The sequence below is a fragment of the Macrobrachium rosenbergii genome, chromosome 4, assembly GCF_040412425.1.
Source record: "Macrobrachium rosenbergii isolate ZJJX-2024 chromosome 4, ASM4041242v1, whole genome shotgun sequence".
In the NCBI taxonomy this organism is placed as follows: domain Eukaryota; kingdom Metazoa; phylum Arthropoda; class Malacostraca; order Decapoda; family Palaemonidae; genus Macrobrachium; species Macrobrachium rosenbergii.
This window is the reverse complement of record NC_089744.1, coordinates 22,592,869-22,653,816: the sequence shown is the minus strand read 5'-3', so window position 1 is coordinate 22,653,816 and position 60,948 is coordinate 22,592,869. Positions and strand designations below refer to the sequence as shown.

At 37.8% G+C, this 60,948-nt stretch overlaps 2 protein-coding genes across 4 annotated transcripts; one reads left to right on the top strand and one right to left on the bottom strand.

The window, feature by feature from the left end:
* Positions 1 to 3,186: 3,186 nt before the first annotated feature.
* On the bottom strand, positions 3,187 to 47,097 carry LOC136831268 (beta-1,3-galactosyltransferase brn-like). 3 transcript variants are annotated; one of them, XM_067091387.1, is made up of 3 exons: positions 12,721 to 12,786; positions 8,709 to 8,835; positions 3,187 to 8,372 (listed from the first exon to the last, which is right to left on the bottom strand). In XM_067091387.1, the coding sequence occupies exons 2-3, from the start codon at positions 8,783 to 8,785 to the stop codon at positions 7,301 to 7,303; spliced, it is 1,149 nt and encodes a 382-aa protein (XP_066947488.1). In that variant the 5' UTR covers positions 8,786 to 8,835; positions 12,721 to 12,786; the 3' UTR covers positions 3,187 to 7,300. The 3 variants fall into 3 exon arrangements, with proteins under 3 accessions (XP_066947488.1, XP_066947478.1, XP_066947470.1); XM_067091377.1 differs by lacking the exon at positions 12,721 to 12,786 and adding an exon at positions 46,960 to 47,097 and having other exon boundaries at positions 5,431 to 8,372; XM_067091369.1 differs by having other exon boundaries at positions 5,431 to 8,372; positions 12,630 to 12,753.
* On the top strand, positions 38,959 to 52,293 carry LOC136831263 (uncharacterized). Its single transcript, XM_067091356.1, has 4 exons — positions 38,959 to 39,052; positions 46,983 to 47,127; positions 48,918 to 49,068; positions 49,590 to 52,293. Exons 2-4 carry the CDS (start codon positions 47,024 to 47,026, stop codon positions 50,499 to 50,501), a joined length of 1,167 nt encoding a protein of 388 aa, XP_066947457.1. The 5' UTR covers positions 38,959 to 39,052; positions 46,983 to 47,023; the 3' UTR covers positions 50,502 to 52,293.
* The last annotated feature ends 8,655 nt before the right edge of the window (positions 52,294 to 60,948 follow it).

The window sequence follows — 60,948 nt, the reverse complement described above, 5'->3', positions numbered from 1 at the left end:
CTTGACAGTATTTTCTAAAACTTCAGAGAAATTAATTTACCAATGAACTTATACTTAAAATGGATGAAACAACAAAACTGACATCAAAAATACCAGTACACATTTATCATCAAGATGTGCCTGCATCCAAAATTCTCAAATTGGGTGAAAAAAATATATACATCCTTCAAAACTGTACAAAGTCCTGGGAAGATAACTTCCAAATGTCAACAAATAAGGGTATGAAGTAAGATTATTACCTCCTTGTTAAAATAATTGGAAGGGCAGGTAAGGATAGGAATGCTTACGGGGTTTCTGAGTAACGGAGACCGGACAATTTGCCGTAAACAAATTTGCCGTAGGACAATTGATTGTAAGACATTTTGCCATAAGAAAACTTGCCGTACGGATATTTTGCCGCAAGGACATTTCGCCGTAAAATGTATATGCTTTGTCATGTATAGATTAAAAAAAAAAAGAGAGAGAGAGAGAGAGAGAGAGAGAGAGAGAGAGAGAGAGAGAGAGAGAGAGAGAGAGTGAGTGAGTGTGAGTGAGTGAGTGAGCGAGAGAAAGAGAGAGAAGGGTCGTTATAAATTTTGACACCCGTCGTTAAATGTTTAAATTAGGTCATTACAAATTCGGTAGTTTACCATATTTTTTATTATTTTTTTTTTTTATCTTAAACCTTTGTATTATCTACTTTTATCAGTTGAAACTTAAACCCCTACGATGCCGTACACTATCAAAAGCACCAGAGGTTGTGATAAGCTCGTAGATGATTCCAACTTCATTTACAGGCAAGAAATAGAATATGGAGGCAAGGTTTATTGGAAGTGTGTTGAAAAAAACTGCAAAGCAAGAGTACTGTACATACAAGACGGAATATTGAAGAGATTTCAATCTGTAAAACTGTAAGTGAGCATACCCATCCAGCGCACCCAAGCAAACATAAAATGCAAAAACAATTGCACATATGAAAGAAAATGCACTGAAATCCCAGCTAGCTTCAAGATCATTGATTGGTGCTGCATGCGAGAATTAGAAAATGCAGGACACTCTCTTATGCCATCAACTTCAAATTTGTCAAGAAACATAAGAAGATGGAGACAAAAAGAAGAAAAGGCCCCTCCTATTCCAAGAACAAGAATCGGTTATGTAATTCCCAAGAATTTGCGTGTTTACAGAACGGAGAAAGATTTTTACTTTATGATAGTGGAATGGAAGATGAAAACAGAATGTTGATCTTTGGTACGATTGCAAGGTTACACGATCTAGAAAGACATACAAATTGGGCATGCGATGGAACATTTAAGGTTTGTCCTGAAATCTTCTATCAGTTATATACTCTACATGTCAACATAGGACATGCATGCATCCCACGAGTTTACGGTCTCCTTCGAATAAGACTAAGGAATCTTACAATACGTTTTTTCAAAAGGTTAAAGATTTACTCGAGTCCCTAGAACCTGAAAATCTAATGATTGATTTCGAACCGGCTAGTTTTTTAAGTTTTTCTGACATTTTCCCTTCTGCAAATGTAACAGGCTGTTATTTTCATTTCTGTAAGAATGTTTACAGAAAAGTGACAGATATTGGGCTTAAGGTTCGATATCAAAATGATTGTGCTTTTAATACAAAAGTAAAGTGCCTTATGGCACTTGCATTCATACCGCCTTCAGACATCATTGATGCATTTATAGAGTTGGTTGATGACGATGACTTACCACAAGAACTAGTTGCATATTTTGAAACTCATTACATTGGGGGAGAGAGAGGAGGATCTCGTCGTCGTAGAGTTTCTCCAACTTTTCCTATCGAACTTTGGAATGTTTATCAAAGAACCCTAGATCAGCTGGCTAATACCAACAATGGAGTAGAAGGGTTCCATAATGCGCTTCAAGCATCTGTGACCAATACGCATCCAAATTTATGGAAACTCATCAATGTATTGAAAAATGAAGAATATCTTTCTAAAAAGAAGATAATCGATGCAGAAAGAGGTGAAACAGCAGTCGAAACAATACAAAAATGTTTATAAGCGCATACTAAGTATTGTTAGAGGTTATGATCAAAATGCAAAACAACATTATTTACGAGCAATTGCTATGAACTTACATGATTTTTAGCTTTGAATTTTTTTTTTAGAAAACTTTTTAAATAAAGTGTGTGGTCTTCATTTTTTTTTATACTTTTCTTATATATAGTTATAATTAAATGAATACATGAAAATCAATGAAAAGTGATAAATATACTTGAAGATAACTATATGAATATAGTTACATTGATCTCTAAAAGAAATAAGCTAAAAACTAAAATATACATTTTACGGTGAAATGTCCTTGCGGCAAAATATCCTTACGGCAAGTTTTCTTACGGCGAAAAGTCTTACAATCAATTGTCCTACGGCAAATTTGTTTACGGCGAATTGTCCTAGCTCCCTGAGTAACAGTATAACAATCCTAGTTAGAGTTTGTACTGAAATACTTTAAGTAGTTTCATGAAATGAAAAATTACATGGACAGAAAGATAAAAAATAAAAATACATCCTACAAACCTACCTACTTCATCAATACATCCAAACCTACCTACTTTATTAATACAATCTCCCTGTTGCTTTCCAATACATAGACATCAACAAGAAAGCTAAAATACACCTCTGTTTCTCACCAGCATCTAGTGAAAGGCATTAAATAAGTCCATGCTTAAACAATGTAACTACCATGATTGAAGGACTGTACAAACTAACTTTAATAAGATCAAGGGTATCTCGGCATAAAAGATGTGGAAAAAGACTTAAACGTGGGAAGCAGAAACAATCTTTTACTTATAATGGCTGATAAATTCATATAAAAAATTTAATATGTACAGGAGTTTGGTTTTTGTACGCACAACCTATCTAACCATATACAACACTTACAGGACACTAAGTATACAATCTCACAACCATATAGACTAATCAGCACGAGTCTATAATTCTACACAGTGATCAACAAGTATCTTACATAATTAATACCCTGTACTAAATACCTCGTGGTCATTGCATCGCAAACACAAAATTTAAGATTGCCTGACCTCAATTAACATTTTCAAATATTTCAGCCTACTTTTAAAACACTGGTTGTGAACGAATAATATGAGTGACTTGCAGGAGTTTGATTTATAAGACTGTTACAGTTTACGTGTCAAGGTAAGCATTATCATCTCAAGTTTTCCATTACCTTAATTAACCATTTCAACTAAAACCATAGAGTTGCTTCCCCCTCTACTTTCAAGCACTGGAATCCTGTTTCCAGTGTTTCATGATTCCTGAATTTTTTTGTTTCTTCAATCATGGATTTAAGAAAAGATTTCTCTTTGCTTATCACTGACAAGTATTGAATCTCACTAGAAAAATATGTTGAAGTTACAGCATTCTTAAATATTTTTCAAGAAACTCCTGGGTTCTACTATTCTGGCTATCAAAAAACACTGCTATAAATCATCTAACCTTGCCCAGTCAAGGCTTTCATAACCATATCCTAGAACTCTTCTTGAGTCCAGTGAGTTTATCATTATTAAACTTGGATGTTGTATTCTACTTCTGTTTACGTCGCTATCTCAGTGGTTTACTATAACCACTTGTCATATCATCTTCCTAACTAATCCACCAACTGCTATGTCTTCCTAACTAGAGTTGAATCAAGAATGACAATGGTTTACACTAGTAAGAGTTGTGGTGATAGCAAGCACAATATGATGGTATTAACACTACAATAATACATACTTCACTAAGAGCAACTTTTAAAATGGCAAGTTCTACAAGCCTACATATCATACAGTTCACCTCACGTTAGCTTAGTTAATTTCACTTTTAAGTGAAATGGAGAAGTATGATTCTTTTAAAATATAACAGCAGGTGACAGGGACATTGTACCTTTCATTCTCTATTCCGGTAACAAAATTGAGTTGGAGGTAATTATTTTTAGGATTATTACAGAATCCTTGACTCAACTTTTGTCGAGTTGCTTTATATTATTCCACTTTTTTTAAATCGGTGCTAAAGGAATTTACAATTAAATCATTTTTTCAAGTGGGCAAAACAAATTTTTTTTGCTTATGGCTTGTGCTCATATCTATTGCAAATATACATAGTATATTTTCAAGTACAAATAACAACAAATATGTTAAACTTTAAAAAGAAAAACACAGAAATGGGATAAAAACCACGCAGTCATGCACAAGGTCTTAAAAAGTGTCTTAATACAAGACTCTCTCCCATTCTATCATCTTTACAGATGCAAAGAACAGTAAGAAAATGCAAACTTTTGAATTGTGGTTTGGCAACATGAATGACTGGCAAGTTTATGCCTACCTTCTACCTGGTATGAGACTGAACAGCGATCATGTACAAGGTACCTAAGTACTGGGAAGACACAATGCACCTTAAAAGTTCATAGGTGAAGTAACTTCTGAGTCAAATTCTATTCAGTCAGCCCTTCACTTGCACGAGATTCACTTATGTGGATTTGAAAACAAGCTGATGAATACTAAATGATACATTAATATTCTGTACATTATTTCATTCTATGTTCACAGTTTCCCTTCCAGGTGACTATATGGAAGCAACACAATTCTTAAATAAAAGAACGTGTTTTTATTACAGCTGGTGTGGTACAATATATATACATTAGTTAAAAGCTGTAATAATTGTGACAATACTAAGTAATGAACTTTTCCTTTAATGTCATTACAGTATTCCTTAAACAAAACAGTATAACAGCAATTTGCATACATATAAATTTCTGACTCACATTAGGATCGAACCCCAATCTCTAAAATGAAAGGCCAGGGCACACACGTAACACCCTGGCCTTTTATTTGAGACCAGGGTTCGATCTGATACAGAAATATATATTACATATTTGCATATGTAATACAAAGTGGCACCTCAACTTAATGGACTGTATGGGGTCTAGCCTCCCATTAAGTAAAGCTATCCATCACGCAACGATGACCAGGCAGTATAGCCTATGCAATACCTCAGAGCCACTGTAACAACTGTGCAAAAACCCCTCATTTCTTTTCTCTCCTGTTAAATATCATTATCCAATGCAAGTTTATGAGAGGGTCTTGCAAGCTGTAAAGTACTGTGCAGTAATGAATGCAACAATTACAAACATAAGCAAATATAAAAAAGCACCATATGCACTGCATGTGTGCTGGTACGTGCATTTTTATGCTGAATGATAATGGACAAGTAACTACAGTTTGTTTTAACAGCACGACCTCCTACAAAGGCATTCAGAGAAAAATTGATGTGATGCTCCCGAGATGGGGTACAGTATGGGAGGTCGACTACTCCTCCCTCACACCGCCATCTTGGCCATCCCCTGATTACACCAATTCCGTGCAACTTTTTTTTAGCCGGACTCCACCTGACACTAGCGAATGTCCCCTTATGTTAAGACCGCAGGTTTGTTAGTTTTGAAAATGTCAACAAAATGCCATTTGAAAATTTTAGATCTAATTGTATTGTCATTTATTATTTTAACATTTTAAATTCTAATATATACATTTCTGTAAACAAGTAAAGTTCTAACGCATAAACTTTCGACATAACATTGATAAGGAAAATGTTACGCTTGATTTGTTTAGTCAGGAATCATAGAATTAAATATCAAACATTTTTTCAATGTCCCTTTCATACTAGCTTAGTATGTATTGATTATATTCATGAATACATTAATTTTCATACAAATAAAGGTATTAGCATTTAAATAAATAATTTTAAAGCATCTATATGCATGTTATTCACTGCTGACTATAACTACAAGTTGAAAATTCAGTCTAAAAGGAATTATACGTTTGTTTGGACGTGTGGTCAAAAGACTATCCCCTGATGCATCATCTTTTAAAATTTTCATTCTAAGGCCTGGAAATAAATGAATAAATCTTCATATGTATACAAATGAGATGTTTATCATAAAATTAAAACTTGGCAATAATTTGATTAAAGATTCATGAATAAGAAAGAAAATGTAGCACAGCAGAAACAAACCCAAAGTACTTTGGTTTTAGTATGCTTGCATCAGCACAGACATAAAAGATCACATTTTGATACAAAGAGAAGACTCCTCGCGAGGCAGGCACACACGATGGGTTAGAAACCCTGGGAAATAAAAGAAGCTACACAGCAGGTTTAAATAGGCAAGCATTAGCAATGTTCATTTCAACGTCTGATAAGTCTGGCGCACTTCCTGGATTATTCCATCAAGTACAAAATACGAAGTTTAATTTTCTAGACTCAAACGTGTCCAGTCGATAATTTGAAGTCTGTTAAGCTGAGGTGATACTGTAATCAAGAGACTATTTACAGCATGCACTGCACAGGTACATGAGAATATAAGTAGATTATGTATACATATGCAAATACAGTACCCTTATTACACCACTGTATACAAGGAATTTGAAAATATTTAGATTCTGTGACACCTGGGGGTCTTGAAACATAGACATTCTGTAAGTTAGGGGCTGACTGTACTACAAGATGGATATTGCACACTTTAACATGAAACTTAATTCTGTACACTAAGTTTTGTAAATGAAAGACTATTAATATATACTGAAGCATTCAAAACAGACCCAGTGACATTAACAACCTAAATCAGCACAATTAAAAATATGAGGAATAAAAAAACTTAATTTACAATAACAATGCAATGTCCCAAATAAAAACACTGCAGCATTACAGTAAGTCAATATCTGGTAAAACAATTTATGTTACAAATACTACCTGTATCTATAACCATCAGTCAAGCTATACAACTTTGAAATTTAAAAATAATTTGCTTACTGGCAATTCTCCTTAAAGGTATGTTGTTCTCTCTGCCGAGTTCCCTACCAAACTGAATAAAATAATGAACTTATTGTATAAAAATACTTAAAACTGTTAGCTGAATAAAATAATGAGCCTATTGTATAAAACACTTAAAACTGTTTATCTTTTTGAGATAGTCTTCATCCTTAAAAAATTAACTCACACACAAACATCCCGACAGTTATACAGATAATAAAAACAGACTAGAGAACTTGTTTAGAAAAAGGCAATACAAAAATGACCCTCTAATTAAAACAAAAAAATGTTAAAATCAAAGTGTGAGAAATGTTCCATTCATGTGATCTGGAAGAACTAACAACTTCCTTAAATGCTAAGAGATTCATCCCTTGCTAAGCCTGTCAGAATAATTACACCACTGCAAATTACTTTTAAATTCTGATAGGACATGTCTTGATTAGCAGTTATAAAAGAAGGCATCTGTAACAACTCTGTGCTTGTGAAAATTTATGAATTTCCAGCAGATCTTTGTTCATTCCATACTTCAATTAACTTTTCTGGCTCATCAAAGCCATGAGAAGCTATGACCCATTTGTAACCATCCCTGTCGTAAGTTCTGGGATAAAAATAAAACTCATCATGGTGAAAGATTTTGAGATCAGCTTTTTTAGCAGCCATCCCAAGGAAAATATCATCAAAGCGGAAATTACTGGTATAAATACTTCCAAAATACAGTCTCTCTAAACTTCTACGTGATAATATATAAGAGCCTGCTGTGACATAAGGAGGCCAATGAGAATAAGGATACTCGTCCAAAGTTACATACCACTTACTGTAAATCCATCTGATTGGTCGAGAACTCCTGAAGACATATCCTGCGAACAGATCCTCCTTATACTCATTCACAGCCTGGACTACATATTTTTCTAAATACTGTGGGTAATTGACCGGATCCCTGAGGAACCTCAAAACATTCCTTGTTGACACGTAATAGTCGTCATCTACGAAAAAAAAATACTTCACTCTGGCACAGTTATGAAAAGTCCAATGTAGTCCCATCATTGTTTTGAGTGTGTTATTAAAGTATGAATCAATGAATTCCGCCTGGATGATATCCTTGTGGCTTGAACTTTCTTTTCCCACTTTCTCTTGCAGGTCTGGCCTACCAGGTAATGTGCCAAGTAGAAAAACTGTCCTAATTTCAACATCTGAAAACCTGTTTTCAAAACCCCACGAATTGCGTATGCTTTTGCGTTTCTCAAAGTTTTGTAAAGCCGACTTCACCACATACATCAGTCGAATATTATCATTAACCTCGCACTTTTCTTTACAAGAATGAGTATAGGAATACTGGAATTCGTTAACTGGTGGAACCTTCGCAGCATCACCCGATTTGATTTGCGATATTAAAAAATCTAGAGGGTCACTTGGTCCCCAGTGTATATAATAATAATCGTACGACCAAGTCAAGGCATACTGGTACAAACCTGACAGGTATAAAAGGGTCAGGGCAATAACAGTGCACCCGGAAACAAATGAACATTTACGTCTCGACATGCCTCTCATTTTGAACAACTGCCTGAAAAGAGAACATCATTGTAAATACAAGGAAAAATATTATCCTTCACAGTACAAGTTATTCCTTATTTATCTATGACAAAACTGAACAAATTCAGTTCTTATTCGCTTTGTACACAACATCTATTTATACTGCAAGCATCTCCAACACCTCTAAATTGATTCCAATAACCACATCGACTGTTACTTAGGATGGCTAATGAATGGTGAGACATAAGTTGAAATCTTAAGTTAAAAATTTAAAATTGTATTTGCATAGGAACAAAACCTTCCTTTAAAATTGCTTCTATGATCCTAAATATCTTATAGCTAAAACAAGGTAATGTGCAACTCTTACCAAGATCGACAAATGCTGACCCATATCCTGTGAATGCTGTTGTTAGTGGGGTGATACCTAGAGTAATTAGTGGGCATGCTTATTTCCCATCTTTCATCCTTGACTTGCTGTCCGTGTTTTGTATTGCCTAAAAGGAAATATGTACATGTAAATAGTTGTAACTCATCAGAATATCAGTTTTGCAGAAAATTCAAGTGACAACTTAAAGAGTTTATAATGAAGAAAAAAAAAAAGGAAATTCTGAGAAGTATATACACCCTATTATGCAATATATATTTCTCTCTCTCTCTCTCTTTTGTTCTCATTTTGTTTTATGTTTAGCTTTGTGACGTACCTAATTTATGATAATTTCCTTAATTCAAAAAAATTCATAATTCTGAACAATCATAACGCTTCCCTTGAAATGAGAGGAAGGCCATGGGCAATCAGGGCAATATCGCAATCCTCAGATCCTTTCTTGGTTGGAAGGGGCATGAAAATAAGAATGCTAGATTCTCCAAGAATGAACTTATTCTTTTCATAAAAAAAATGAGTGACTTGTGATGAAAGCTAAATGCAGAAACTTATTATTATAGAATATAGAATTTAGGCCAAAGGCCAAGTGCTGGGACCTATGAGGTCATTCTGTGCCGAAATGGAAACTGACAGTAAAAACATTGTAAAGCTGTAACAGGAGGAATACCTCGCAGTTGCACTACAAAACAAGTTTAGGAGAGGGTGAAAAGTAAGATGGAATAAAGACAACATGAAACAAGGTACAGTAAAAGGAATCAAAAGGGTTGCAGCTAGGGGGCTGAAGGGACACTGCAAAGAACCTTAAATAATGCCTAGCAAAAACTTACTTGCTGACAATTAATATTTCATGTTCTGAGAGCCAAAATGAGGATGATAAAGGACATGAGATGTTTTAAAATGAACTTTATTAGCTTATATATTTTCCTAACACTAACAAGATGATTAAATGGGTATGAAAGCCAACTGATGCTGGCTTCTTTCATATGTATGCAATGGGACTGGCAATAACAATCAGCAATATCCTTACCACCTTAAGGAATTCTGATTGAAAAAATTGACCATACATTGATTTAAGCCATACAGGGAGCAGCCAGTCGATGAGTATGTTAGATTCTCACAATGGAAGCGGCTAGGCCATGTGTGTAGAAGACAGGGAATAGTATGAGATACACCAGGATGGGTTGCCCATGGTAGAAGAGGTAGAAGTAGGCCAAAGGAGACATGGTTAAGGACAATGAGGCGGGAAGCAGGAGACGAGTGTTGGGGAGATCTTGAGGAGTTAGCCCAGGACAGAATGTGGTGGCGTGAGTTCATCAAGGCCCTATGCATCCCTGTGGGTGCCACAGGAAATGATTGATTGTATATATATCGTCATCAATAAAATCTCTGTAAGGCAGAATGTTTAACAACTTCATGAAAAACCATATAGCATCAGCTTAAGATGCTGAAGGACATGCCCAAGACTGTCCATCTCTCCAACATTACATCATTTACACATGGATCTCTCATTATTTCCCTTATGGTAGGGTTATAACAATTGCAAAAAAAAAAAACTCACAACAAATACATCCAAAAGTAACCTAATCTTGTATACCACAACCATCTCTTAATCTAACCTGACCAACAGCAGCGTGTCATCCAAGTGACTATCCTATTTGCACTGGCACGGCAATTTTTTATTTGTAATCATTCCTTTTTACCTTTGCTCAGTGAAAGACATTTTGGAAATCCATAGATAAACTAAATGGGACACAGAGTCTTAAAAGTTAGGTCAAGGTATTTGTCAGTTGATGGCTAAGCCTGAGGTCAGGTTATGAAAGTTGGGAAGTGGGAGGGGAGGGGTGTGCAACAATGTCATCATGACTGTCCTGACAAAATCTCCTGACACATTTTTCCTGAAGCAACTTTGATAAAACTTTTAATAGTTATGTAATTTTCCCTTTTGAGGTACATACCTTGGGCAACTGCCTAACTGGCCCTAATGGTAGCAACACCACTGCTTAAAGTAAGAAATATTTTGTCTCCAATGCAAGGCATAATTAGGAAAAAGGGGTTAGTTCATTTAATAATTTTAACCCAGTGTGTAAAGTAAGCTTGGGATGAATTTATACTTTACATCTTTAGGATTTACAGCATTCTAAATAATTTGCAAAGTTTGGCAAAACTGAAGACTACTCCCGTGCCCCTCTGATTCGGTAACTATTAGTTTACATGCAAAATGGGTGCCATATTTAGTACCAGCCCCTTCTGGATGAACATAAAAACACAAACAACAGTCAATATCATAAACATAGAAAAGCAAATAAAAAAATGAAAATGGCGGTAAATATTACAATTGCCCACTGGCTGGAACCAGACTACAGTATAGTAGTCTTCATTTTCAGTTTTACTGCAAAGGGCACTGGAGGGGGCTTTGCCCCTGAGTCAAAGACCCTTGGGTCTGGTAAGACTCGGTGCCCTAAGTTGAATTAGAGAAGTTAAGGTTAGGACATAACCATGTAATTTTCTCTTGTGACTCAAACTACTCCAGGTTAGGTGCAAGAACAACGGGGAAAGGAGGTGGGGAGGGAAAGACAAAACTGTAGTCAGGTTGGACCTGGTGCCCTAGGATAGTTTAATTTTTGTAAAGTAACACGAGGATGCATTTCTGGGCCAATGGCCAAGTGCTGGAACCTGGGAGGTCCTTCAGCACTGAAAGGGAGATTAAGAGTAAAAAGGTTGGAAAGGTGTAACAGGAGGAAAACCTCACAGTTGCACTATGCAACAATTGTTTAGAAAGGGTGGAAAGTAATACAAAAGAAAGAGAATATGAACAAAGGTACAGTAAAATCAATGAAAAGGCTGCAGCTAGGGGCCGAAGGGACGCTGCAAAGAACCTTAAATAATGCCGGTAGAACTAAGTATTAGCTCCGCGTCAGGTATTACCTTGGAAATTGACTTTTTCTATGCTATTTTCTTGTTTATCAAGAATTTACCATTATTTTTTGTTGGTCGACTATAATTAACCTAAGAACTGATTGTTTTTGCTATTGCGCATGCGCAATATAGGGGAACTTTTGGTAAAAAGTGCCATTTCCTTCATTGGGGGTTCCAGGGGGCTCCCCCGGCTAAGTAACACGGCCTACTAGGTTAGGTTAAGTAGGGTGCATTGGGTTAGTATAGTTCCTTTTATAATAGATGTCCATAGCCAATCCCTTCTTGAACGTATGGCTCCCTAACATCTCTTGTATTCGCGGAACCGTTCCATAGAGTCCGTGCAGAGCTAATACAGTACTTATAAATACCGTAATGTCTACAATACACTGCATGAGGTGTACTGACAGCACCATCCCAACATAGGAGAAATTAACCTTGTGAAATCTCTATCTTTTAATACTCTATGGGAATGTACATGTATCTTGTTTTCGTCCACTCCGAAGATAAAAGAAATTATAAATAAACCTAGTTTAGGCTACACTGACCTAGGGTCAGGTGTTTCCACCCTCGCAGGTAGGCTAATGTTCCATATATAATATGGAGTCGGTAAAAGAAAAAAAAACACAGTTAACTGCCCTAAAAATAACGAACAGAAATGAATAAACCACAGGATAAAAGTCTTCATAATATATGCTTAATAAATTAGGAGAAATATAAAGGGCCTTGCAAGACGGTAGGTCCATTTCCGCTGAGGAAATTGCAAATATGTATATGTATATATATTGACATTATATACGTATACATATTTCCGCTAAAGAAAGTGCAAGAAATAAAATATTAGCTAAAAAAATTGCACAAATATAAATTTAAATATCCTACGGGAATCCAACCAAGCCTCTAGGAAAACGTTATCCATTAACTAATCTCCGTTGATTTAGCTCCTTACTTTAACCAAATTAACAATCAAGCAAACAGAATTGAAATTCTCACCGATAGAATATTGCAACGGAGAGATACGGTTGATAAAAGGCTGAAATAACGAAAGAAACAAGAAACGTGATAGATTCGATCAGTCACTGACCTGAGCGGCTGAGCCACCCGTATTGTTTACATTCAGACGTCGGAGAAAGACAACGATGGAGCAGCAATAAATATTAGATCGCGATTCCGTTTTCAACATTTACATTTTATGGGTTTGAATTAATGTTTTACATCAGCGAATTACACTATGTTAGTCCTATTTTAACTAATTATGTCAGTCATAATTAAAATAAATTATGTTAGTTCTATAAGAGACGGCGCATTTTTTAAATTACAGTTTCTATCAGCGAATTAAAAACAATTACAGTTTCTAGGTCAGAATCATTATTTCATATCTGCGAATTAAACTAATTATGTCAGTCCTAATTAAATTATGTTAATCCTAATTAAACTATTTATATTAGTCCTATAATAGACAGCGCATCCTTTATTTTTTCAATTACAGTTTCTGGGTTGTTATAGGAAACTGTATTACTCATCATTTTACATCAGTCGATGTCAGTAGTAGATACCTCGCAATTTTCAACTTTTACAGATTTTGGATCAGAATTTATATTTTATGTATCGGTGAATTAAACTATGTATCGGTGAATTAAACTATGTTACTCCTAACTAAACTATGCTATTCCTAATTAAACCATGTTAGTCCCAATTAAACTATGTTTGTCCTAATTAAACTAATTATGGTAGTCCTATAATAGATGGCAGATACTGCATTTTTTAAATTATGGTTTCTAGTTTACCATAGGCAACAGTATTACTCCACATTATTTTACATCAGCGAATTGAATTAAATTACAGTTTCTGGGTCAGAGTATTACTCATCACCATTTTATACCAGTAGATAGCTCATTCCTTTTCAACATTTACAGTTTCTGGGTCAGAACCAATATTTTATGTCAGCGAATTAAACTAATTATGTCAGTCCCAATGAAACTAAGTTAATCCTATAGCAGATAACACATCTTTAGTTTTTAAATTACAGTTTCTGGGTTGGCATAGGCAACAGTATTACTCTACATATTTTTTTTTATATCAGCGAATTAAATGAAATTACAGTGTCTGGGTCAGGCACTAGTATTGCTCTGAATCATTATTATTTTATATCAGCGAATTAATATAGTGTTAGTCCTATTGCAGATAGCGAAACTATTTGAAAAATTACAGTTTCTGGGTTGACATAGATAACAGTATTACAGTACTCTACATCAATATCTTTTATCAGCGAATTGTACTATGTTGGTCCTTTACAGTTTATTCTCATGGTTCAAACACATTTACTGTTTCTGGGTTGACATAAACAATGGTATTACCATAAGTCATTATATCAACGAATTAAATTAAGCTACAGTTTACTTGCATGGTTTTATAGCACTGACGTCCCAGCAAACACACAAGTGTTGGTCATACATTGGTCCAGTACTGGACTTCCTGACTTCTGGACATTAGCACAATACTCCCTAAAATGGTCAGAAGCATTGGTCCAGTTTATATCCGTTTGCACACTGGGCCACCAATGACACTGTATCGAAACAATTTTGGGCCGATACATACGATCCATAATCATCCCAATGCATGTACTGGAATGGTACTGGAACGATTATATACCACTTGACTGCATTGGGCTGATACTGGCACGATTACCAGTATCCAATTTAGGTTTCGTTATGGATTGCCATAATCAGTTTTAAATTGTTACCAGCCGTTTTTCCGATGCATGTACTGGATACGGATTGGCCTAAATAAGGGGATCCAATTTCATGCATTGGGTAAATAATGCAATAATGAATGACACTCAGTATGGGCTCCTCAAAGGAATTCCAATGCATGACAGCTTCAGGTACCTGTTCCAATGACAAAATCCACAATTATGTTTTATGCATTAAATACCTATGTATAACACAGGTAAAAGAATAAGAAAAACAGAAGTCTTAGGCACTTTGTTCAATGGTTCTTCGACACCTGTAAGAAGCCCTGGACGAACTGATATAGACTTATTTTTTCTTTTACCGGCATTATACAGTTACATGCATAAAACATTATTTATATAGTTACTTGTATAAAACAGTTATATAGTTACATGCATAAAACATTATTGCATAACTTATTTTCAAACTTTAGCCACTATAGATATAATACATTTTTTTCATATAGATATATAGATATATATATATATATATATAGATATAATACTATAGATATAATACATAGATATAATACCATAGATATAATACATTTCTTTCATATACTTTTCCTGGCAAAAATTTTACCTTCGTGCATCTGTATATTGAAATATTCATCTAAATTCATTTTGATCAAAATACTATAGGGTGATGGTGGCAAGCATTAAAGTTATTGTACAAAATTATTTAAAAATATAATTTAAACACTTTTTAGGGCCACCGCGAACGAAGGAAGTTAACTAGGCTGCTAAAATTCTACCCTTCCTCATTCTACAATTCCTCATGAATTATCACGGTGGAAACTTCCTTTCGAAAGATATAATATAACGATATAAAGGGAAACTCATAAGATAACGAAACGTAAAAACCACGGCTTTTCTAAATATGATAAATACCCTTCATGCAATAGAAACAAAATAAAAAATTAGTTTGCACGTTTTCACTCCCTAATGCACTGCAGTGCCCTGGAATAACGAATACAGCAGATCCACTTCAATTTCATGGTGCCATTTCAGAAACCTCATTGTAAGATACCGTGCTGACCTCTCCTTATCTTTACCCCTACCGGATTGGCAATAAAACCCATCATGTCTAATCACTGACGTCAGTGCTTTATATTAATCAGCTTTCCATGATGAGACATTACCAAGAAACTTTCGTGAGAGTAGGACGAGTCTGTGAAGTGCTCTGTGAACAGTGCCTGACTTGAGCGACGTTCAAAGTGAACACGAAGAAGAGGAAGGGAAGAGAGAACACAGACTCTAGAAATTAAATCAAGTAGAGCAGGGGTTCCCAAACTAGGGTACATGTACCCCCAGGGGTACATTTGCACGTTTCAGGGGGTACATTTGGTCTGAATGTTTTGGATAATAATCAAAAGTTATGTATTGTATGTGCTGGATCAAAATATAAAATACCTTAGTAATTGCTTTATTTCTGTTATCACCATTTAAGATACCTATGTAATCTACACATGCAGACTCCATAAATCTAAAATATCAAAATATTAAAATGTTCTTTTTTAATATTAAGCTTAATTTTTAGTGTTAGGGGTACATGGGAACCTATAAAAAAGCCCAAAGGGTACCGAGGAACAAAAAGTTTGGGAACCTCTGAAGTAGAGGCAAGATCAACCTATCATACGAACATTATCTCATAATTATCGAAGCACCACGTAAAGATGGAACACTCAAGAAAATACTGGAGGAGGATGAGTCAATCCAAATCGAGAGAGAGTCAGCAACCTGCGGACACTGCTCTGAGCGAAGTTGATGAGGAAGGAACTTGCTGTGAAATGTGTGATACATGGTTCCACTATGAATGTTCAGGTATCGAGGTCAGATACACACCCATACTTCGGAGTGATAACATACTGTACATCTGTAATAATTGCAAGAGGCCTGAACAAAGAACACACAAAAGACTCACTGAAGATGAACTTGAAGAAATAAAAGCAAACACAGAGATATTGGCAAAGTTGATTGAGGATTCGGCTCGGAAAACTATTGACTAATGATCAACATAGATGAAATTCAAAACAAAATTGACAATGTAGATAAAGATGTAAAGACCATGACAAACACGGACAAAACTTATGCTGAATCAATAAAAACATAAAAAGTGCTTCTGATCAAATCTACAAACTACGAGAGAACAGTAGCAAATGAAAAGAGACAAATTATGAGTAAAATAACGGCGCCAGTTGAACAGGTTAAAACAACAAGGGATGGACACTTATTTGTAAGATTTCCAGGAAGGAAAAACTTACAAAAGCCAATAATGGAGGTTCAGAATATCAACAATATATCAGTAAATGAGAAGGGTAAACTTAAACCAAAAATAAAAGTAGTCTAAGTCCCGGAGGATGAAGATGACATTGTCGATAACATTGTCAAGAAAAATCCATGGATAGGTAATCTCATTTCTGAAAATGACGACCTGAAAATTGTTGGCTAATGGAAATGAAAGCCAAAGATGACAAATATAAGCACTATATCATCAAATGCACACCACAAATACGAAAGACTATCTATGATAGAGGTGACAAATTGCGTACGCTGTACAGCTGTTGCCAAGTATGCTACTGTTACATGCCCTATCAGTGCTGTAAATGTCAGGAATTCGGTCACAGCGCAACGAATTGTAGAAATGACCAAGTTTGCCCTAGATGTGGTGAAAAATCACAAATCACCTTAAAGTGTAAAAATTGTGTAAAGAAAGGCCATAGTGATACTATTCATAAAACATATGATGGCAATAAGTGCACAGTATATATAGGACGTGTGTCAAAAGTAAAAAATAATACGGATCTTGGCTTTGACTAATAATCTTCTATGCAATTTTATAGACATACAGTCCGTAGGAAATAAAACTAACACTATTAGAAATCTTATAAATGATCAAAATCTAGATATATGCATGCTAACAGAGACATGGCTAAGCAATAATGTAAGTCATTTTTCTAAAATAAACAAAATGACACCAGAGTCTCACACCTTTTACAATGTACCGAGAGAAAACAAAAACGGTGGTGGAGAGGGAATCTTTGTCAAAAAAGTATAAAATGTATCTATAATGAACCAAAATGTGTTCAGTACATTTGAATACATCACCACCAAAATTAAACACAAACAAACACATACAAATCATAAGTCTATAAGCCACCAAGCGCAAGAGATCGTTCTTAGACGAATTCAGCGACTTCCTCGACTAGTTAGCTGGGATAAAAAATATACTGATTTGTGGTGACTTCAACCTACCTCTGGATGATAACGGTGACAAATATGTCAAAGAATTTATAGAGTTACTTGAAAGCCACGACCTCGTAAATGTTGTGAAGAAACCCACATCATTATTGAACTATACCAATGACTTAGTGATACAAAACAAAAACAACGAGACTGTGAGTGACATACAAGTTGATAATGAATGCATGATATCTCCAATACATAAACTAGTCATATTTAGTATAAATATCTGGAAAGGTTATACACTGACAAAAACTATTACTTTAAAGATGATGAATTTATTGTTGAGAGCATGAAGAAAATAAGAGAAACAAGCCAGGAGTGCAGGTGTCATTTGAGGAATACCTTGACAGGCGACCAAGTGTGTGTGTAAGCTGTTTAACATTCTATAACAAAAGTATATTGGCGTCAAGCTACAACGATAAATGTCCAGAAGTAACAAGGCAAATAATAGTTCAAGAAAATGCCAAATGGTTTAACAGTGAATTAGGTGAAGCTAAGAAAAAGAAAAGAAAAGTGGAAGATCTATGGAAAAGATAGAAAGAATCAAGAAGTAGTGAAAATTGGTCACTGTACAAAACAGCTAGAAACCATTACAACGGCTTGAGTATGGAAACCAAGAAAATATATTACAATAAAATGTTTGGTGTAGAGAAAAATCCCCCCAAAATCCATGACAATTTAGCCGGAATATTGGGACTCAAGAAAGAAAAAGTTCTACCTGACGTAACTAGTGACTACAAAAACCTGGCCGATAACTTTGCGAACTACTTTGAAGAAAAAGTTGACAGAATCTGCCACAGTTTAGATAAGGAGATCCCTCGTGAGAAATAGCAAATTCAGCAAGTTTAAAGAACTGAACATGAATGACTTTGGCAAAATGATGAGAACAGTAAAAAAACACCTATTGTGAAAATGACCCGTTTCCCATAAGTGACATAAAAGAGGCAAAACACTCTGATCAGTTGTGGGAGCTCTATTTTGATACTGTTAACATGAGTCTAGCACAGGCATCTTTCCCAAATGGTGAAAAGCTTGCCTGTATAAAGCCTGCCTATAAAGGAAAAGGTGATAAAGAAAATCTAAGCTTCTATAGACCAATATTGAACCTATCGAACTTATAAAAACTTAGAGAAACGGAAGTTCACAAACAAACATGGAAACACTTGAAACAACTCAACTTTATACCTGATGATCCGTCAGCATACAGAAAAAAAAACACTCAACAGAGACTATATTGTGTGCAATTATAAATGATATGGTAGAAATTATAGCAAATGGAAAATGTGGCATCCTGGTTATGCTTGACCTAATTATATGCAGCATTTGACACAGTTGACCACAATCTACTGCTTGAAGACCTGAGAGCAGTAGGCACCGAAGATGACGTACACAAATGGTACAAAAGCTACTTAGAAAATAGGAAGGTTACAGTGGTTATGTCAAACGTGAAATCAGAAAAGAAAAGCCTAAGAAAAGGAGTGCCCCAAGGCAGCGTTCTGGGTTCACTGCTATTTGGCATTTACACAACTGAATTATCTAGAATTCTAAATAAGTACAAGGTTAAGTATAAACTGTATGCTAATGACACCCAGTTCTATTTTCCTGTAGAAACGGTAGAAGACACCATTAGTAAAATCGATGCAATAATGAAAGGTATCAAAAAATGGATGTCGGCAAAGAAACTGAAACTTATAAAGACAAAACTGAGTGTATGCTATTTGGATCTGACAGTGCACTACGAAAATATGAACACTTCAAAAGCATAACTATTGATCCGTCAATAATAAATATTGTGGCACCAGTGAGGAACTTAAGAGTATTTGTTGTTAATAAATTGTCGATTAAGAACCATATATTGCATATTACAAAAACCTGTAACTATCATATCAGAAACATTGCATTTATTAGAAAATACCTAAACGAAGATACTCTGAAACCAGCAATTTACAACCAAATACTTTCGAGGCTTGACTACTGCAACGTTATATACTACGGTCTCCCTGACTACCTACTAAGAAAATTGCAAGGAGTAAAAAATAGAGCCGCCAGTTTAATAAAAGAACTGCGTTCCCGTGACAGAATAACCCCAGCACTAATTGAGCTATATTGGCTCCCAGTAAAAGCTAGAATAGAATATAAAATACTACTTACAGTCTTTAAAGCACTAAAATATGATGAACCAACATATCTGAGAAACTGCTTAAGTTTCTTTAGACCCGAAATGAATATTGTAATCAGGCATGCAAGTGAAGCATATAGGCTATTTGAAACTAGAACAAATGTAAGTCAGGCGAGAGAGCATTTGTACACTGCGCACCAAGACTATACAACAAAATACCGCCTGAAGTGAAGTGCATACGAGAAGAAGGCAAATTTAAAAAGGAACTAAAGACTCCTGTTCTGCAGGAGCTACGATACTGACGAGAAAACACTGAAAGACAATTACAAAATATAAGAAGCACCTTATTTTGAAAACGTACAAGGGCCCGCCAGAGAGGGAATTATCCCTGTGGAGGGCTGTACATAAAACCAAACAAAGTGAACAAAGTGTACTTATAATTTTATGTTGTTTTATTCCGAGTCCGTTTTTTTAACGTCTGTTTCTTTTATTGTGTAGCTTTGAAAATGGGACTAAACGTCTTGAAACGTCAACAGCTGAAGAAAGTACTCAGAAAGGAATAAAGAAGTGTCCTCCTCGCACCAAACTGCTGTTTGCTGAATTGATAGAACCCACCCTGAACTTCGCTATATATATATATATATATATATATATATATATATATATATATATATATATATATATATATATATATATATATATATATATATATATAGTGGTATAACGACCTCTCTCAACACCAAAGATTAATAGGTTTACAGTATGTCCAGTCACTGAATACACAAATCATTTGCTTTACCTCTGCTCAATCCTCTAAAAGGAGCAATTAGCTGCTCTGTACTTTGACAGAAGAATGGAGTACAGATATTTTCTAAAATGAGTCTAATTTCTCCACTGTGAGGGGGTGGCCTCGGTCTGTAATCTCATACAGTTTGGCTTCGACTGAATATATTGCTTATAGACCCACTGTTTCATGGCTGCTTGATTTTCTTCCTTTCAGGGAATAGCTACGAACTGAATTGAATAGCATCAAATTGAATACAGAATTTCGGCCAAAGGCCAATCACTGGGACCTATGAGGTCATTCAGCACTAAAAACTAAAACGGAAATGACAGTAAAATGTTTTCAATGTGTAATGGGAGGAAAACCTCGCAGTTGCACTATGAATCAATTGTTGGGAGAGGGTGGAAAGTAAGAGGGAAGAAAGTGAATGTGAAAGGAGGCTCTCTACGCTTCAAAAACTATTTCATATCCACTTTTTATCTATCATGAAATCCCGCTCATACTATGCAATGCATTAACGCTCTCTCTCTCTCTCTCTCTCTCTCTCTCTCAGCATTTTCACGAAGATTAAAATTTGTCATTTTTAAAGTTTTCGTCTCCTTCGTCAGTGGTCCCCCCAAACCGCTGGTCGCTCTCTTGGCCGTGATCATTCGCTCCTTTATGGTATGGATTTAGTCCAGTTTTGAGTCATGTTCCTGTGAGAGCCCTAGGTGAGCAATCTGCGGTTCCCCCAAACCGCTGGCGCTCTCTAGGCCTTCATCATTCAACCCTGTTAGGGTATGGATTTGGTCCAGCTTCCAGAGTCCTGTTCCTGTGCCAGGCCTATTTGAGCAACCTACGGTTCCCCTAAACCGCTGGTTCTCTCTAGGCCCTCCTCGTTCGCTCCGTTGTGGTATGGATTTGGTCCAGCTTCTAGAGTCCTGTTCCTGTGCCAGGCCTAGTTGAGCAACCTGCGGTTCCCCAAGACCGCCAGCACTCTCTAGGCCTTAATCGTTCGCTCCATTGTGGTGTGGATTTGGTCCAGCTTCGAGAGTCCTGTTCCTTTTTCCAGCCTAGTAGAGCATATGGCGCTTCCCCCAAACCGGCAGTGAGCTCTAGGCCTTCATCGTTCTCTCCATCATGGTGTGGATTTGGTCCAGCTTCGAGAGTCATGTTCCTTTTTCCAGCCTAGTAGAGCATATGGCGCTTCCCCCAAACCAGCAGTGAGCTCTAGGCCTTCATCGTTCGCTCCGTCGTGGTGTGGATTTGGTCCAGCTTCAAGAGTCCTGTTCCTGTTTCAGGCCTAGTTGAGCATCTGGCGGTTCCCCCAAAAAGCCTGGGGTCTCTAGGCCTTCATCGTTCGCTCCGTCGTGATGTGGATTTGGTCCAGCTTCGAGAGTCCTCTTCCTGTTTCAGGCCTAATTGAACATCTGGCGGCTCCCCTAAACCGCCAGCGCACTCTAGGCCTTCATCATTCGCTCCGTCGTGGTGTGGATTTGGTCCAGCTTCAAGAGTCCTCTTCCTGTTTCAGGCCTAGTTAAGCATCTGGCGGCTCCCCCAAACCGCCAGTGCTCTCTAGGCCTTCATTGTTCGCTCCATTGTGGTGTGGATTTGGTCCAGCTTCGAGAGTCCTCTTCCTGTTTCAGGCCTAGTTGAGCATCTGGCGGTTACCCCAAACCGCCAGCGCTTTCTAGGCCTTCCTCGTTCTCTCCGTCGTGGTGTGGATTTGGTCCAGCTTCGAGAGTCCTGTTCCTGTTTCAGGCCTAGTTGAGCATCTGGCGGTTCCCCAAACCGCCAGTGCTCTCTAGGCCTTCATTGTTCTCTCCGTCGTGGTGTGGATTTGGTCCAGCTTCAAAACTCCTGTTCCTGTTTCAGGTCTAGTTGAGCATCTGGAGGCTCCCCAAAACCGCCAGCGCTCTCTAGGCCTTCCTCATTCTCTCCGTCATGGTGTGGATTTGGTCAAGCTTCGAGAGTCCTGTTCCTGTTTCAGGCCTAGTTGAGCATCTGGCGGTTCCCCCAAACCGCCAGCGCTCTCTAGGCCTTCATTGTTCTCTCCGTCGTGGTGTGGATTTGGTCCAGCTTCGAAACTCCTGTTCCTGTTTCAGGTCTAGTTGAGCATCTGGCGGCTCCCCAAAACAGCCAGCACTTTCTAGGCCTTCCTCATTCTCTCTGTCGTGGTGTGGATTTGGTCAAGCTTCGAGAGTCTTGTTCCTGTTTCAGGCCTAGTTGAGCATCTGGCGGTTCCCCCAAACCGCCAGCGCTCTCTAGGCCTTCATTGTTCTCTCCGTCGTGGTGTGGATTTGGTCCAGCTTCGAAACTCCTGTTCCTGTTTCAGGTCTAGTTGAGCATCTGGCGGCTCCCCCAAAACAGCCAGCACTTTCTAGGCCTTCCTCATTCTCTCTGTCGTGGTGTGGATTTGGTCAAGCTTCGAGAGTCTTGTTCCTGTTTCAGGCCTAGTTGAGCATCTGGCGGTTCCCCCAAACCGCCAGCGCTCTCTAGGCCTTCATTGTTCTCTCCGTCGTGGTGTGGATTTGGTCCAGCTTCGAAACTCCTGTTCCTGTTTCAGGTCTAGTTGAGCATCTGGGCTCCCCAAACAGCCAGCACTTTCTAGGCCTTCCTCGTTCTCTCTGTCGTGGTGTGGATTTGGTCAAGCTTCGAGAGTCTTGTTCCTGTTTCAGGCCTAGTTGAGCATCTGGCGGTTCCCCAAACCGCCAGCGCTCTCTAGGCCTTCATTGTTCTCTCCGTCGTGGTGTGGATTTGGTCCAGCTTCGAAACTCCTGTTCCTGTTTCAGGCCTAGTTGAGCATCTGGCGGTTCCCCCAAACCGCCAGCGCTCTCTAGGCCTTCATTGTTCTCTCCGTCGTGGTGTGGATTTGGTCCAGCTTCGAAACTCCTGTTCCTGTTTCAGGCCTAGTTGAGCATCTGGCGGTTCCCCCAAACCGCCAGCGCTCTCTAGGCCTTCCTCATTCTCTCCGTCATGGTGTGGATTTGGTCCAGCTTCGAAACTCCTGTTCCTGTTTCAGGTCTAGTTGAGCATCTGGAGGCTCCCCCAAACCGCCAGCACTCTCTAGGCCTTCCTCATTCTCTCTGTCGTGGTGTGGATTTGGTCAAGCTTCGAGAGTCTTGTTCCTGTTTCAGGCCTAGTTGAACATCTGGCGGCTCCACCAAACCACCAGCGCTCTCTAGGCCTTCGTCGTTCACTCCGTCGTGATGTGGATTTGGTCCAGCTTCGAAACTCCTGTTCCTGTTTCAGGTCTAGTTGAGCATCTGGCGGCTCCCCCAAAACAGCCAGCACTTTCTAGGCCTTTGTCGTTCGCTCCGTCGTGATATGGATTTGGTCCAGCTTCGAAACTCCTGTTCCTGTTCCTGTTTCAGGTCTAGTTGAGCATCTGGCAGCTCCCCCAAACCGCCAGCACTTTCTAGGCCTTCATCGTTCGCTCCGTCGCGATATGGATTTGGTCCAGCTTCGAGAGTCCTGTTCCTGTTTCAGGCCTAGCTGAGCATCTGGCAGCTCCCCCAAACCGCCAGCGCTCTAGTTGAGCATCTGGCAGTTCCCCCAAACCACCAGCGCTCTCTAGGCCTTCAACGTTCACTCCGTTGTGGTGTGGATTTGGTCCAGCTTCGAGAGTCCTGTTCCTGTTTCAGGCCTAGTTGAGCATCTGGCGGCTCCCCCAAACCACCAGCGCTCTCTAGGCCTTCATCGTTCGCTCCGTCGTGGTGTGGGTTTGGTCCAGCTTCGAGAGTTCTGTTCCTATTTCAGGCCTAGTTGAGCATCTGGTGGCTCCCCGAAACCGCCAGCGCTCTCTAGGCCTTCATCGTTCGCTCTGACGTGGTGTGGATTTGGTCCAGCTTCCAGAGTCCTTTTCCTCTTTCAGGCCTTTTAGAGTATCTGGCGGCTCCCCCAAACTGCCAGCGCTCTCTAGGCCTTCATTGTTCGCTCCGTCGTGGTGTGGATTTCGTCCAGCTTCGAGAGACCTCTTCATATTTCAGGCCTACTTGAGCATCTGGCGGCTCCCCCAAACCGCCAGTGCTCTCTAAGCCTTCATTGTTCGCTCCGTCGTGGTGTGGATTTCGTCCAGCTTCGAGAGTCCTGTTCCTGTTTCATGCCTACTTGAGCATCTGACGGCTCCCCAAAACCGCCAGCGCTCTCTAGGCCTTCATCGTTCACTCTGACGTGGTGTCGATTTGGTCCAGCTTCGAGAGTCCTGTTCGTGTTTCAGGCCTAGTTGAACATCTGGAGGCTCCCCAAAGCCGCCAGCGCTCTATAGGCCTTCATCGTTCGCTCCGTGGTGGTGTGGATTTGGCCCAACTTCGAGAGTCCTGTTCCTGTTTCAGGCCAAGTTGAACATCTGGAGGCTCCCCCAAGCCGCCAGCGCTCTCTAGGCCTTCATCGTTTGTTCCGTGGTGGTGTGGATTTGGCCCAACTTCGAGAGTCCTGTTCCTGTTTCAGGCCTAGTTGAATATCTGGAGGCTCCCCCAAGCCGCCAGCGCTCTCTAGGCCTTCATCGTTCGCTCCGTGGTGGTGTGGATTTGGCCCAACTTTGAGAGTCCTGTTCATGTTTCAGGCCTAGTTGAACATCTGGAGGCTAACCCAAGCCGCCAGCGCTCTCTAGGCCTTCATCGTTCGCTCCGTGGTGGTGTGGATTTGGCCCAATTTTGAGAGTCCTGTTCCTGTTTCAGGCCAAGTTGAACATCTGGAGGCTCCCCCAAGCCGCCAGCGCTCTCTAGGCCTTCATCGTTCGCTCCACGGTGGTGTGGATTTGGCCCAACTTCGAGAGTCCTGTTCCTGTTTCAGGCCTAGTTGAACATCTGGAGGCTCCCCAAAGCCGCCAGCGCTCTCTAGGCCTTCATCGTTCGCTCCACGGTGGTGTGGATTTGGCCCAACTTCGAGAGTCCTGTTCCTGTTTCAGGCCTAGTTGAACATCTGGAGGCTCCCCCAAGCCGCCAGCGCTCTCTAGGCCTTCATCGTTAAAAAAATGGTGGTGTGGATTTGGCCCAACTTCGAGAGTCCTGTTTCTGCTTCAGGCCTAGTTGAACATCTAGAGGCTCCCCCAAGCCGCCAGCGTTCTCTAGGCCTTCATCGTTCGCTCCACGGTTGTGTGGATTTGGCCCAACTTCGAGAGTCCTGTTTCTGTTTCAGGCCTAGTTGAACATCTGGAGGCTCCCCAAAGCCGCCAGCGCTCTCTAGGCCTTCATCGTTCGCTCCGTGGTGGTGCGGATTTGGCCCAACTTCGAGAGTCCTGTTCCTGCTTCAGGCCTAGTTGAACATTTGGAGGCTCCCCTAAGCCGCCAGCGCTCTCTAGGCCTTCATCGTTAAACTCCACGGTGGTGTGGTTGGCCCAACTTCGAGAGTCCTGTTCCTGTTTCAGGCCTAGTTGAACATCTGGAGGCTCCCCCAAGCCGCCAGCGCTCTCTAGGCCTTCATCGTTCGCTCCACGGTGGTGTGGATTTGGCCCAACTTCGAGAGTCCTGTTTCTGTTTCAGGCCTAGTTGAACATCTGGAGGCTCCCCCAAGCCATGGTTTTCGTTCCGAGTGGTTTTGTGGTTCAGGTTTCCGGGTCCTATCACCCTCTTACCCCCATTTATACTCTCATACACACACATGCATTCACACTGGCAAACACATACACAAGTGAGCGCTCACACATCACTCTCGCACATACATATACAGATATGTAAGGACTGGAGTATGAGTGACATACTGGCTGGGTGTTTACTGGTTTATTGGTTGTTCCTTACTGAGATAAATGTACAGAATCTTGGAAGATGTTATTGACGTGTGCGAGCGGTAATGTAGCGTCTACACACAGACAGGTAAAACAGACATAAAAGGTTCAGACATCTGTGTTTGTCGGCAGACAAACAAATGGCGATATCAAGAGACATGATTAACATACAGTGATGAAACATGCACCAGTGGAAAGGCCAGGAAATTCTACATATGGCCAATTGCATGAGATTCAAGACAGATTAATGGATACAATGCAATAGCACAATAAATGTGAAATGGAGAGACATTTGGCGTCTTCACAAACAGAAACACACATATAGTTTGATACAGAAGATTCGTTGGAACGTTATGAGTGCATGATTAGAATGCTTGCATGGCAATGCAAGTAGTGGTGATTGTACATACATCAAGACAACAGTGGCTAGGGAGAAACAGACGGAAATATTGTATGGTTGAAATAGCGTTCCTGTAGAGAAAGAAAACGAGACGCTGGCTTTGTCCTGTCCACTTCTATGATGACGATTGATGAACACACGAACACACACGTGTTTGGAAGAGGCAGCGTCGGGGCTCTTACAAGTACTCTCCCCCAAGACGTGTGTAACGTCTGATTGTTTGGAAGAGACGGCGTCGGGGCGACGGGCTCTTACAATGTTCCCCCCACAAGCGAGGCATCGATGCGGAAATTGTCTTGGCGACAATTGTAGTTGGCTCAAAGGGCTTGGGCCAGGGGCAGGTAGGAGGCTGAAGGGCGGCACCGGCCAGCAGGAGCTCGAGGAGGACGGGAGCGGGTTGAAGGGTGACGTTGGATGATCCTTCGTGGCCGGCTCGAGAGGGGCGGCAGCAGGCTGAAGGATGATGTGGCTGGTCCTTCGTTGGTCAGCTTGTCCAGTACGAGTGCGGGGGCGGCTTCAGGTTTCCTGGAGGAGGCATCCAGGGCTCCGGTGGTGGAGTGGGTCATCTCGGAGGGTCGGACTTCTACTGAGAACTCAGGAACGGCGGGAAACAGCGAGGCGGCGAAGGGTCTATCGGCGCGTGGGTCGTCATCTTGGGTCGGCCGGGTCCTTCGGGTCACTCCGGGGTCACCAGTGTAAGGACTGGAGTATGAGCGACATTATGGCTGGGTGTTTACTGGTTTATTGGTTGTTCCTTACTGAGATAAATGTGTTGTTGTTTTAATCTTGGAGGATGTTATTGACGCGCGTGCGAGCGGTAATGTAAGCGTCTACACACAGACAGGTAAAACAGACATAAAAGGTTCAGACATCTGTGTTTGTCGGCAGACAAACAGATGGCGATATCAAGAGACATGATTAACATACAGTGATGAAACATGCACCAGTGGAAAGGCCAGGAAATTCTACATATGGCCAATTGCATGAGATTCAAGACAGATTAATGGATACAATGCAATAGCACAATAAATGTGAAATGGAGAGACATTTGGCGTCTTCACAAACAGAAACACACGTACAGTTTGATACAGAAGATTCGTTGGAACATTATGAGTGCATGATTAGAATGCTTGCATGGCAATGCAAGTAGTGGTGATTGTACATACATCAAGACAACAGTGGCTAGGGAGAAACAGACGGAAATATTGTATGGTTGAAATAGCGTTCCTGTAGAGAAAGAAAACGAGACGCTGGCTTTGTCCTGTCCACTTCGATGATGACGATTGACGAACACACGAACACACACGTGTTTGGAAGAGGCAGCGTCGGGGCTCTTACAGATACACAAAACACTCGCGCACACCGTAAACCTGAAGTCCAGTCTTCTTCATTCCTTTGGGCTGCTCTTCGTGTCTCTCTCTGTCCACCACTCTTTTTGGAACACTGCTGCTCTTCAGAAACATCCTCTTTTTTTCTGTCGCGATATCCTTTAGTGTTCTTTCCTATTGTTTGCAATCCGGTTCTGAGTTTTTGTATAAAGAGAATTGTTTTCCTAGCGAACGCCGAAGAGCTGCTCCTTCAGTTCACTTTCACTTTGCTTATGCTTAGTTTTTAAATCTGTCTCGTGGGAGCTTCAGAAGCCTGGCAGGAGGAAGAGGATTGTGGCTTCGAAGCAGGCTTCGGGAGGCTTCATTAGTATGGTAATAAACTGAACGCGTGAAGAAGGATTCTGGCTCCGAATCCAGCTCCGGGGGGCTTCAGGACATCCCATTTTAGCATAATAATACACTGGAAATATTTTTTATTAACGGAATAATGTTCAATTTTTCGGAACTCCAAGTCTCCAGAGTCGGATCTTTCTTCAACGGAGAAGAAAATTTAAAAAATGACAAATTTTAATATTCGTGAAAACGCTGAGAGAGAGAGAGAGAGAGAGAGAGAGAGAGAGAGAGAGAGAGAGAGAGAGAGAGAGAGAGAGAGAGTATGGGCGGGATGTCATGATAGATAAAAAGTGGATATGAAATAGTTTTCGAAGAGTAGAGAGCCTCCTTTCACATTCACTTTCTTCCCTCTTACTTTCCACCCTCTCCTATCAATTGATTCATAGTGCAACTACGAGGTTTTCCTCCTATTACACCTTGAAAACATTTTACTGTCATTTCCGTTTCAGCGCTGAATGACCTCATCGTGGGAAACTGAGAAATTCGACTTCTAAGTGTACACTTTTTTTTTGCATTTGATAAAAAGATTTCAAAACTTTTTAAAAATAATATGCAAGAAAAGTTTCTCAGAAATGAATTTCCCACGTCAAAAATCAAGATATATAGTTATACTATGCTCTGTAAAAGTTTCGTGGAATTTGGTTCCGTCTTCCTGGAGTTATAAGCTTTTATTTTTGAAAAAACTGTTTTGAGAAAACGGCAAAAGAAAAAAATGTATGGTTATTTAGTAATAACTATGAAACTATGACAGTTAGAAGGCTGATTTTTGCACAAAAACTATTTTGTCATATAAGAAATATTCCCTGAAATTTCCAATATAATCAAATGAATAGACACACACACACACACATATATATATATATATATATATATATATATATATATAGAGTATATATGTATATATATATGTATATATATATATATATATATATATATATATATATATATATATATATATATATATATATATATATATATATATATATATATATATACATGTATATATATACACATATACATATATACTCTATATATATATGTATGTATGCATGCATATATATATATATATATATATATATATATATATATATATATATATATATATATATATATATATATATATATATATATATATATTATATATATGTATAATATATATATATATATACACATATATATACTGTATATATCTATATATATATATATATATATATATATATATATATATATATATATATATATATATACAATGTATGTATACACATAATATATATATATATATATATATATATATATATATATATATATACAAAAGGCCCATAAAACACTTTTTGAACGTTGCAACCATATATTTCAAGCACTTCCGTCTGTGCCCATATTCACTGGCAAAACATGGACACATGATGTGTTACAAGAGTATATATACAAAGCATATGTGGGTGTGGCAGCATATATATGCACTTGTAACACATCATCTCCCCACATTTTACCAGTGAACAGGGGCACAGAAAGAAGTGCTCGATATATATGGTTGCAACGTTCAAATAGCGTTTTATGGGCCTTTTATATCTTCTTATTATACTGTTGTATTACAGTAAAAGATATATATATATATATATATATATATATATATATATATATATATATATATATATATATATATATATAATTTATCAGTGCAAAGTTTTTTCATAATAAAAATCCACCAATATATGATATCAATATAATGTTTTCTCCATAACTTATGAAAAATAGTATATGCTACCTATAAAAAAAAGTAGGCTATATGCTATCAGTGCACAATTTTTTTCGTAATAATACATGATAAAAATAAATGCCCTATTGAGGTTAGGTTATGAAGTTTTCTTCATAACCTATAGAAGTATATGCTATCAATATAAATTTTCTACATAACCTATATACGCTACCGCTGTACATGTTTTCTGTTTAGATACTGGGGAGGCAAATAAACAAACAACTGCAAGGATGAAGTAAACAAACGCTGGACAACCAAGCCTACAAAAGTCACAAGTCAGACGAAAACCCACTGCAGTAAAATTAAAATTTGTTTTCTTATATAATTATTATATTATGAAAAATAGTAATGACTAATTGGAATATCACTAATCGCTAATCTGAACATCACTAATATAGGAAAACAAATCCCTTACCTAGACATAGACATGGGCGTTCTGGTGTTGTTTTTATCCCAGGCGAGACAATTCCCGTTTGCTTTGTCCCTCTCTTGTAACAAACTTGCGAGACGCAATCGTTCAAAATTCTCCCTTATAAGGGTGGTACTTCTCTTGCTTATGGCAATGGAATTGCGTTAATGCACCACACGGTAAGAAAATCCGAAAAGGAAATGCATCACAAAGACTATAATAGGATATCGCTTGAACCAGAACCACACACAAATCGAGATGGTTTACTGGTAAAACCTGACGCTCTGTTTGGAACTGTTACCTACTTATATAATTTCAAATTTCCGAAAATACGCAGTAAAAATATGTCAAGAGATATAAAATATTATATGTATACTAGCTGGCATGGTACATCTGTGCTACGAATATGACGAGTTCAAAATATCGATATACATAGATATATATTGACTTTGATTTGATATTATTTTTAGAGAACGAATCAGCTCTTATCGTAGAAAATGGGTAGTTTTAGTGCGACACTGAAGTAAATTTCTCACTTTCTACTATCCAGAATTGGCAAGTCATACAGACATTGTGCCACAATTTGTCGCTCACATAGATAGATAGATAGATAGATATTATGATATATTTTTGAGAGAGAGCTCCCATTTTTATCGTATAAAAAGTCATACCAAAATTTTGCGACGATTTTCGCTCAAATGATGGTAAATGCAGTGAGAAAAAATGTAAAAAAACCACTTGAAAAAATTTTTTGCAATAATATTTCAGGACATGTTACTTAGATTTCTGACATATACCAGTTCAAAACAGTAAAACTCTAAAAATCGATAATTCCTCGAAATTCGGCGATCAGCGCGCCCCTTAAGTTAGTCTGATCTTAAGCGAAAATTTGTAGGTGTACTGAGTGAGGTAAAGTATGGTAATTGCTCGAGTGTTCTTCAATGTTATTCATATGCTCACCCGCCACTTGCGTTTTTCTCAAATTTTAAGAGCCCTTGCAATTTGTACACGGGTATTAGCATCTTCCTAAATGTTTGGGGATATTGAACTATTTTCAGGGATATTTTTCATCAAACTTCTGGTTCTGTCTTAGACTTGGTATATCTTGTCCTGGGGTAACCACTCTTCGGATAAGCCTGGTAGTGGTATAAAGACGTAAAACCTGGGGTAACCACTTTTTGGATAAGCCAGGTAGTGGCATATAACACTGAAAACACTGGCTTATCAAGTAAGGAATTAATTTTTTTTAACTTTTTAGTAAGTTATAAAATACTGAATTGTTGTAAGCAAGGAATTTAGAGACTCAATATTCTTCAGTTTATATCTCAAGTTTACCAGCTCACTCCAGGATGTCATCACCTTTTCCATATGAAAGGTGTTAGTATTTTCATTTTAGTGCTAGAATAGTAATGGGTTTTTACTGTACAATCTGATTATATTCTGGTATATATAAAGGCTTGATTTTTTCAATAGTGCTAAGTTTCAACCAATGACTATATCTATAGTTTAGGTCAGTCCTTAATCTGATTATATTCTGGTATATAAAGGCTTGATTTTCTCAATAGTGCTTAATTTCAACCAATGACTAGTTATAGTTAAGGTGAGTCCTTAATCTGATTATATTCTGGTATATAAAGGCTTGATTTTTTCAATAGTGCTTAATTTCAACCAATGAGTAGTTAAAGTCAGTCTTTAATCTGACTATATTCTGGTATATAAAGGCTTGAATTTTTCAATAGTGCTTAGTTTCAACCAAAGACTAGTTAAAGTCAGTCCTTAATCTGATTATATTCTGGTATATAAAGGCTTGATTTTATCAATAGTGCTTAGTTTCAACCAATGACTAGTTAAAGTCAGTCTTTAATCTGATTATACTCTAGTATAAAGGCTTGATTTTTTCAATGGTCCTTAGTTTCAACCAATGACTAGCTAAGGTCAGTCCTTAATCTGATTATATTCTGGTATATAAAGGCTTGATTTTTTCAATAGTGCTTATTTTCAACCAATGACTAGATAAGGTCGGTCCTTAAAGTATCTGAAGATTGACTTAACATTATCGTGAGTAGTTATTCAAATACTTCACATCCACGTAATTTAACACTCAAAACAGTGAAAAATATGACTAAATGAAGAACTTTTCTTTCAGGAACTGCGCCTATCACGAAACCTGGATTGAATGCGCAAAGGGATACATGGTATATCACTACTAGGCGTCGGTTAACCTCCCGGTTTGTTAGAAAGTTGGCTTCGTTTGTGTGAAGTTCATATTTTCTACTTGATCTGAAAAATTCCACTCAGCTATCATATGTCACGTGTTTCAGCTATCAAGTGGCTTCTTAGACCTGAGATGACTTCCTCTGCCCTTTTAATTAGTGTATTTTGAGTTACTGTACCTTATTTTTTTTTTTCAGTAAAACCACAGCGCTGCCCTGTACTGTTTCAAACGTATAATAGCCAGTTTATTATTGTTATGGTTGAAAGTTTTCTTGTTCCAAATAAAACTTCAGACTGTTTTATCTGTGTCTATATGCCCTAAATAGGTTGAGACTTTCTAGTTTTCCTTTATTATCATTACCCTTACCAGGTTTATCAAAGCTTCTGCAGTCACTTTCTCTTTAAATGCTGTTCTACTGTGAAACTCAGTGATCTGCACTGACGTAATGAGCACTGCAAGACCTGTGATGGTATGACCCATGCTAGTGTCCCTAATCAAGTTTAGTATATTTAAAACCTGGCGTTTTGGCCATGCCTCATTTGATGACATAATCCCTTAAAATAGTGTGAATTTTATTGCACACATTCCTTGACCTGAAGTTCTCGAGTAATCAATATATATGAGGAATACCTCACTACTTCCTCAGCCTCACGTCACTGAGGTCTCAATTCTTCCTCATCCCCACTATTCCTCCAACTTGCCTATAATAATCGAATTCTTAAGATGCCTCTCCTCAATTTGGAGTTCAGTGTAACATATAGGCCTATACGGTAAATGTCATAAATTGGGGACAAGATAATGTACATAAGTAGTACCTATTATGATTGACGAACAAGAAATGAAAGACTGCAGAAAAATAACTCAGCTTTCTCCAGGGGGTCTCCTACCTTGATGGATCATCCCCTTCTCCCCTGGCCAACCCGACAAATAACCGCGCTTTCGCTAGGGGTCCCCCTAACTTGATGGATGAAGTTCTGAGGGTAATTACAATTACAGTCGACCGAAAAAAAAACTGTAAATTGTTAATAAGCAACCAAAACATTATAGAAAACGTCAATTTCCAAGGTAATACCTGATGCCCAGCTTTTACATAGTTCTACCAAAGAAGAAGTGATCGCTGGATATTCGGCTACCAACATTTAGTTCTAAATTAACTCTTTGACCCCACTTCTTCCGCCTTTCCAGATCTTATTTTGGAAACCGGAATTCCTTTTGCTTGTCTCGGATACGGATACGCGTCGGTTTTTGCAACCATGGGCACGGCGATCTTCGACTAGAAGCGGCCCGCTATTCGTCTTCATGTCCAGTTGGCGCCTGGTTATGAGATTTTTCCCGTGTAACAGCACATCCGAACATGCACGATTTCGAAAAGCACACAACTATAGTCAATGTTCAACTGTATAAGGCTTTGTCAACTTCTTTTGCATTCAGTGTGAACTTGAAAATGTAGAATAAACTACGAAAGTACTTGTTCAAAGTCGCGGGTTTCACTCACCTTCTGACGTGGATTTTATAATAGTGTTCAACTAACATATAATCACATATATATAGAGGGTGTAACACGAGTTTATGCAAATATTTTGGAAAATGAAAGAAAAAGTCATTCTGAGCAGAAAATGTTCTATAAACATATGCATTTTAAGGCTTCGTTTGTCGGAGGGGTGAATTTTAAAATAGCCGTTACCTCAGTGCTGCCACATTTCCACACCACTGACTTCCACACTCGCCTAAATTTTAAAGTCATTCAACCATCGGTAAAATCTAACATATGCTTTCCTTCACAGTCTAACGATCATTTCCCGTAAACTTCCCTTAAGTTAATCACAATCACTTTTTACATCTATTAAAACAATATTAAATAGATATAAGTCACCTTCATTACACGGAAACCTAAAGCTGCTGTCACTCTGTTGTCATCTACATTCGACATGTCAATCAAGACACTGCTCGACTGACTTCTGCTGCTTCGTGATTCGATGCAAACAACCATTCTTTAATGGCTCTTTATTCAGTCATTATTATATAAAAACATACATAAATATGCAAATGACCGAGAATATAATATAAGAAACTAATATATCTGACCACAGTTGAATTCTCGGGCACTCTGCCCTGCCGCCTCGTCACGGAATTATTGAATCAGGAGTCACGACTAGGCCTAGGCCTATGACTGGTGTCTGATGAATACTTTAGATGGAGAGGGAGAGATTTTTAAAAATGCATATTAAATCTTTGATAGGTATCTAATGAATAAGCCTGCCTTTTTGATGGAGGGGAGATTCAATTAGCCTTACTTTTTTTCATCGGTGGGCAATGAATACAACTGATAGGGAGGGAGAAGGAGTCAATGATGCATACACTTTTTTTTGTTCAAAACTAAATAATACATCTGATTGAAAGGTGTTTTATTCACATCAGCCCACAACATCCCAGGCTACGTCGACTTCCCGCTACCAACCTCCATCCCCTGAGAGCAGTGCTAATGATAACAGTTATTTCAAAATTCCCCTCACCGACAAACGAAGCCTTAAAATGCATATGTTTTTAGAACAATTTTTGCCCAGAATTACTTTTTCTTTCATTTCCCAGAATATTTGCATATAAACTCGTGTTACACCTTGTATAGCCTATACCTTGTAATATCCACAATGGTTCTGTGGATGAAGTATATAATAAGTCCTTTTATTTTCACGTGAGGACTTATTATCATACCCTGTATATACATACATATATATAAATTATACATATATATACATGTATACTAGTAATAATGTGCATTTTAAATGGTTATCAATAATTGTTGTCACTATGATATGCAAACATTTTTATGAAGTCGGTTCAAAAGATCCAACTGTATTGTTTATGAATCGAACCTCAGTTGGATATCCAACACTGGAAAAGGGGTAATCAAACCAAAATTGGATATCCAGTGTTATCCAGCACTGGAAATGAGGTATTGTTTCGATAATGGTCCAATTCAATTATTCCATTATCCTCAGTGGTCCAGAATTGGCCCAATATATCTGTTTCCTCGGTTATTATTATGAAGAACGACCTTCTAAATATATCTTCTCTCCCAAAAAATAAGTTTTTTTATTAAAACGTTCATCAGCTTGTTGTGAAAGGATATATTTTTGTTATGGATAACGTTACGGATAACGAATAAATATTTCTAAATATAGTTTCAGAAATATATTCCGCTGACGTAATTCAAATGCTTGGTGCGTGGTGCAGACGAATGTCTGTGTCTGTCTGTCTGTCAGTCGCCACTAAGGCTCCTTAACAGAAAAGTTGGCTCACACATTATCTTAAGGTGTAGCAAATCATACCAAGTGGTTACTCATCACCTGGCACTTGTTAAACTCTCGTATCACTGGTTTGGCAATACTACCGCGACTGCAGTGGCTTCGTCTGCCTATATACTGTAAATGTCATGTTTAACGGTTTAATCTAGAACTGCAAGGTAAATAATACAATGACGAAAAGATAAGTGCATTAAGGGATGGGAATCTTTTTTTAAACCTTTCCGCATCTGTGTGTGCACCGAACGTGAACTAAAATGAACAAACTGTTAACTCAATTTTACTAACATGGAGTTGTATGAGAACCTACAGGGAATCATATTTTCCTATCGCAGCAGCATGGTCTAAAAGTGACAGCCCAAGTACAGTAGGAGTTGTATTTCGAAGCTTTGTAACAGGATTAGCAAACAATGGCTGTTACATTCTCAGGTTCAGTCCGCGAGGATACAAACCTCACATATACGACACTAATTATCCCTATCTAGCATGCATTATTTCGCTTCCTGAATGTTATGGTCCTTTCTTTTCCACATACATCTTTCAGGATATCTATCCATCCCTTTCCAGATCTTCCTCTTCTGTTTTCTCAGTTATACACGCTTATCACCAACTTATCATCATCCATTAGGCCTATTTCTAAATGACCAAACCATCTCGAAACTCTCTGATCCAGCCTTTCACTTGTGGCAATCATTTTACAACTATGTATCTCTACAGGTCTCATCCTTATCAGTTCTTCCCGCACTGCATTTACGCACCTTCAATCTTTTTCCTTCCATTCACATTCAAGGTCCACACTTTTCTTCCATAAAAGAGAGTTACTATTCTAATCCTACCATCATCCGATATTTCCACTCAAAAATGCTTACACACACATATCAGCTGCTTCAATTCTTCCACCATCCATATTTCATTACCCCATCTGCCTGGTCTCTACCTACCCTCATAATTTTACTCTTGCTCACATTAAGTCTATTTTCACCTTTCCTCTCTTGCAAACAGTTTCAAATATTTTTACTTGTTTCTGCATTTTCTCTTCAAAACCCCCAGTTAGCACTGTCTCATCAGCAAACATCGTCTAGTTCACTTTCCATTCGTACCTCATCTTATCTCACAGGTTTGCATTTGCAACTAATGTCTTCTTTCTGACTTCTCACATCGCTCCATTCATACGATACTGAAGTCATGGAGACATAACACACCCTTGTCTCAGACCCAGTTTTACCAACACCAAACCATAACCCCACCATAACTCCACCTATACTAAGACAACCCTCACTTTTGCTGGAGAACTCTTGATCCCCCTCAACAACTTATCTTCTGTACGATACATTCTCAACGCCTTCACACACTGCCTCACTTTAGATTCTCCCATAAACTTTTTCTTAGTCCGTGTATGCCATACACTCACTGTTCTTCCAAGTCAGTCCTCTGCCAACTGTTTTATTTCTACAATCAATGTCCTACCATACATTTTCCCCGATATACTTAGTAATGTTATGCTCATACAATTCTCACAGTTAACCTCTATCACACTTACGTGATGGGAATATTATATTTCTCTCAAACAGCCCCTGAAAACATTTCTCTCATCCAGACATACTTTACACACACACACACACACACACACACACACACACACATATATATATATATATATATATATATATATATATATATATATATATATATATATATCATAGCCCATAAAACCTGTAGTAATAAATGAAGCTATAAAATCATTATACATAACATAGTAAACGGAAAACATCAATTGTTTTAAAAATAAAAATAAATTTTGATATAAGACAACAACAAGCATCAGTGCCACAGATGTGTTCTTTAGGTGTTTCTTATATATAATATAAATATTTGGCGATATGATTCTGTCTACAAGGCAGTTGAAGTCATTTTGTATAGTGCGTTCATTTTTTATCCTTAGCACAAAATTCATTCTCATTCCGAGAACTTTAGTGATTGAAGCAGTAAGCTTATTAAACTACAATGAAGTACAGAGGTTATGTGTTGAGTGAATCTGTTTAAGAGAAGGAAAGAAGGGAGAGTCAGTTTACATTTTCTTCTTCATTTGTCAGAAAGAATGGTCCCATGCCAGCATGGGATCTTGCCTCATCGAACGCACAAAAAAAGGGAGACTCTTGTAAGTCTGACTATGTTTTCATTAAACAGTCATACAAGCATATATCTACGATGGTTCGAATAAAATTACATGACGAACAACTCATAATGTATTCGCCAAGGTAATATTTGCAGGGGTAGTGGCAACCTTGAATTTTAGGAAAAGGGAGACGTCATTCGTACTTCCACTTCCCCTCCCCGCCCTAACCCTGTTTCTGTATGACCATGACTCTTCACCCACGATCCAGAAAATACGCAGCGTGCTGAATCTCTTGAAAATGAACGACGAAGGTACAGCAGGACGAAAAGCCATACTTACCTGATGGCCTTAAAATAATTTGACTGAAGGCATAAGTCATTTCTGGCACCGTCTTCATATTTTGCTTTCATAATCAGAGTGATTCTATTGTATTTTTCGCCTGTTTGAGAAGGAGAGTTTGAAACACACTACGTCTACATTAAAAATTGATTAACTTCTTCCCTCTTTATAGCATGTTTAGGTTAGAAGTCGCGTCAGCTGACCGCTATGCAATATCGAAAGCTGCGTCAACCAATTTCAAGAACCTGACTTGAATTATTTATATAATATAATAAAATTATCTACCATTAGAGGCCGGTAAATTCATTACTCGAATTTTCATCCCTTAGCGCTGCTCCTCAACGTCCTCCAAGGATTTCGCCGAAGAGAACTTTTCTTGCACCAGAGGATAGATACAAAAAAACAGGTTGGCGTGGGCTCGCATTCTACAGCCGAGCCCCACGTACACTGTGTTCTGTGTATACCGTTCCTGCTGCTGTCAGTGTGAGTCAGGCAGAATAGGAGGGAGGTTTGGTTAGTCTTGGGCCACCTCGAGCTCATAGTGTGAGGATGCGTTACAGCTGATTCGCTTTCAGTAAGTTTTGTTCGTCATATCTGCGTTTTCACCCTCCAGAAACGAGTGTGTCATCACAACAAGAGTGCACTTGGAAATTACGTACTGAAACCATTCATCTGAAATTGTTTATCGTATGATAAACCCTACTTTCACTTTCATGTGGTAATCTATAATCTGTGATGTGCCCAGCTTGCTGTAGTGTTCGGAAGAAGTTTTCTTGGTGATGCCATTTTCATTTTCTCTCAATGTCTGTGCACTTTTAATACCGAACTTGTGTCATGGAAATTTCTGCGAATATCAAACCAAGAAGGTGGAAGTGACTGGCAAACACTAGTTAACTTGGAAACGTAAATCCATATGCACAAGTCTCTCCGTAATGTTCGAAGACCCTGACATTGCCATAAGTCGTAAGAGAAAACGTGATGAGAACGGCAACATCTAGAAGACACCACTGTTTGTTTATTCTTTCAAGGAAAGTGTTTTAGTTTACATGAGAGCCAACTTGCTTTGACTTTTACAGTCCTGATAGAGTTCTACGATCTGCAAAGGCAAAAATGTTCGTGAGGTCTGAAACGTACAGTATTTTTGAGACAAATCATTACTCGCTATAGAAACTACCGTCAGTTTCTTATTGCATAACTGTATTGCATAACTTGGTGCATGATAGTTGGGCATTGCTAAACCATGACACCTGTTGTTTCCTGCGGAAGTCTACTGTAAATGCCTTACTGACAGCTTTACTTTCTGAACAAGTATCGACACTTAAAACGGTGACTTATAAGGGAGGTATCCGAACTTCAGAGCGACCAAACACTGGAGGCTTCATTGATCAAAACTGACAGCTGCAATTAAAGTTTTGGTGGTGGGCGTAACCCTGTTGCTTCTATTGCAAAATATAATCCTTCGCTGTCGCAATTTCAAAGTGGAAAATAAATGTTCACTAGTGTAGCCCCAGCTGATGGACTATATTTTTAGAACAGCCATTTAAAACTCAGCTATGAAAACTATACACAATTGAACATGAGACACGATTATGCGTTCATAAAATACCACCCCCCTCTCAAAAAAAAATTAATATAACGAAATTTAAGGCCATGAGACAGGCCACTATAGTTCAAAGATCATCTGCACAATGAAATTCTGGATAGTGGCTAAAGATAACACAGTTAGGTTTATTTTCTTGGTGTGAATGACCTGTTTCTCGCAAGTGTACACACACACATCTGAGTGTTTTCAAGTGAATACACACAAACGCGCGCACACAAATTATATTTGGTTATTTTTCGTTAGACTCCAGCCACCTCCCGCTTTATAATTTATATTTTTCTTGGGTAAATCACATCAAAACAAAAAATTTCTTCTCATTACATAACCTTCGCAAATGCCTAATAGCAGAGAAAAATAAGGACTTGTAAGGTAAGACAATACCAGCCGCCCCCCCCTCCATAACTAATACGGCAAAATTGTAACCAGTAAACACCCCTAGTTTACGTTAGGTTGGTATTTTTAGGTTTTTTACTACCTTATCATTTCCTGGCCATTTTTGCATGAAAAATCCAAAATGGTTTTCATGCAAAAATGGCTAGCTGGCACCTTTGGAAATGACTGGCTGGAGTCTTCCGAAAAATTACTTTATATATATATATATATATATATATATATATATATATATATATATTTATTATATATATATATATATATTTATTATATATATATATATATATATATATATATATATATATTTATTATATTATATATATATATATATATATATATATATATATATATATATATATATATATATTTATTATATATATATATATATATATATATATATATATATATTTATTATATATATATATATATATATATATATATATATATTTATTATATATATATATATATATATATATATTTTATTATATATATATATATATATATATATATATATATTTATTATATATATATATATATATATATATATATATATATATATATATATATATATATATATATATATATGAATGTGACATTTCGATTACATGGGGTAACATGGAGTTGGTGTCACGGTCCTACCTAATTTAAAGTGAAAGACATTCTTCCTTAAATAACAGCATTATTCCGAATGAGACAGGCATTGAAAAGGACTTTGTGAGATCTACCTCGCAAAAATAGAGATAATTGAAGAAGCATCCATTATCATCAGTCAGCTCTCTTTGTGGTCATTCTATTATGTTGGTCATTCATTCCTTCTGCTTGCAGAGAGCTGTGCTTTTCTCATTATCGCTAGAAATAACCTCTCTGGCTATTATTCTTTCTAGTGTTACTTGTCGGTCCTCGTTATCAGCAGAAGTTGGCTATTACATATATCCATTTTTCTTTGGATGGATTCTTCTTCTGGTTCTTTGTTGATGAATTTCCTGCCACTACAACAAGCAAAAGCTTTGTCAGCATTGGAGATGGCCTATCTTTCTCAGTAATTACTGCGTTCTCTTATGGCCCTTCGGCTTCTCCAGACATTTGTGGGTTTGCAGTACGAACATAGAGGAGGGCTTTCACGGAAAACAGGTACAAGGTCGTGGAATTCTTAATAATATCTGACTGGGAAGAATCCACGGCATCATTGATGTAGGCTGCCTGGTATAAATAGCATTAGATGTGGGTTACCAATTAAAGACTTTCCTTCTCTACTGATATAAGCATGTTAACCCAAGGAATTCATTAAGATGATATTGCCAATGAGACTTACAGATTTCATGTTCTCCCTTTAAACATTTCTGTATATTACTGTTGTCATACTCTTCGCCCACTCCTCTGGACCCATGTCTTCCTTTATCAGTTTTGCCTATATTCTGGTCAGCTTTCATTAACCGGTTCTCCATCAGCAGTTAGCAATACGCTTGTTATTCCCCCTTGTTTACATCAAGTGGATTCATTATTTATGACCATAGGAAAATATCTTGAACTTCGGTATTCTCTGAATTTACATCCCTCTGAAGTTCTGTTTTCGTTTTAAAAGTGGAGGTGGGCGTGGTTAAAATGTCTTCCAATCTCTGACACAACTGTACAAGACAAGAGCCACAAGCAGTGGATGATGCCTAAATGCCATTGGGAAATACATCGAGGCCCAATAACTGTATTCACTCATTACAATAACTAGAAAGCTATCAGCAAATAACTAGACTAGACCCAGCACCACCTACCACTAACGATATCAAGAGGGCATGACAGGAGTGTGCATCGGAAGAAAAATAGGAAAATTCAATACCCAAACTCCGCTAAGAACAGCTACCAACGTAAAATAGTTGCTACCTCCAACCCGTCCCGATGTCATCCTTGATAATGAGAATCTTTTAGAGCTCTTTCAAAGAAAAAGGAAAAGATGACCAACATATTATCCAAATTAGAGAACTGCGAATTCCTCGGACCTTGCTGTGTTGGTTACGCCACCACAACTATGCGGAGACTAATGCAGATATAGAAACCAAGTTGCCATCTTGAAATACTTCACAGAAACCCGTGACCGAAAGCTACACCAGAACATGCAAAGTAAAGAGACCGAATTTTCTACTTAATGTGAAGTCATATCGATGCAAAAACCCACAACTCAACATGCAAATGAGATTCGGATTATCAAATATCAACTATAAGAGAGAGAGAGAGAGAGAGAGAGAGAGAGAGAGAGAGAGAGAGAGAGAGAGAGAGAGAGAGAGGCGCAATCATTCGCCTTGAAACACGAATTACCAACATTGCCACCGCGCAATTAGAGATCGTCCAGTAATTCAAATAACTTTTCACAATGTATATTCAGATAAAACTTAACCAATTATAAAGGGTTGCCACATACACCGGATGAATAAGTCTGAAATGTACAGACGTAATTACTGTTTTAGTTATCAAGTAAATAAAAGCATTCACAGCTACGTCTAGGATTTTTGGGTTTTCCATGGACGTTAACTCCCAGAGGAAAGAAATCATGCGGTCTGTTTCCCATTAATCTTCACCGCAGAGTTTTAGGATAGTGAAAACATAAACAGATTGTCAGATTTTAATGTGTTAATTACTGTTTTCGTATTTTCACCTTAAGGGATTGATTTTACTCTTAAAGTCTGTCCGTTGAAGACCTTCTATATGTTGTATGTAGCCTATGTATATATAAACACACACACATATATATAATTTGTGTAAGTATACCTTATGTAAAAATTTACATGCATTTTTTCCCCAAGAAACTTTTTTTTAATATAATATATTTACACCGAAACACAGCTAACACAAAGCGTCATGTTCAGTTTGAATGACAGCACTTCAAAATTGTGGAATAACCAGGTGTGTGGAATTAGAAAAAGAAAGGATAGTATCTATCCCGATTCCTTCAAACGAACAACATTTCCCCAACTCTGTGCCACATCTTATTGATCGTAATTAACTCCCGGTGTTCTGTAAACACCAGCATCAGCTGTTTCTTTCCATTCAAGTCTATACTAAAATGCAATCTGTGATGCTTTTGGGATAGTGAAATATAAAGATTGTTTTACTTTCTGGACATTTTCAATATGTTACAGCTTTATTTCATCGTTAGTCAGTTCGTTTATTGTTTGTCGAACTCGATAGTGTTATGGTAATGAATGTCAGGTACATTACTGGGTCAGGTATTGACGAATCGTCCCCGTGGGAGGGTAGTGCCGTCAGTGCACCTCGTGCAGGGCACCGTAGGCATAACTTAAGGTTCTTTGCAAGCGTGACTTCCATGGCCCCTAGCTGCTGCAACCCCTTTCGTTCCTTTTACTGTACCTCCTTTCATATTCTATTTCTTCCATCTTACTTTCCACCCTCTCCTAACAATTGGTTCAGAGTGCAATTGCTTTGAGGTTTTCCTCCTGTTACACCTTTTAAACCTTTTACTCTCAATTTCCGTTTCAGCTCTGAATGACCTCATAGGTCCAAATACTTGGCCTTTGACCTAAATTCTGTATTCAGTTCAACTGACGAATCGTTTCAAATTGTTTTTCCCGTTTCTCTGAGAAACACGCCGCGGCCTGCAAAGGTCTTTACTGAAACAGCGGACCCATTCTCAAACAAGTCTTTCAGCCGATCCTGTGCCCACCAGGCCCGACCAAGGTGGGAATTAACGAGGACGTAAACAAAGACTGATTGATCCCATCCACTTCATAACCAATTCCATTTGTAATCCCACCAGCGGCGATATTCCACATTCGGCTATTCCACATGGGTGCCCCTTTCACCTGCTAACTCTCCTCATGCAGTAGTGATTGTCATTGAAATACTGTCAACTGAAATATACGTTCTTTTTTGCGCTAACTTCTTGTGTGCACCTTTCAATTTCACACACACAAATATATATACAGTATATATATATATATATATATATATATATATATATATATATATATATATATATATATATATATATATATATATATATATATATATATATATATATATATATATAAAACTGATCACGAAAATATGGAACGTATTGAATATATAAATAAAGACAAAATCCACGAAGGAAAGAGAAACAATGGAGTGCTGCAAGGCCTTTAGACTTATAGTCATTTACTTAGCAGCCTATAAGTCGAAAGGCCTTGCAACACTCCATTGTTTTTCTTTCCTTCGTGGATTTTGTCTATATATATATATATATATATATATATATATATATATATATATATATATATATATATATATATATGTGTGTGTGTGTGTGTGTGTGTGTGTGTGTGTGTGTGTGTGTGTGTGTGTGTGTGTGTGTGTGTGTGTGTGTAGAATTTGTCAGTGTTTCTTATTTAATAAAATACGGTTCAAAGAGTTTGGGGATTTTCGAGCATTTGAGGGATACGGTTCATTTTAACTGGAGTGCAGCTTTAGCTATTTTCCCGCCATCATCAGTGAAACGGAGAATTTAGCCGTTTACCCGCCATCATCAGTGAAACGGAGACTTTAGCTGTTTTCCCGCCATCATCAGTGAAACGGAGACTTTAGCTGTTTCCCCGCCATCATCAGTGAAACGGAGACTTTAGCTGTTTTCCCGCCATCATCAGTGAAACGGAGACTTTGAAATCTGAGTTCTTGGACGAGGTACTCTTGCACTGTATACGACGGATTCATTCTCTCTCTCACGACCTTAGACGAGAGAGATCCCGTTAATCTCCAGGTGTTTTTGTCGGCATTTGGCTAATGCAGAAGCCATGGGCGCGGTCAGGTCGTTCAGATTTAAAAGACTGCGCGGACAGTCCTTATTTTGGTCCGAAGCGGGCTATAACCCTGTAGCACTGCTCTAGTCCTCCCGGTATACGCTGTCACTCTTTATACTCAGCAAGTTAACCCCAAGACTTTTGACTTACAGAGAGAATATTTCACGTTCACGCTTGCTATATGGGCGAAATTATTGTCGTCCATATTAGTTTATCAACAAAGTGGTCTGCCCTTTTGCCGAAAAGGATTAAGTGCCATTTTCAGCCAAGTTACAGGGAGAGATATGTCATCTTTGGAGCCCGTTTCTGATTCAGCGTAATCAGCTTGAATTAACATCGCTTTGAGCAGTATAAAACTATAATTATTCAATGGGACTTTCATTTCTTCTCAAAAGTTCCGACTTCACAGCACTGCTCTGACTGTAAATTGCGTCCCCAACCCCACTTTATTTCCTTCTCACTGAATGAAATTCTTTCCCCTCTAATCGGATACAATGAAATTGCAAGTTGAACCCAATAGTCCCAAAAGCATGCAGCTGTCACGGATTGCATAGAATGAATACGGATATGACTAAGCGAACCGGATGTCCGCTATACTTCAGAGCATTTTCAGGGTCTGAATTTCCATGAATAACAATTTTCCGGAGGTCAGCCACTGTAGATTTGTAATTATTAAATATGCGCAGAACTTGTATAAATGTCCATTCTTTGCTGACTATGGAAATTATGCAATGGATTGTATTTCATTAATGAATTATAACGTTTTTTTTTAATTATCAATGGTTGCTACAACCGCAGTTCATGGCTATGTGCATTTCTTGACTGGATTTAAACTTGATTTTCACGGCTCTAATTACTTACACTTATCAGTTTCAATATGTTAATTTGTTTATTCACTCTATGACACTGAAATTCACTTCTATTCTGGTTCTTAGAGTGACTAATGAGAAGAAATAGTCGAAATGTCGGAAGTAGTGTGCAAAGTTCGAGTTAAATCTTGCGAGTAGTCTTACTGCCAGGTAGAGAGAGAGAGAGAGAGAGAGAGAGAGAGAGAGAGAGAGAGAGAGAGAGAGAGAGAGAGAGAGAGCTATACTCGTCCGGGAGATATTTTCAAGTCTTCAAAATAAGCCAATTTAATTATTATTCTGAAGAACATGATCCCCAACGAACCAGTTTCCATAATGTAACCTATGCGCTTTCAAGTTGCTTATAATTTTTTAAAAAATTAGTTAACGATGTCACACGGAACATAGAATTGAAAGATATATACGTAACGTCGTTTATTGAACTGAATTTCTGTCTACCGAATAACCCCGAAAACATTTATCTACGCCCTCATCCACAGATACCAATTCACTTTAAAATGAACAAAGGTACCTCTATGACACATGTTCATGTACCATTTTAACGTACGTTTATTTTCAGTTTAGTTACAAAAACAAACATTATGTTTAGCTGCAATTCTGAAGCTCGAACTCTTTGCTTCTAATCCTACACTACCTGAATATTTTCCAAGCATCTACTCAATACCATCCCAACTAACTGATGAAATTATATATATATACAGTATATATATATATATATATATATATATATATATATATATATATATTACATACATATATATATATATATATATATATATATATATATATATATATATATATATATTATATCAACTTGTGCACACCGTGTACATTACCTTACCTCTCTCCCTTGCCTCATTACAGGTACAGTGACGTCATTGCAATACAGATAAATCCGGGACATCATGACGGGATTGGTGAGCCCCTTGGCCCCGGTGCTTCTCGTCCTCCTGGGGGCGTGCTTCTGCGCTGCGGAAGTCTGTCACCTCACTGATCCAATTCAGAGGCAGTAAGTGGCCCTCTTGCCATACGAGGAGCTTATTCCTTGTTTTACAGTGTTACCTAGGATGGAAAATTTGTAGTTAGTTTATAAGCTCTATATACACGTATGATTATACATAAGTATACATTCTATACATACGCACATACAAATTATATCTAAATTTATATATATATATATATATATATATATATATATATATATATATATATATATATATATGTATATATACATATATACGTTACACATACGTATATACATTTCATAATACATGCATATATATATATATATATATATATATATATATATATACATATATATATATATACATGTACTATATATATATGTATATATATTGTACACACATATTATATTTATATATATATATATATTATAACGTATGCATAGTGGCATCTCTCTCAACATTAACACTTGAAACACATACTGCCCTTTATTTTCGGCAAAAATAAGCCTTGAAGAAAAACGTTGAAGCTATTTTCTGTTCACCAGATCTCTCAAGTGCCCTTTAGTCTGTAGGTCTTAATTCGTTCAGATAAGAATGCCCACTGTCAACCCAGAACACCTGTCTTAACCTTTCGTTTATTTCTGTCGCCATTTACGTGTTTATCAGCATGTTGGATCCGAGCTCGAAACAGTTGTCTTACTCTTAATGTAATAATAATAATAATAATAATAATAATAATAATAATAATAATAATAATAATAATAATAATAATCACTATCGTTGTTCTTGTTATTATGCTACACGTTATATCAATTTTCGAAACAACCGAAAGATTATAAAAGTTACTATCGAGAGACAATTTCTTCCTATGATAATTCGTAAAACTATTCGAAAAATTTGGCTCATTTTCGGTCACAGTTCCCACAAACTTTGCATATTCTCGGCATCGTCCTCAGCCTTTGTCCAGTAACCAAGCACGGAAGAATTTAAATTAACCAAAAGCAATCTTTTCGACATTTCTTCTCGACTGGTGTTATGGTTTTGTAGTTGAGATGTGGTTTTTAGCCTCGGGATTTTATTTTTAAATCTAGACCTCAAAACTGCTTTGAAACAACGTTTTCCCAACTGTTTAATCTCATAGCACCGCTTTCCTTGTGCCAGAAATTCTTGGCCCCGGGATATGAGCAAAGGAATTTAGAATATTAAAAGAATGAAGTTCGCTTTTTTTTTTTTTACCAATTTTTACTACTTTATATATATACATCCAATACTGTGACACTTATCATTTTGACGCTACTTGTCACAAGAGGCATTCCTATTATCTTTAACCTGATATTTGAGTTTTCGATGGTGGAAATATATTTTTAAAAAGTTACAAGAAAAAAGAATTGTTAGCAATCTCATTTCAAGATAGTTTTCTCCTATTGCTCTCTGTTAGTTCCTCAGATAATTTTTTTCTTTACATAAGTACACAAACATGTGTTAGCATACCATCTCTCTTGGAGTACTGCAGTGGACAAGCACACAAACATGTGTTAGCATATCATCTCTCTTGAAATACTGCAGTGGACGAGCACACAAACATGTGTTAGCATACCATCTCTCTTGAATTACTGCTGTAGACAAGCACACAAACATGTGTTAGCATACCACTCTCTTAAAGTACTGCAGTAGACACCTTCAGGCCTTCACAATGTATATTTCTAGTGCCTTCATTCTTAAACCCCATTTGAATAATAATCTTCATCTGTTCTCACCTTCGTCACCAAAGTGACTGCAATGACTTCCTCATTCCATCTAATCATCAGTCTTCTTAAACCTTCCGTCTGCACAGGGAGTGTTCTTCGGTGTATATGATGCACGGCGCAGCATCTCAGATCCGCACCAGCGTCTTGCAGCAGCTGTGCGAAGCGGGCCATCGTCACGTATTATTAAAGGGAGCCTCCCCCTCCCAGTACCAGACTCTTCCTCTCACGTCTCCGCGGGTAAGCTTACGAACTTTCTTCGTCAGACATTTTTTCGAAGGTAAAGCTGGCATTTCTTTAGGGTTAAGTTTGAGGGATTCATTTTTGGATGTCGTACTGGGGGCGTTTCTTGGACATTGGTGCGTTCTTATTGACAAATTTTGTATCGTTCTTATTGACAATTCTGTAAAGTTTTTATTGGCAATTTTGTATTGTTCTTATTCACAATTTTGTATCGTTCTTATTGACAATTTTGTATCGTTCTGATTGACAATTTTGTATCCTCCTATTGACAATTTTGTCTCGTTCTTATTGACAATTTTTGTATCGTTCTTAATTGACAATTTTGTATCGTTCTTATTGACAATTTTGTATCGTTCTTATTGACAATTTTGTAAAGTAAGCTATAATTAATTAGTCCTTTTATTCACAACGTATTCAGACCATTTAAATTGATGCCAGACTCAAAATTACTGGGTGGAAATAACATGTAGCACTAATTATTTTTTCAAGTCTCATTCTGAACATCTTTCTCTTTTCAGAGAGCAGAACAATTTAGTGTGATTTACATTCATCGCGATGACTTCAGTGATAAGGTTAACTGGAAATCTGGAGATGCACCAGACATCATGTGTAATGATAACTGGTTTATTGATGAAGAAGTCAAACTGACCAATGGCTATCATTGGTACACCCACGGCTTGCCCATCTGGCCCATGGTCAATCAGACGGTAGTCCCAAAGAAACAGGGACTCTTATCCCGCAAGAAAAAGATTGACTGGCCTAACTACGCCATTGGTACGCCCTTCTACTTAGTCCCTTTTGAAATCTACAACAGTCGAGATCCCAATGTGGCCATCCAGAAGAGGTTCCAGAATGATTTCGCCGCGACTGCTTTAGCTCACGAGCAGAATGTACTCGTCAATCAAGCGGGTTTCCAGGGAAAAGTCACTGACCTGTACCGCACGCTTTTCTTGGATCAGGCTGGTTACGCCCGCAAGGATATCAATGCAGACTTCGAGTCTTACGCCAACTGGCTTCAGCCACTAGTTCAAGCCTCCCTGCAACCGATGCTGGAGTCTTTCCTGCAGTCACAGACGCCCAAGAAGGGACAGGCAGCCATTTGTCCAGACGAGCTCTACGTCTACTTCCACAAAATCCCTTGCACTGCCTCCTCGACGTGTCTAGTGTTGAACGAGTTCCAGCTGATCCTCAAGTTAGCTAGCTGCCCCGACACTAGCGTGGTAGTTGGCTATGGAACCCAGAGCGAAATTGTAGAGGAAATTATACCGACAAAAACCCTCAGAAAGTCTGAAAGTGCTCCCAGTCCACAGGTCGATACAGGTAGGGGGACCGGGTTTCAGATGCGCAGTTTAGCTTCCTCAAACAAGGGCGGTTTCCAAATTTTAGGATTGATGTTGGTATTACTGACTTGTTTGCAGGTATTGGTCTGAGAAGAGCACAAGTCAGATATATCAGATTTTACCTAGCGAAGACTGAGTAACTAATTACCAACAATGAGCAAATGTAATCATGATAATGTGGCAATCGATACTGCCTTATTGTAGGCTATTTTATTTGGTAGCTCTACAGTAGGAAAAAGGCTAAATTAGTTATTTTTTAGCATTAGATATGGAGGCCAATAAAGCCTCAGTGGGAACTGATAACTTGGAAATATATTTTCAAAAATATTTAAAATCTATATCACCTGGCATCAGCAAACAATAAAGCCTCAGTGGGAACTGATAACTTGGAAATATATTTTCAAAAATATTTAAAATCTATATCACCTGGCATCAGCAATGGTTTGCTAGTTGTGGGCTCAAAGTACTTCATTTCACAGCCAACAATCGATATCGCTTAAACCGAAGGACGTATGTAAAAATAAAATCTTAAAAAGGGCATTATAATATCCAAATAAATCTGGCTGAGGTTCAGCAACTTCGATCTATAATTATTACCTGGCAAGCCTATTTGTCGTATGTGCGTGAGCTTTGGTTGAGAAACCTTCTAGATCTTTTAGATTAATTCCTCTCAAAGTCAAAAATATACAGTCATTCATTCATTTATTCGTTTTTATTCATCTCACGGCTTTGTTGCTTTTCGTCCACGTACGCTAGTTACAAAAGTATGACTTCGTACTTTATTTACGCGAAAGGTAAAACATTCTTATGAATTAATCGAAAGCCATTTATAGTAGGTGAAAGGCATTGTTGACTTGTTTACAAAAAATACCAAGGTCGGACGGGGCTCATACGATCATTTCAGCCAGCCTTACCAGAAATTGTTTATGCTTCTGCAAGTAAACGAGGCTACAAGTAAAAAGTAACGAAACTCTGGAACACTCTTTTGTCTAGAGCTGAACGTGATCAAAATAAATATTTTCGTTAAACTCAAAACCTGTTTGTATTCCCTTCATTGCTGAAATCAAACCATCGTTTGCAAGCAAGGATCTGCTTCGATTTTGATGCTTAATGACTATCACGTAAGTGTTACATGCATTCTGTAAATCTCCAGGTTTAATTTCGCTGTGGCATTGCCAAAGAAGGCAAAGCAGATTCGGCAGTCTTCGTATCTGATGTGCAACTCGAGTAATGTGGTTGTGCTGAGTATTAGTCAGCGTTCTAACTTGTAGTGATTACCTTATTTCTTCCTCTCGTTTCACTTCCTTTCAGCTGAAATACTGAATTTTCCTCTCACCCAACAACGTAGATGATGTTCGATTCTGAAACAGCGCCATCCACTAATTTAGAACATACGCTAATCTACGACAAAAACGATATGAATAATACGTCTAATATTTGAATGTTTTGCATTTATATATTTGTTTTTATTCAAAACCTACAAGAAATTTCTTTTCTTTAGTTTAAACTTCACAATGAACTGGTTGTACTCCATTTGATTTTGACGAAAGATTTCCTGTTTTCAGTTAATGATCATAGTAGGCTACTTCATGAAGTTAAACTTTCATGATATCGTTGCTAGCCTGCCCCCTCCCCCCCCTCTCTCTCTCTCTCAATATTTTCTTGTCACTAATCCAAGCACTGTAAATTTAAACGGAATGTCAGTGTCTTCAGTTCATTGTGCAACTTCCTTGGCTTATGATACCTGTGATCTCCTTTTTGTAACTAATTATATTTATATATGCTACGAATGTAACCTAACAGACGGGTACTGAATATGTTTTTGAAGGATATAACCATAAGCGCTATTGTACGTAATATAAAATAAAATTTTGAAATCACGCTTCTTTGTTTGTTGACCACCTAATTTCTCTTTGTCTGGGAATTAAAATAAGTGAAATACATAATTAGCTCTGCGGATGTTACTTCTTTATTGATTCACGCTCTATCTTAACCTAGGCTCAAGGAGACTTGAGCTAAAAAAAAATGAGACAAGAATGAACTGACATAAATGTAGGTTTCCAAGAAAAGTATTATACCCTGAGTAACAGGTTTATATTTATCAGGAGAGAGAGAGAGAGAGAGAGAGAGAGAGAGAGAGAGAGAGAGAGAGAGAGCAAAAGACGTCAGGAAAATTAAGCAACTATAAATGGAGGACAACTGGAAGAAGTTGATGTTTCTAAGTATTTTGGATTGCATTATGGGAAGAAATGAATCACAAATATCGTCGAAGAGGTGAAGCAAGGAAGGAAGTGGGAGCTATGTAAAATTTCTATAAGAGAAGACTGCCTCTGGAAGCAAAGGGTATAAAGTAAGGACCGTATAGCCACTTCTCCCTTATGGGAGTGAAGTGCAGCTGCCGAGTACAAAATAAAAGAGAAGGTGGAATATTTTGAGACTAAACATATATACAGAATATAAATATATATATTTTTCCAAACTTATTCCACCTTTCTATATATATATATATATATATATATATATATATATATATATATATATATATATATATATATATATATATATATATATATATATATATATATATATATATATTTCTCAAAATATTCCACATTTCTATACAAAAAATACATACTATATATATATATATATATATATATATATATATATATATATATATATAATATATATATATTGTCAAAGATTTACATTCCTCCCTCCTATTTAGCTGCTATCTAGCTAACTTCTAGGGCGAATTATCAATTCTGTTAGCTTATAGCTGGCGCCAATATGGCGGAACTCAGTTGTTTTTAACTTATATGGACAGAGAATGCATGCCTCCGCGGCCTACAGGAAATGCCCAGGCAGGGTAGTCAATGGGTCTCCCTCTTAAAAACCCCCATGCTACCAGAACACACCTAGATTTCCCCCCCTTTGGGGTCATGTTTTCAAAGTAGGGCTTAGGGAGGAAATAGACGTTATGGCCTAAACCATTCAGGGGGAAGCTAGCACCTTAAACCTTAGGCTCATTATCTTTAAGACTGCTATTCCTTTGACCTGTTTACTGGCAAAGAATTCGCTTTCAGGTTTGAGACCTATGGCTACGACGCCCGCTGGAAGCAGCAAGCCAGCAGACCCCTTCCAGCGACTGTCCTGATTGTATGTCTGTCTCGGTGGCAGCCCAAGTTCACGATCGTACGCCCGAGACGTGGTATTTCGGAGCTCAAATATTCGTCTGAAATAGGTAAGCCGAGAGTGAATTTGGCACCAGTCACCCCTGTCTCTCTCCACTAAATTCCTTCCATTTCTCTCATTTATCTTCAAGTTTAATCCCTTCCTTTTCCCAAGCTTCCCCCTTTGTGTGACGGCGAGCACGTGTTCCTTGTTTCAAAAGCCCAATCCAATACGATTCCAAGACTGTGATAACGTGATTTTCTCATAATTATCCTCTGGGCTACGTCATGTTTAGTATTTAAGAACGTGTATTGGGTGATATTTTATAGGTAGATTCCATTTCTCTTAGTTTGAGCGCAGAACGTCTCTTTCAGGGGAGACACGTGGCCGATCGCAATTCCATGCTTCAGTATCTCGTCTGCCACCCAAAATCCTGATAATTCCTGGTCACATTCAGTAACGATTTCCGTTGTGGCCCAAATGTTCATGTGAATTATTCTCCCATCCTGGAGTTCCATCATTTGCATTACCTGAGACTGTTTCATGTAATCAGGGCAAGACTGAATGTTATTCTTATCATTGAACTGATTGTATTGCAGATTGGCCCCATTTTAATCCACTTGCTTGTTGCCAACTCATTGCATTATTGTTCCCTGTGTCCTATTCTGAATCTGCCACTTAGTGATTATGTTGTGTCGTGTCTCATTGTTGATTTGCTAAGTTTCTGTAAATAAATCCCTGTAAATCTGTAAAAGAATTCTAAATTCCCATATGGCGACCTTCCCCATTCAATTGTAAATCCAGGAAATTCTAAGGTAAGTTTTCAAATAACTTATTCCTTTGCTCATAAACTGGACTTTCTTGGTTTTATGGCAGCATCAATTATAATTTTGTTTCAATTTCTCACCAAGGTGAGGTCCGTTTATGACAATATATATATATATATATATATATATATATATATATATATATATATATATATATATATATATATATATATATATATATATATATATATATATGTATAAAAAAATGCATTACTGTGCAATGAATTAAATAAATAGCAAAAAAAACTATACCATGCGTAACTGAAAAGGCAATTCATTCCATTTTTCTGTGGTGTACAAAATGCATACATACTATAACTCTACTTTTGGTACAAACCACCTGTTTCTGACCATTATTTTTGGTATGAACCATTCTTTAATTTACCATTATTGTTGATGCAAGCCACTCATTTCTCACCATTATTGTTAAAGCAGACCATTTGCTTCTGACATCTATTGTTGGTGCAATCCTGTTGATTCTGACCATTATCGTTTGTGCAAACCAGTTCTTACTGATCATCACTGATTGTGCAAAGCGCTCATTTTTGTTTCCTCAATCAGTTATATACAAGTTTGAGGTAACAATAAGAAACTATGGGTCTTTAGGGAAGGTGAAAACCAAAAACACAATACAGTATAAACCACCAAAAATATATAAATCACAAGATATATGGTTAGTAAAATACACAGCTTGTCTCTAAATCCGTATAAATCATAAAACACATTATATACAACAAAGATGCCACAAGGCTAATTACAGAGATGCATCCTAGCCTAACCTTATCTTACCTGACTCAAAAACCAACCTGGACCAATACCAAACACACCCGCTGCCCCCCTCTATCCCACCTACTGTAGCATGATTCCTGACTTCCTCACCATAAGGGCATGGACTATACATTAAATCTGACTGGTTATCATTTTTGCGTTTTCCCCTTGTTCTATATCCAACAACTATGAAGTACACCAGTGGGAAACCTGTTCTTTTTTGGGTGGAGAAAACAAAAATGGAAGTGAACTGCACCAACAAGAATGGTCTACAATGCATAAGGCACGAAGTAAAGATTCACTAAAATACATGGTTCACGTCAGTAAACAGTATCTATCATCGGTAATTCTATATATTAGCTCCGCGCCTGTTTTTACCTTTTCAACTGTTTTTTTCTACACTTTTAGGGGTTCTGATACTGGCGGTGCATCTGTTTGTTGTCGGCCAAATGGAATGTCCCTTCGCCGTGTTTAGTACTGGTCCGGGGGGGGATGGGTACCCATACGTTAACAAGTTATTGTACTTGCCGGACGGGATATGAACCGTTCGAAACAGACGTAGCCGTGCTCTGTTTTGAGAAGGTCGCGTATGGAAACCCCTTGTTGGATGGACTTCGGGGATTAATTACAGGTTAATTAGACTCGGGCGCCAAAAATGAAAGGTAAATTCATAATTAGCAACCAAAAAATTGTAGAAAAGGTCAAGTTATAGTGCCGTTGGCGATGCGGAGCTACCCTATAGTTCTATCCTATCATCAAACACATTGCAAAGGATGAATATGTTACAAGGGCTATTGCAGAGATACTACATACAACACCATACCCTTTTGAAGCTAATTTGAGGTGCAAGGTCCTTATCTGCCCTGCCACATATGCCTAACCTAACCTTGAACAAAGTTATAGAGTAAAATACACAAGGATGCATCTTAACCTTACCTTCCCTGACTTGCTCTAACTTAAAGGTGTTTGGTTGGTATTATTTTACAAGATGCCAATACACGATTATTGTATCCTACATTTTTGAAAAGAGCTCATCATTCTCGTTATTTTGACGTCCATACGCACTATGCGCAAATGATAAATAAAAAATTAATCAAATTACGACTTACCTAAAGTAAGACAATACCGCCCCTCCATCCATAGCTAATAAAGCAAAAATGTAACCGGTAAATACCCCCACTGGTTACGTTAGGTTGGCATTCTTAGGTTCTTTTAGTGCCCTATCATTTCCTGGCCCTTTTTGCATGTAAAACCCAAAATGGTTTTTTATGCAAAAATGGCTGGCTGGAGTCTTATTGGCAATTACAAAATTTTACCGTTTGGTAAACCAAAAACGTTATATTTTACCAAAACAAACCACCAAAAATACATAAATCACAAGATAAGTTGTTAGTAAAATACATGGTTCGTCTCTAAACCGGTATCAATCACAAACACATTATATACAACAAAAATGTCACAAGGGAACGGATTAATGACCTTCCAACCTGAACTGACCTAGAGCAGCATAATGATCACTGGATTACTAATAATATGACAGCAATGACAACCACCAATCAAATTACATAAATATACAATATTTCTCACCTTAATTCTGCGAAGTTATAAGCTGTTGTTAACTGGCGTTTAGGCCTGGCCTTCCCATAACAGTGTTGGGTATAACTTGCCCTTAAACAAAAGCTTTATAGCTGTTCCCACCTGTGAAGGTCATTTCATTTGCTTGAAAACTTATTTGATGACAGTAGGTCTAATATCTCTCTTGTTAATGCACGTATTACATGCCGGATGAATATATATATGACGATTAAAAATATTCCTTCTTCACTCCACCGTTAAGAACGAAACTGTTTACATCTTGCCTCAAATATTTGACGTTCTGAGTATGAGCCTCAGTAACAGTGAGGTTCACATACCCTTCACGGGATAATAGTTTTACCCTTCCTATCATCACTGTGAATTAAGACCCCCACGTTGATAAATCATTTCCTCAAGGATACAAGATTATCTGTAGGCTACTCCTTGGCTGTAATTTTAAATGTAAATAAATACCAAACGGCCGCACGAAGATATCGTTTACTAATACAATTTTTAGACTGAGTTATATAGAAAATCGTGTACATAATACAGCACAGGTGAGATAATCTGAGAAATCTCCCGAGATAATTAAAAATTTGCCGTCCTTAGTTCAAATTTTTGCCAAATTAAATACCAGCCCTCTGGAATGAACGTAAAAACGTACACGAAAGACGTTAAATTTCTCATTATCTCGGTAGATTTCTCATTATCTCTCACCCGTACCGCATTATATACAACATTTTCTATACTTTCAGCCAAAAATTTATATATTAATAAACGATATCTTCGTGCGGCCGTCTCCTCAACTTTTAGGAACTTCCTTATGTTTGTGTGTTTGTTTGTAGTCTTAATTGTTGCCTCCTTGTTGAATACATATATCAAGGAAGAAATCTGATTTTTTACTGTTTTGATGGATGATGGATTTGGTCAAGAGTAATTGCGCTGTATGTGGTCTCGAAGACAAGCCTGCAGTACATCAAGCAATCAAGGACATGCTGTTGCCACATGTGCAAGAGATTGGAAACAAAGCTAGTTGTGTTTTAAATTTTGTTAACGGTTTTGTTATGAAGATAAAGTCAGGGGAAAAATGTTTGTTGGAGATCCATTTCTATGAATGGTATCGAAATGTTATAGGTTTTTATACGGTACAGTGTTGCAGAGTTGTAACTGAAAAGCTTGCCAGTGGGCTTTCATAACGTCACTAATTTTTCATAAGAGTTCTATAACAGAATGGAAAAAAATATTCAAGCTCGAAAATCTAGCATTAATTTCCGCAGAATGTACGTAGGCCTATGTATTTAGCTGCACTATCAGAAGGTAAACCTATCAGTTTTGTTATAAACTTATATTGTCAGTTTCTTATTTTCCTATAATACAAATGGTCTCACTTTTGTAAATGTAGAGCGAAAAACAGAGAATACAATAGTATGAATAAAATTCATTAAAATATGTAGAGAAAATATGAAACTATGGACCGTATAATGGCACAGTTTTTAAATGTAAAGATTGTTTTCATGTGTTTTATAATGGGAGAACATATACATTATGTACACTACTTCAATCTGAAAGATGCAACATATGCTATAATCTTTGGGGCATTGTTCATTTTTTTATTTGCATTCGTCCTTTTTTTTCACTGAATATCCAGTACAGTGTAGTACTCTTTGCACAGCAATGGTTTTGCGTTAGTGTATGAAAAAAAAAAAAAATGGATAGTTTTGTACTGCCGTTACGAGACAAATGCATGCAAGACAATCATTGTTTTGCTTACTAGGCTATAATGCCTGCACTAGGTGGAGTGTACTTGAGTTCCTTTTGGGTCGTAATTTTCATTATTGTATTATAATAAATGTAAACCCGTATAGTACAGAATAATAATATACACTATAATACAATACAGTAGTATGCCCTTTAAAACTCAAAAAGGCTACCAGTTATTGTGTGGCTTCCCAACATCGTATAAACTACATTAAGCATATTGGATATGGCCGTTATTTGTTTACTCCGAGGTTTAATTATGTAATGTAAAGTAATTTTGATGTTAAAGTGACGAAAATAAAGTACAAATGAACGGTACAGTACTTACTGAATAAAATACATTCTCTCCAGAGACTGTGGCTTTGCTGTACTTGGCTTCATTTTGAAGTTTCCACCAGGTTCAAATGTGCAATATAATGAAGTGCAATGTCTGCAAGTTTTTTCAGTTTAATTGTTAAAGTATGTCTGTTCACAACGTAGAGTACAATAGGTACTTTATTCTTGGTGGCTACTACCACTGCACACTGCTACAAGCTTCATTGTGCAGTTTTTAATTTGCATAGTTGTTCATCACAAGGTAGAAATTTTTAAGGTGCACTTGTGTGTCTTCATAAGAATATTGTGTAATCTACAGTACTGTACATGTGATACATACAGTATTTGTATATACAGTACAATTCTATAGACGTGAATGTAGTCATGCATATACTGCACAACACTTTTACTGTATACCTTAATTCGTACATTTTTTCTTGTTTTTATTTAAGAGGCTTGAATGTTAAGTAATGCCCCACCTGTTTTGGAACTGGAACTGGAATAAAAAAATCTAGGCCAAGCACTATGACCTTTGAGGTTATTCAGCTCTGAAAGCAATGCTAAAACAATTGTCAGGAGAGGGTGAAAAGTAAGTTGGAAGAAAGAATATATACGAAGGTACAGTAAAGGAATGAAGGGATTGCAGCTAGACGACCAAACTGAAGATGGCGACTAGGCTGCTTGTGCGACTGCAGGACTTGGTAACCGTGTCCATGGGGCTCCTGGCGAAGCTTTGGACACCAAGTAAAAGGTATTGACAGTTCCAGAATTAGTTCTTAGGATAGGTCGACAAGCAATTGCTTACTGGATCAAATCTATCACTGAAGAAACTGGATTGTTTTATAGCTCTGTCTCTATTACTACTTTGCCTGATGAGTTAGAGAAGTTGCCTCGTTGAGACCTTTGCAACATTGTCTGCTGTGTTCCCTCTCGAGTGATATTGTACCATTCATTCAATTCAAAGCTTGGTTCATCATAATTTCTGAAAGAGAGTAACCCCCTTCCAAGTGAAGGAGCTTGGCATTCTTAGGTGCCTAATAAAGTCTCTCCTATGTCTGACAATGTGCCTGCTCATCCTGCTAAACAAGAATTGGCTGCATAGTTCAGAAGTATTATGTATTTATTTTCATCTTGGTGATTCCTGCATGAGGTATGGTGGTGTTTGAGGTCATGGAGGAGAAGGGGAAGAATCCCCAGAACTACTCCATGTCAGCAATTTATATGACTGGGCTCTCGATTAGAATGACAACTCTGCTCTTACCTTGAAGTGTGGTTGGCATAGACTGTACACTAGAGGGGGACCACTGTCAATATTCCAGGTTTCAAGGTTGCAGACTTCATCCATGCCTTAGGAATGCGTGAGGACATTCAGGAGGATGACATGCATGTGAGTGACTGGATGAAGAAGAGGGTAATTTTGGATATCAGACCATTTACAGCAGGGAGATCACTGCTTCTGTTGACAGTACCCAGAATGCTGATGATCATCATGACAATGATGGCACTAGTCACAATGCCATTCCTGTTACACTTAAGTTCAGGAAGGTTTAAGAAGCAATTGACGCCCTCCTAAGAGTTTTTTGTCCAAACCAATTGTGACAAGGGAATGGTTAGATGATTAATTGATTGAATGATTAACTGGGGAACTTTCAGCCATTCATTGCTTAAGATATTGAAAAGAGGGAGTTGAACAGAAAGACTGAAGAAACGAAGTGGAATGGAAGTAAAGATAAGGGCTAAAAAGTGGGTGCAGCTTGGTGCCAAAGGGACTCTGCCAACAACCTTCATTAGTGTCTATAGTGCAGCACAAGGTGCACTGATGGCATTACCCCCTACAGGAACAGTTAGGTGATGCCTTGGTCAGTTCCCTTTGTACTGAGGGACTACTGTCATCATGCTTCCAATGCAGCAATCCTTCCATCGGAGTAAGCACTGGGATTTCTTCCAGGTTGCCCCTCCACCACATCGAACTCCATCACCATCATCTTATTCAGTTGTCCCATCTTCAACATCAGAACCACAGCCCAGTGCATCTACCATTGTTTTTCCAGAGCCACATCCCTTCCTAAATCTTCTGTCATGCCATAACTCCTTTGCTTCCTCCTACAGAGCAAGTGGCA

What these genes read in the sequence shown, in the direction of transcription:
- LOC136831268 (XM_067091377.1), bottom strand. Translation starts at nt 8,785, where the DNA reads ATGCCCACTAATTACTCTAGGTATCACCCCACTAACAACAGCATTCAC. An exon ending in GTCAGCATTTGTCGATCTTG is followed by an intron (nt 8,373 to 8,708) that starts GTAAGAGTTGCA and finishes TTCTCTTTTCAG; the next exon opens with GCAGTTGTTCAAAATGAGAG.
- LOC136831263 (XM_067091356.1), top strand. Translation starts at nt 47,024, where the DNA reads ATGACGGGATTGGTGAGCCCCTTGGCCCCGGTGCTTCTCGTCCTCCTG. An exon ending in ACTGATCCAATTCAGAGGCA is followed by an intron (nt 47,128 to 48,917) that starts GTAAGTGGCCCT and finishes CCGTCTGCACAG; the next exon opens with GGAGTGTTCTTCGGTGTATA. An exon ending in TTCCTCTCACGTCTCCGCGG is followed by an intron (nt 49,069 to 49,589) that starts GTAAGCTTACGA and finishes TTCTCTTTTCAG; the next exon opens with AGAGCAGAACAATTTAGTGT.